We start from the raw sequence: 72,089 nt of genomic DNA, 5'->3' as shown, positions 1-72,089 counted from the left end.
CGTTCCCTCACGTCTCTCGCCCCGCCCTGCTTGTCACAGTGACTTTTCAACAATATCTAGTGATAGCCAATTTCAAAACACTGCTTCGAAGCTTTTGTTTCAAATCAGTGGTTCGGATCATTTGTCAAACTGCTGAAATCATGTGACTTTGGCGTTCTAAACCAGTGATTCAAAAAAAAAGATTTGAAGCAGTGCTTCGAAATCACCCATCTCTAGATATTGTTAAAGTCTTTACTTTTTGTGCACCAAAAAAAAAAAAAATTCTCGTCACTTTATAATATTAAGGTAGAACTACTGTAGTCACATGAACTGATTTAAATATGTTTTTAGTATCTTTCTGGATCTTGAAGTTCGGTGGCTTTGCTTTCAATGGAGGCCTCACGGAGCCTCTTACGGTGTAGAACAACATGAGGCTGAGTAATGACATTATTTTTTGGGTGAACTAACCTTTAAATAGAATTAAAAGTCATTACTTTTTTAAATTTTAAATAAGTCTCTTCTGCTCACTAATAGAGCTGTGTATCTTTTGAATTTTATCGATTCTGATTCCGATTATGCTTATCAATTCCTAGTTTTAATTCCAGTAAGATGAAGAAAAATTCAAAAGTTCATAAAAAATGCTAAGGTCGTTTATGGCATTAAAGGGTTAGTTGACCCAAAAATTTAAATTCTGTCATTAATTACTCACCCTCATGCTGTTCCACACCTGTAAGACCTTCGTTCATCTTCTGAACACAAATTAAGATATTTTTGATGAAATCCAATGGCTCCGTGAGGCCTCCATAGGGAGCAATGACATTTCCTCTCTCAAGATCCATAAATGTAACTAAAAACATATTTAAATCAGTTCATGTGAGTACAGTGGTTCAATATTAATATTATAAAGCCACGAGAATATTTTTGGTGTGGCAAAAAACAAAATAATGACTTGTTTAGTGATGACCGATTTCAAAACACTGCTTCAGGAAGCATCGAAACATAATGAATCAGCGTGTCGAATCTGCTGTTCGGAGCGGCAAAGTCATGTGATTTCAACTTTTTACACGCGATCCGATTCATGATTCGATACACTGATTCATTATGCTTCAAATCTTTCTGAAGAAGTGTTTTGAAATCGGTCACTATATAAATCATTATTTTGTTTTTTTGGCGCACCAAAAATATTCTCGTCGCTTTATAATATTAATATTGAACCACTGTACTCACATGAACTGATTTAAATGTTTTGAGTACATTAATGGATCTTGAGAGAGGAAATGTCATTGCTGTCAATGGAGGCCTCACGGAGCCATCGGATTTCAACTAAAATATCTTAATTTGTGTTCTGAAGTTTAACGAAGGTCTTACGGGTATGAAATGATATGAGAGTGAGAAATAAATGACAGAATTTTCATTTTTGGTTGAACTAACCCTTTAAAGAACATTAAATTACTTTTAATGATATTTGCAGAAACCCTGAACTAGTAAGAATAGTATTATGTAAATTTGATATGTAATTTTTCCTACAGTGAATCGGCAGCGTAGTAAGAACACTTGGAGAAACTGGAGGGACATCGCCAGCCATATCTCCTTGCTTCAGGAACTCACATGTGGGCCATCAGCAGTTACTACGTTGTGATTGACCCGATGCTCATTCCATGTAAGGGAACCATGTCGTTGGCAGCCTTTGATGAACTTTTTAAAGCGCACTTCGTTTTCAGCTCTGATGATGCTCTCAGCAACATGTACACATTCCTCCAGACAACAGTCTACAGTATAGATGTTGACACCACTGAAGAAAGTCCAAAGGTGAAAGAAACTGAGAGCCAAGCTCATGAACAGGAACTAAGTGTTACGTTTGCAGAGTATTCCATAATGCACCTGTCATGTTATGTGAAGCTTTTGATGATACTTGAAGCTCTTCGATTTTTGATTGTTTTATGCTTACAGACTGTTTTATATTGTACGGCTGCATCATATAGACTGCAAGCAGCAGGTATGAGATTTGTTTGTTGAACAAGGTCATTGTACAGGGTAGTTTGAGTGCCCTGTCCCTGGCTTAAATGAAATGTGTAGCTCTGTTAAAGGAAAAATAAAATGTATTCATTGCAGAACTTTATGATCTGATTATTGGGATGGTAACACTAATAGATGGTAACTGTTGTAACTATAGGGGTCTATGTAAATACTCAATACTGAATACAAAATACTGATTTATAATAGCACTTTTGGTGCTTTTAATATATTAAAAGCACCAAAAGTGCTATTATAAATCAGTATTTTGAACACTCATCCTTGGTATATTGAAATTACACTGGTGTTGATCTTAAAAGGAGAGTGTTAATTTTTAACACCGTAATTGAGTACTAACACTGGTGTAGTGCAGAAACAACAATAAATAGTGTTGACTAGGTTTAAAATTAACGATAATGAGTGTTGAATTTACACTCAAAGGGTGTCAAAAAGTTAACACTATCAAAAGTGTAAAATTTACCCTCTATAGTGTGGACACATATAGACACTTTGCTGGTGTAAAATTTGACACTGTGGGTGTTCTTTTTACTCCAGTGATTTTGCTGTGTAGGAAAGATTAGGAACGTGTAATTTAAAAGTAAACAGAAAAGCATTCATTTTGACCTCATGTTAAATGATGTAATATATAATGACGTAGCGGTTATTAATCAATTTATGGATGAAATATGAATATAATAATTCATAAAGCCTTATGAATAAATTATGATTCATATATCGACCCAACGGGGAATTAAACATATATTGTGAATTAATTACAACGAATTATAATCAATTACATATAGTTTAGTTCTGGTTTACTAATTATTTAGAGAGACTGTTGGTTTGTCCAGCAAACTGCAGCTCCTCAGAATGTTATAGAATATTAGGAATGGAGCTATTCTCTGGCCAATGAGAATAAATTCCTATTATAGCATCAAAGCATAAAACGATCGAAAAACGTTAAAGTGACTTGGTCTTTAGTTGAATGAACAAACAGAGCAATCTAGCATGAATTAAGTGTTTAATATATGCAGCTACGACTACAGAGATTATACGTCTAAAATATATACAGAAGGTATACACATATATATACACAAAAGTGAAAATGAAGAAAAGAAAGGAAAAGAAAGATGATCAAAGAATGGCAAATTACACAGTTAAACCTTTTTGAGAGAGCCAGCACAGAAATCAGTTTAAACAAATTTCAGGTAAATTCTAATACTTGCTTATTGGTCCGTGTGTAGCAGTTTCAATGCGCCTGGCTGGGTTGGTCCTTTCCGAGAGGGTTTCTCCGGTGGGGTTTTCAAAAGAGGTTTAAACTTAAGTAACTTAACCGAAGAGAGAGAGAAAGAGAGAGTCCAGAGAAGTGGTCCCGAAGATGAGCGCGATGGCAGCGCGTGGTCACAGGAGGCGTCCGTGCACGAGGTGCTCGTGAGACCATCCGGAGACAAAGGAGAGGAAGCAGGAGGAGAAGGTGTGTGTCGTTATTTTTATGGAAACCCAAGCTAACACACCTCCTGAATTGTAGCGACCAATAGATGCGCAGCACTATTTGGCGGGCAAAGTTCCTTTGTTTGTTCTCCTAGCTGAATTTGCATACTTAATGACTATCAGATCGGATTTCGAGATGGAGTCCGTTCTTCACAGGATCATTAAACACATAGAAAAATGCATTTGTCAGCTATGTGACACCTCTCAGTGAATAGCTCGAGTCCGGAGCTTTTAAACGAGATCAAACTCGATACATCAGAAATGCATATAAAAGAAGTTAAGGTTTACAGACCAAATTCTATCATTAAAATGCACACTAGCACAAATACACTCATTTAAACACTAGGAAACATGCATAGGCCCTAAAATACATGATGGATATATTTCAGCATAGTCGTATTTTACATATACAGTCAAAAATGTATGATTGTGTGTTTCTGTATGTGTCTGTGTGTGTGTTTTTGTGTGTCCCTGTGTGTGTGGGGTGTTGGAATGTGGATCTGGTCAGTCTCTGGGGGGGGTGCTCCTTTTGAAGTCACCAAAGTGAGGAAGTTGGAGTTTTCTGTTTACCCTCGCAGGTCCACAAAAGTGTCAAGTGGACTCATCTTATGGCAGACTGTTCGGAGCCAGGATGGTTTTACAACCCAGTCCAGCATGCTAAAAGCGTTCTGAACATTCCCAAGTTTATTGATTATCCTGATACGTGTGCATATGCTACAATGATTTGTCTGATTCAGTACAAATTAAATAATCTGGTCCTCTTCCTTTAGGGGTCACACTTAGCTCCTTTGCAGTCAAAAGTGGCCGAAGCCTTGAAATGTAACTTTTTTTCTTTTTTCTTTTCCAGGAAAACCAATTTAATATATTTTTGTTCAATAATGTTTTTTGCATTATTTAAAATTTTGAGGGTATTTTATGATACTATGCAATATTTATGCAATTTGCATTAGCTATTTTCCCCCATAGTGTCACAGACACGTCAGGTTCCAACATCAACCAATCAAAGCGCACACCATCTCCTGAATACTGATCACCGCCACCTGCACCTCATCACCGCACTCATCAGCAGCACCATAAAGACCACACACACACACACAGCACTCCATGTCCGGTCTCGTTCGCATCTACTCATGTTAATGCTTACCTCAAGGACTTACCGCTCCATACTTGTGACTCCACCGAACCCCCCCTTCCACTCATCCTGGAAGACAGCGCGGCATACGAAGTTCATGAGATCTTGGACTCCCGGCGTCGTGGTGGTCAGCTGGAATACTTGGTCGACTGGGAAGGATACGGCCCCGAGGAACGCTCCTGGGTTCCAAGAAATGACATCCTTGATCCCAACTTACTTCAAACTTTCCACGACAGTCACCCTGATAGACCGGCACCACGGGGAAGAGGGCAACCACCACGGCGTCGGGGTCCTCGGCCCTCAGGAGCGGGCCCTGGAGGGGGGGGTACTGTCACAGACACGTCAGGTTCCAACATCAACCAATCACAGCGCACACCATCTCCTGAGTACTGATCACCGCCACCTGCACCTCATCACCGCACTTATCAGCAGCACCATAAAGAGCACACACACACACAGCACTCCATGTCCGGTCTCGTTCGCATCTACTCATGTTAATGCTTACCTCAAGGACTTACCGCTCCATACTTACCTGTCTCCAGCGTGTCTCCTTCCCTCTGTGTGCCTCGTCTACTGTGTGTGAGTGCTCCAGTCAGCTCCAGTCATCTCCAGCGATCTCCAAGCTCCAGCTTGTTCACAGATCTCCGCATCTGAAAGGAAAAAGGACAGTAACTATCTATATATCTATCATCTAAACATCCATTGATTCATCTCTACTTACCTGTTTCATGTTCCTTGCTCTACTGGTGTCAATAAACGACAAGTTACCTGTTTACATCTGTGTCTGCCTCCTGTGTACCGTAACACATAGAAAATAATAAAAAAAAATTTTCTAATATATTTTTAATTATTTTTCAATTAAAGCCGTATTCCATGTTAAAATAGAGACAATGCATTTAAAATCCAATGTTTTGAAGGTAGATCAGTGCCATCTGGTGGGAATAAAAAATAAAAAAACTTATGTAATGTCATGAGGTAACCACTATATTCCTATATAGTCCTATATAGCTTATAAACTCTCTACTTATTTTTTATTAAGTTGTGGGTTTGGATTTATACTTAGACATTCACAAAGACTACTTTTTGTCAAGGTTTATATATATATATATATATATATATATATATATATATATATCATTTTTTTTTTTTTTTTTTTTTAAATGTATATTTGAAGTGTCAGTTTTTACATTACTTTTACTACAGTCAAACCTGAAAACAGAGGAGGACTCTTTTTTTACACATAACATCAAAATTCATTAAAAATGTAACAAAAATGTAGAAGTATGTTTTATCACAGCTTAATAAATTTGGGTCGGGTCTGATCTGATTTCTTCAAGTCTTATTTTGGCTCACTTTTACCATATTGTGACAGCCACACCAGTTCATTTGTGTGTATAATTTGTTTTTGTGTTTAAATTTTTGTTTGAGTGGGTGTGTCTGTTTTGTACTCTTGTGTAACCTCTTCCTTGCTGTTATTTTTTTTTTTTTTTTTTTTTTTTTTTTTTACTGTTTTTTACTGGTGGATGTGTCAATTTTGCACTCTTCATATTTTAGAATGTCACCCCTGTTTATTGCTGTGCACTTTTTTGTAGTTTGTACCAACAAAATATTCTCTGAGCTTTCATATTTTTGTATTTCCCATTAATTTCCAATGTCCATCATTTTTGACCACGAAGGAGCCAAGTGTGACTCTTTTTTTTCCCCGGACCCTTTAACATGTCCGTAATTTTTTGTGTGTTCACATACCTAATGCAACAAAAGTAACCAAAGCCACTTTCACACAGCACGTTGATCCCAGAAAATTGTCATAAAATTGCCAAAGTGCCTTCTTTGTGAATGCAAACATGTCCTGGGATTGATTCTGCAATGGGGACCTAGTAACATTGCCGGGATCATCCCTGGAATGCTCCCTGTGTGAACAAATGCTGTAATCAATGCCGTAAGGGGTGTGTCGTAGTAATGCCACTGAAGTTGAGATCGTTCACCACCAGCTTCTGGAGCGGTACACAATGTGCTAGTTTTTGATTTGATTTGATTTGATTTTGTTTATTTCGAGCAATTTCAAAAAAAGGATACATTTAATAAAATAATTGCATGTATCCAAAGATAAATATATAGATATATCCATACATATACACATACATACATACACACACATACACCTCCCTAGAATAACAAGGAGGAACATATATATGCATATGCATACGCACATACACACATGCATATACATATAGATACACATATATACATACACATCTACAAGGCATGGTACATGTTTCTCTGATCACTTATAAATAAATCATATCTTTTCAGCTCGAAAAGGAGTGGGAAGAAGAAAACTTATTTAATCCCACCCCCATCTCTCATTCAAAAACATAACACACAAAGCATAGCCGTTTCCTTAAAGGCAATCTTACATCAAACCAAATAGTCACCAACTCCAAAAAAAATAAAGATAAATAAAATAAAAAAAATAATAAAATAAAAAATTAAGAATAAATTGAGCTATATGCATACATACACATGCATACACACAACAATGTTACCACAAAAACAAAATAATTTATTATCTTGCATTTATCTTACATTAGGATACATATTTCAATACTATCACATACCAACAATGGTAAGATGAAATACATAACTGTACTATGACATGAAGCCATTTAGGCCCCACCCTCCCTATATTGTGACCAAACCAACTGTTTATAAAGTGGATTAAATCTGTGAATATTTGGACATTGCTTATGTTGGAGATCCAGACCGTTCCACATTTTCACCCCACATACAGATACACAAAAACTCTTTTGAGTGGTTCTGACCATTGGTAATGTGAAATTTCCATATCCTCTCAAACTATGAGCTCTCTCTTTAACAGTAAAAAATTTTTGTAAGTTGCTTGGTAACAACTTATTAAATGCTTTGAATAAAATTTGTATTGTATAATATTTTATAAGGTCGTGGATTTTTAACAGTTTTGATTGAATAAATAAATTATTAGTGTGTTCTAAAAATCCAACCTTATGTATAATCCGTACTGCTCGCTTTTGTAATATAACTAGAGGATGTATTGAACATTTGTAATTGTTTTCCCCACACTTCAACACAATAGGTGAAGTAGGGGAGTACCAAGGAGCAGTATAATGTGCGGAGAGCATTTTGATCAAGGAATTGTTTAGCTTTATTAATAATTGAGAAGATTTTGGAAGTTTTTGTTCTTATATGTCTGATGTGGGCTTTCCACGATAATTTGTTGTCAATTATTACTCCTAGAAATTTATTCTCAATTACATTTTCAATCTGGACACCTTCTATCTTTATTTGTAATTCTGAAACATTTCTGCAATTTCCAAATAGTTTATGATTGAATCAGAAGAAAAAATGCACAAACTTGGTTTCTCAAGAGAGACATCACAGATCGTAAGAAAACTTAAGACGCTGTGGAGACATTACACTTCACATCGATGTCACGTGTCTTTTATGGTGTTATGTTGGAGTAGTTCAGTTAGCTGTTTAACATGAAGTTGAGTTCCACACACAGCTGAACAGATAACCACTTTACTAGTTCTGTGCCACTCACTCCACATTGCATGCGCACACAGCAGACAAAACATTACCCCATCGTAACCCCGAAAAACCTAGTGATAGAACACAACATACGGGATGTGTGTGAACGCACATTAGTGGTTACCTTAGGGATGTAACCTGGTCTGGGGTGGAGAAAAGCCTTTACCATACCAGGCGCAAATTACAAGCATGAAGGGGCAACCAACAAAGCTTGTAACTCTTGTAAAGAGAAGTGACAGCTAAGAGGAACAACGTCTTATGAGTCAGGAACTTGACTGGAACCTCTTCAATAGGCTCAAAAGGAGATAGGGAAAGGCCTTGGAGCATCACGGCCAAGTCCCATGCCTGTACCCTAGTGCGTACTGCAGGCCTCAGCCTCAAGGAGGAATGTGTCCTCCAACGGAGGAAACGTGTTACCAAGGGGTCTCTCCCTAAGGACATACCACCCAAAAGAATGTGGTAAGCAGCTATGGCTGCCACATAAACCTTTAAAGTGGATAGGGAAAACCCTGCAGTGAAGTGCTCTTGCGGGAACTCCAGCACTGTACCAACAGGGCAGTTAACTGGGTCCAGCTGACAACCACTGCACCAAGCTAAACAGCCTCCATATCTGCTCCACCTCCTCGGGGTGGAGCCTCCATTCCCCAGGTCTCAGACCCTGTCTCAACAGGATGACTGCTCCTAGATTCTGACACCCAGGGACAATGTTCCCTCTAAGCTGCGCGTGTGCACGGCCACGCAGAAAAAATAATTGCCGCGCAGAGAACAGACATGAAAATCATGTGTGGGGAAATCCATTTGATTGTAGTAGTTTAAATGAGAAATAATTGCAGTGCTCTGGACAACCCCTATAGAGTTATTGTCGCTATAGAGTTGGAACCGGTGAATGTGGTTTACAGGTTTCATCGAAAGAGAACTTTTGAGCGCGTGTGAGCTGGCTGGCCCTGAGCCAAAACAGTCGCAGTAAGAATACTGTAATGTTTGCGGACTAAATACATCAATACGAGAGGCAACGCGAAACGAAAAGAAATGTGAAATAAAACGTCATGTTTTAATGAAAAGTGGTGGAAAAAGTGATGGGCACAGAATGCTAACAAAACTCTGAGACATTTACAATCACACACCCACCACAGGTGTAGCTTGCAAACTCAAAATACATCAGTGATATACCTCCGTTTAAATAGATTTTTGTGTGTGGTGGTGGTGTGGGTTTCATGGATGTTTAGATAACTATAAACAAGTTAACATGTTCACTTTTCTTAAAAATATTTAGCTATCAGTTCTGTTTAAATGCTTCAGTTTGTTTTTACTTGATAATATATTAAAACAAATGGAAGCATTTAAACTGATAATACTGTAATACTGTGTATTTAAATACTTAAATATTGCATTTTATTATATTATAATGTAAGCCTAATAAAAAAAATTATCTCACAAGGGGATTGTTTAGGGCTCCTTGCCACGAGAAATCTTGAAACCTCCTGGTATATAAAATCTGCGAAATTCATAAGCAATAAACATGTAATTTTGATGGTTTAACACTGTCTGTTGCTAATAATTGACTGTACAAAAACACATTATGGTTGTTCCAAACCATCATTGTAACTGCTCATATTATATTATTATAAAGACTTGAACTGTCCTGCAGGAGGACAGAAATTATTTTTAATAGAATTTATTGGTAAAGACTGGTACAGTTAATACAGCAATGTGAAAAAATCTCAAGTAACCTAAAATGTGCTTAATTTAGTGACTGAACTGCTTGTTTTCAAACATATTGTTTAACCCTCTGGAGTCTGAGGCTGATTTGGGGCCTGGAGAAGTTTTTACATGCTCTGACATTTGTGCTTTTTTCAGTTGTTCATAAACATATAAATGACAAAAGTGTAATTACACTGTATTCAGCACAAACTAGGCTACAATAATATGTGAGGAACATGTATGTACATGTTTGTGTTTTTGAAGGAATAATGTTTATGCGTGGTTATTGAAAAAACAAAAAACTTAAGTCACTTAAATAAGGCCAAAATAAGTATATTAAATCTGTGTTCACAAGACTTTTGGGTATTGGAGGTTGTAGACTAGAGTTTTTGCTTCAAAATTATGTAAAAATTATGCTGCCTACTCCTTCATATAAAACAATATATTGATTTAGTTTTTGTAAGACACTTTTTGCCAAGAAACACAGTATGCATGGAGGCGTGAATCACCACTGAAAAATTGTGATTTTTTTCATTCTCACCTGAGAAGACAAAAGAATTGGATAGTAATGAGCTGAAATGACTTGCATATTAATGAGGCATTTCAGTCAGGTAGGCTGTGAAAAAAACCTTCTGTGATGTCTCAAGCTCATCATGATATATGAAACATACAGAAAAATATTATTACAATATAAAGTAATGGTTTTATATTATACTTTAAAATATAATGTATTTCTGTGATGCAAAGAGTCTGAATATAGGCTTTTAGTTTAAAAGCATGCACATTTGGAGAAATATTGGATTCTCATATGCTTATGTCAATTTTCTGTACAGAGAAGTTATATTTATTTAATATTCATTGTCATTACTATGAGCGCTGGTGTTTTCAATTCATCCTTGAAGTCGGAGGGCGCTCTCTGTGCATTTTTAGTCCACAAATTCATCTAAAAGAAGAAGAGGCTATTCCATGAATGGAGTTTCCAATTCATACTGCAGCCGGAGGGCGCTAAAGAAACAAAAACTCATCTAAAATTCATCTGTAGAAGAAAAGAAAACAGGAACTAACTGCATGTCTTCTAGAGCTCCCTAACCATGACTTTTACATCCAGATAAACACTTTTCAAGACAATAAATACACGATTGAGACGATGAATGCATGTATTGCCTCTGAATTTGCGTCTGAATAGCGCTGGCTCCGTGGGCGTGGCCGCATTAGCAGATAATGAGCTGAATCACGGACTTCTGACATGGCTCTCTTTTCATACAGATTACATAAACACAGAAGGTTTGTTTTCGATTTGACTTAAATGATTTAAAACCTGACATCTTAACGTTTTTTTAGACATAAGTTTAACTTTTCTGTGATTAGTATTCACTAAGTTACAGTTCATTTTCTGAGAACTATCAGATTGGACTTCGTTCAGAGGGAGAGGAGAAATCACGCATCATGTTAGTTTTCTTTATTTTACAAAAAGCACAACATTGTGTTTTTACTCTGAGTGTATACAAATAAAAGAAGATATTCTATAGTTTCAATTGATATATTACTTATGTCTCTATGACAAAAAATGACGGAGTATTTTAAGTCTGTTTTGCTGCAATGTGAAAAAAAACCTGCAAAACGCGCCGGCGCGTTTTCAGACCTCAGAGTGTTAATATATCACTAAGTTACATCAAGGGTCAAATTAAATAGAAACGGCACATTAAAGTTAAATGTTACAGTTGCATGATAAAACCATTTTTTTGTGTGTTTTTACGTTGATTGTACAGGTCTGATATAAAGTATGTTTTTGCTCAGGTGGCCAAAATGTGCGCTCAACAGAGAAAAGTTTTGCTCAGCGAGAAAAAAAAAAATAGAGGAAACATTGCCCAGGGATGTAAGCTTCCCTGAGTGAAAGCAGTTTCCCCTGGGACCACAGAATTATTTGATGTGCCAGTTTGCAGAGTGGACGCGAGCGCAAACCCCCCTGGTGATTTATATAGGCGACCACCGATGTGTTGTCTGACCGGATAAGCACATGGTGGCCCCTGAGGTCTGGGAGGAAGTTCTTGAGAGCAAGAAAAACAGCAAGCATTTTCAGGCGATTTATATGCCAGGACAGGTGGTGTCCCTTCCACAGACCTTTGGTTGAGCAACCGTCTAGAATCGCTCCCTACCCCGTGAGGGAAGCATCCATCTTTAGCATCTTGTGAAGACAAGGAGCTCCCAGCACGGGACCTTGGGACAGGGACCAGGGTTTCTTTGACATAACCAAGCCACGTAAGCATCACCGTGTGACCTTGATCATGCAAAAAGGATTTCCCCTCGGGGAAAACCCTTTGGTCCTGAGCCACCACTGCAGGGGTCTCATGTACAGCAGGCCAAAAGTTATCATGTTGGACACTGCTGCCATCAAACCCAACAATCTCTGGAATTGTTTTACAGTGAGTGACTGGTCTAGCTCTATTCGGCTTAAGATAGAAAGGATTGACTCTATGCGTGCAGGAGAAAGACATGCCTGCATCGCAACAGAATCCCATACAACGCCCAGAAAAGTGGTCCTCTTAGCTGGAGAAAGAACACTCTTTTTGGCGTTTAACTTCAACCCCAACATTCTCATTTGAGAGTAGTTCAGAATGTGGATGCCCTGTAGATGCAGCGGTGCCAGTGCTGCATTAACACATTTGGTTAAAGTGCAGGGTGATAGAGCTAGGCCAAATGGAAGAACCTGAAATTGGTACGCTACGCCCCTGAAAGTGAACCTCAGGAACTTCCTGTGTTGTGGAAGGATGGATACATGGAAGTATCCGTCCTTGAGATCTATCGTGACAAACCAGTCCTCAGACCTGATCTGTGACACGAATTGTCTCAAGATTAACATTTTGAACTTGAGCTTCATAACTGACTAGTTCAGATGACGTAGATCCAAAATGGGACCCCATCCTTTTTTGGAACGATAAAATAATGGCTGTAGAAAGCGGTTTCTCTGCCAGAAGAAAGTACACTTTGTATGGCTCTCTTCTCCAACAAAGTTTTTATTTCTTGTTCCATAATTAGACCCTGCTCGGGGCCCACCACTGTGGGTAGGACCCCCATAAACCTGAGCGGGTGAGACCTGAACTGAATGGCATAACCCTTTTTGATTGTACGCAAGACCCAAAGAGAAACATGCTTTCAGATATTCTTCTAGGGGAACCAGTGTCTCAAGACTGGCAAAGGGAACTGGGCATGGTATAATGAGGTGTTAACCACTTCCCTTTGGAGGGGACTACCCTCAGGCTCAGGTGGCAATGCTCTGTTTCTGAGTGGCATGGTGTGAGGAGCTGGCTTTTGAAGTTTGGGGCTGCTCCCACTCAGCAGCCCCAAAAACCTGAGAGTGGCGGGGGAGGAGCTTTTGGAACACAGCCATTTGCTTATTGGCCTTCATAACCATGCTTTTTGAGGCCAACTATCGAGGAATAGTGTGATGTCTGAGCACTATGCACTCGAAAAGAGACCGGTTTCTTCTACAATATCCACACCTCAGTGGCAACAGCATGAGTGACAACCTCCACCAGCTCCTCATATACAGGAAGTGAGATGGCAAGTCCTCAATCTCTCCCATATCGATGCTTTCGAAATCCAACTCCTCAGAGCTGGATACATGAAGCACTGGCGCCTCAACCAGAGTGGAAGGAACTGCAAAGCATACTTCTAAACTCTGAGAAAAGGCGCTGGATCTAGCAGGTGAGGGCAGAGATAGGGCTGGGCCTGTCTCTAACCCCTCTGCTAAATCCATTTGTGATCCCTATGATCTAGATCGCTACTGTGCCTCAGCAGCAGCGGGACCAGAACCAAGGGGAATGCGAGCCTGAGCACCCTCCTCCAAGATCGCCAGGCGGGAGCAGAGCGTCTATAATGGGAGCTCTTCATAGTGTACACAGCCAGCACCATCAGCTCAATCTAAACTGCTGCTTGCTCGCCATAATAAAGATATATGCTTGTGTAACTGAGACAAACAACACCAAATAAGACAAACGATTCACAGAGAGTGCTACTGAAGACACCGAAGCTTGCTTTTCACTGTTTGAGCATGCTTTATAGTTTCCTGGTCGTGATGTCACCCGCTTTTGATGTCTTGTCACACCATTGGACTAATTTCACGTGCTTCATAACGCAATCACACAGAGCGTCCCCACAGCGTCATTCTCTGCACAGCGCGAGTTCTCTTCAAAGGGAATTAAAAAAAATTAAAAAAATTTTGGCCATTTTTGACCAAAGAGGACCAGAGGGTTAAACTAGCTGGCTTGGTTTGCTTCCACTGTAAGTGCCTTGTTGGAACTGCACTTTTGATCAGTGATATGTCACCAAAAAATTTTAAATTTAAAATCTGTCATCAATTACTCACTCTCTTGTCAAAACAAACCCATATGACTTTCATTCATCTTTGAAACACTTTTACAACAGTTTACAACAATTTTTACAACAGTTATTTTTAATGAAACCTGAAAGTTTCTATCCCTTCATTGAATGTCTTCAACAAGTTCACAGAGACATCATAAAATTAATCCATATGAATTGAACAGTTTAATCCAAATCTTCTGATGAGACACTGTCATACTATAAGCCTCATAAGACGCAGTAGTCCAACGCAGCAGCTACACATTGTCATCTTGTAAATAAGCTGTATTGCAAACCCCCCTATGTTGTGTTGTGTGTGTTTTTTTTGTTTTTTTTTGGTATATCCCTACAAATGCAACGTCGTTGCCATAGAAACCAATGCAGATATTCCGGAAAGTTGCAATAGACAATGTGGTTGCGATAGGCAATGTGGACAGTCAGTAATTTTAGATCAGTTTCCAATTGGATACACAAATAATCAGATTTGGACTGACAGTATAAACATAGCCTTAGAGACTTCAAATCATGAACACAAAGGGCCTGATTACATGTGGTCATTTAATGTGTTTTTACTGATCAGATAGCTATCTGATTTGTTAAAACTGTTCCACAAAACTTGGCCACATAAATGTGCCTTTCCACAAATGGATATAAATATGATCTTCAACTCTCACGCTATATGCAAATTTAACAGAGTACACGTCAAAGAAAGCAACAGATATGAGCTGCATTTTATTTATCATCAGCTAATTTCAAGATCAAAGGCCGCAATAGGAGAGAAAGCGCCATTAGCACTGGTAAAATTATTTAGTCTCATTACTTTTAATGAAGATGATTCTGTGTTGTGCGTCTGCAACTTACTTTTAGTTTAATTTGTAGCAGTTTCCATGTTGGCTTGCTGAAGAAATACACAGCTACTCTTCTGCGGTGATGTGTGTTGCAGTAGCGCTGTCATATCTGGCTATGGCTATAACATGTCACATAGCCTATAACACGCTTTATTTATTTATTTTTTACATTTAAAAAATAAATGTAAAAATTTACATATGTTGTTTGAACAACCAGATGCATTTACACTTGTCCAGTTCCATCTAGAATGCATCTCAGACCGCCTCCTGAAGTGGTTTGAGTGATCGGATTTAAATCCATCTCAAAAGTGTTTCGGAGGGCATTAACACCTGGTCTTTTCACGATCGGATAGATATCCGATCAAAGCAAATGCATGAAGTCACCAGGTGTAAAAAGGCCCAAAGAGAAGCAAGTTGAAGTTGTAGTACTGTATTAATTACAATGTTTCAAATAAATCCTATTGGATTTTGCAAGCAAGGTCATGTCTGAGAATATCTTCATGTGGGGGCATGTAGGTGGGGGCTTGAAAATATTTTTCTCTACAGAAGAGGGGGAATGACAGAAAAGATTTGGGAACCAATGCTTTAAGATATATACAACTCAAGAACCCTATACAGTGAAAAGTAGGGTTCTTTGGTGAACCAAAAGTGCTGCAAAAAATCATTAAGAACCATCTATCTCTCTATCATATCCATCATTCCTAATCATCCACAGGTTCTGAAATTGTTTGCTGAACTTGGGAACTTCAGTTCAATGGAAAAAAGAAAAACGCAAGCAAGAAAAACAATTTTATTTCTTTCATTTGTCAAGCTGGATCTCATCTCATGGCTATTCAAATAATCTGTTTTTGTGTTAGTATCTTCATTCATCTTATTCCAATGAAATCTGTCATGTCAAAATTATTCCAGCAGTTGTGCGTCCAATCGCAAACTCTTTGGCCTGTTTGTGTTATTTATTGAATATTTGTATTGTTTACATGTATTATAGATTCTTGCATTACAAACTTAAGCCCACTTTTATTTGCCCCTATGGTTTGAATTTCTCTATTTTGGTCTTTATGTGCCCTAGTATAATGAATGTTGCCTGTTCCCACCAGCGTTGGTAATGTAATCTCACTTCATTGTGTTAAATAAGTAAAACCAGCTGACTTTCTGTAGTCCTACGAGTGAGTGTGCTTAATACATGTGCGTGCACAGAGACACATGCATGTGTTTCATAATATCTGTGAATTAGGCCTGACTGTAGCAGCTATAATTAGCCTGTCTTGCGCCCCACGTGGAGGTTTTTTCCTCTTCATTCTCTCTCCCGGCACCGTTTATGTGTGTCAGGCCCGGAATTTTGAGGGGAAACTCAAACAGTCCTCTGCGTTTCTCTAACCCTACTCAATTGTGCTGACTCTAAAAGGCTATTGTTTAAAATATGCAATGACAGCCATTGTGGAATGTAATGGTTGAGAAAATGGTTTAAAATGTCTTGGGGTCTTGCATTGATCCACGTCCATCTCCTTTAAAATACATTCAGGTCCTAAAACAGGCCATATACCCATATTTTCAGACAATGGAACCATCAGACTCCATGTATTATGTGTATTATGGAGTATATTATGCATATAGCCTTGCAGCACCCCCCTTTTTATTACTCCTCAGTTTGGGAACCACTGCTTTAAAGGGAACGTTAAAGGATTAGTTCACTTTCAAATGAAATTACCCCTAGCTTTACTTACCCTCAAGCCATCCTAGGTGTATATGACTTTCTTCTTTCTGATGAACACAATCGGAGATATAAACGTGATGCATTTGTGTAAAAACAATATTTAATATTTATATTTATATTTAACAAGTTATGAAGTAACTTTACTTCATAACTATTTTTTTTTTTGTAAGTTGAATACGGAAGGTGGTCTGGTGGAAGCTAGATATTTTACTTCATAACTTGTTAAATATGGATTTTTTTTTTTTTTGCACAAACGCATCACTTCGCTTCAGAAGGACTTTATTAGATTATTTTTCTCGTGGCCATGAGTTAATTGTGTAAACAGCTTGAATGACCATAGCAACCCAGAATTATCAGAAATGGATAGGCCTATAATAAATATTAATTTTTAATTAACAATGACAAAATAAGGGTAGAATTAAGAAATTATTATTTTAATATATTATAGCCTATTGTGTGTGATGTTGCCTATAGACAGCATTCAAATGAAGTTTGTTATTATCAATAAATGATAAAAGAATATGTTAAATCATAAAATAATATAGGCCTACAAGAAAACATTTTTATCCATCCCATCTCACAGGTTTTTAAATCCATGCATTAACCGTGTCTTTATTTACGTATTATAATTATAATTATTATTATTAGCCTATTATTATTATTATTATTATGCCTATTAAACCTATTTAAAATGAAAAACACTTCTGAACAAAATCTTAAGACAGGGGGAAACATTACATGTATTCACATTTTGTGCCAGTGGATTGTAACCAGGTTGTAAGTACTGCTTCAAAATGCCAAAAGAAGAAACAGGAGCAAGAGACAAAAAAATAGAGCGTATGTAATTTATTGAAAACAGTTTTTAACCCTCTGGAGTCTGGGGCTGATTTGGGGCCTGGAGAAATTTTGACATGCCCTGACATTTGTGCTTTTTTCAATTGTTCATAAACATATTAATGACAAAAATGTCATTACACTGTATTCAGCACAAACTAGGCTACAATAATATGTGAGGAACATGTATGTACATGTTCGTATTTTTGAAGGAATAATGTTTATGTGTGGTTATTGAAAAAACAAAAAACTGTCACTGAAATAAGGCCAAAAAAAATTACATTAAATCTGTGATCACAAGACTTCTGGGTATTGGAGGTTGTAGACTACAGTTTTTGTTTCAAAATGATGTAAAAATTCTGCCTACTCGTTCATATAAAACAATATATTATTTTTTTGTAAGACACGTTTTGTCAAGAAACACAGTATGCATGGAGGCGTGAATCTTCATGAATAAAGCTGTGATTCACACCTGAGAAGACAAAAGATTTGCATAATGATCTTTAATGGCCTGCATATCAATGAGCTCTTTTAGTCAGGTAGGCTATGTGAAAAAACCCTCCGTGATAATGTCTCAAGCTCATCATGGTGTATATCAAACATACAGAAAAAACAGCAATATTATAAAATATTATTACAATTTAAAATAATGGTATTCTATTATATACTTTAAAATATAATGTATTTCTGTGATGCAAAGTGTCTGAACAATTATGTTACCTCTGTGGCATTTCATATAGCCTTTTAGCTTAAAAGCATGCACATTTGGAGAAATATTGATGGATTCTCATATGTTTATGTCAATTTTCTATACAGAGGAGTAATATTTATTTAATATTTATTGTCATCACTATGAACGCTGGATACTGTGTTTTCAATTCATACTTGCAGCCGGAGGGCACTCTGTGCACATTTAGTCCACAAATTAATCTAAATAAGAACAGCCCATGTGACATTCCAGGAACTAACAGAGGCTTCCAGAGGTCACTAACCATGGCTCTAACATACAGATAAACACTTTTCAAGACAATAAATACACGATTGCAACAATGTATACATGTATTGCCTCAGAATTTGCGTCTGAATAGCGCTCGCTCCATGGGCATGGCCGCATTAGCGGATAATGAGCTGAATCACATGTGACGTGTCTCTTTTTATACAGATTACATAAACACAGAATTTTTGTTTTTGATTTGACTTACACGATTTAAAACCTGACATTTCAATGTTTCTTTAGACATGAGTCTAAAGAGTTGCACAAACTTCAGCCTGTCAGGACATCGAGTACAGAGGTTTACTAACAAGAAAAACTACTCTGCTATCTTCTGTGTTGGGGTTTGTTTTGTGCAGGTGAAGAGACAGGACTTCACTTCTGCATCTGCGTCGAAAAACGCGTTCATTTTAGACTGGAGGATTATCATCCTGGCGATATGATGGATTTCAACATTGTAATACTTCTGTAAATGATTATATTAAATGAATAAACTTACACACGCTATGCTTCTTCACCGTTTTTACTTGAATCAATTTCAACACTGATGAATACAAATTATGTACACATGCATACAGTCTCACACTCACACAAAACAGTTTTGAATGATGTGCTGGTAATGTAAATACTCCATGCATGCCATGTATGTAAACTTATATATAGATTCAAGTTCACACAACTACATAATCACGGCGTCATACATCCTCACACAATCAGTGAATGGGCACGGAATAAACTCATAACACAGAATTAATGAATGAAGGATAACATGAAATACATACAGTAAGTTAACACTATATGTGACCTGATCCAGCAAAATGAGTCACAGTGACCCAAATTTCAAAATTGAGATTTTGGTATAAATGGAAAGATGAGACAATAAGCTTTAAAATGATATCCTAGTCAAAGTCATACCTTGAATGGTTTTAAAGATATACCCATTTTAATTATGGTCGTCTGCCCTCTTTTTCCAATTGAAAACCTGAGAAAATCGCTTTTAAGTTTTTTGCCCGTTTTTTTGTTGTCATCTTTCAAAATCCATTGCATTTAAAGGGATAAACTATTTATTTTACAGCTTAATTTGACCAAAGACATTTTTATATATATATTATGCTATTAAACCAGGCTGAAGCTCAAATTATTTTAAAGTATTTATTTGAATTAACCCTTTAAGACCTGAAGGCTTTTTTAGAGTTTTTTTTTTTTCTTTTTCTGAGCGACACACACAAAAGTAAAGACTCATAACTCCAAAACTCTAGCAAGGAGAGTCAAAAGGTAGGTATCATTTGATAGAAAACATTTTAAAATTTACATTTTACATTTACATTACATTTGGACATTATCTTGCTGAGAAACAGCTGATAAAAGACAAAAAATATATATAATTTTTTAAAAATAATTTTTCTTTTTTTATTTGACATGGAATAACTCAGGAACACAATAAGATCGCTAAAAAAATCTTTTTTGGTGATGCTCTCCTATATGTGAGCTGCATCTGGTTCAAATTTCGTGGCGATATTATAAAGAATAGTTTGAAAAATTGTTGTTCATTTTTTCCGCAGCCAGGTGGCGCCAACGGGCGGTAAACTCAGGTTTAGAGGAGCTTCTCAGCACTCGTTAGGAGTTTTTCAAAATGGTTAGATGCATTAAAAAGATGAGATTCTAAGCTTTAAAATGATATCTATTATGTGTTATTCCACGTTGGAAAACGAACATGGATGGGTCCGGGAACATTGGATACACACTGCATCCAGGAGAGATGAGAGACATGTTTTTAGCCAAGTATGTTAAATCATTTTGTGAGTAATATCTTGTGATCAACGCAATATATTATATTGTTTTTGGATTCATTTTAATCTTGAGAGTCTGCTTTAAATATTGATGTGCGATTTTTATGATCTGTGCATTTTTCATGAAGTTATGAGCATGTGAAATATACATACTTGTATTCAGTTAGCTGCTGTGCTATTTTTGTTGTAAACGCATATTACTCAGACTCATTAGAGGGTGAAAACAACACAACAGAAGCATGTTGGAGGCTAGATATGAAAGTTTAAAGTCTTTGGTTTTGTATGCAAAAAGAATTTTTGTGCTACCTATATGGATTCAATTTTTATTGGCTTTTAAAGAGAGACACGCAAATGGGAGTTTTATTTTATAAGGCGCGCTAGTCTGACAGGAGGATGGCTGGACCGATCGCGTGCCTGTCAGTCGAAACGGGGCTTCCCATTGTTAAAAATCAGCGTTTAGGTCAGTATGTTTACATTTCTTAGCTTTTTGATTGGTTCTATACAACGTGTAACACCATATTTGTAGAGCAGAGATAATGACGTTTCAGGGGATACCGGGAAATGCTCATAAGTGACGAGAGGAGTTGAGAAGTTCATTTCCAGCTAATTTAGTAAAACCATGTCAAATTTAATAGCCATTTAAATACCTTTACTCAATTATCTGGACTACGAAACTTTGGAAGATTATTTTTGAAAGTCTGTTCTTTGAAATTAGCTTAAAAAAAAAAATCGTTTTTTCCATTGTTTTTCCACATTATCGGCCCATATCTTAAAATAGAACGTTGCGACTTCCGACTCATTTCGCCAGATCGGGTCACATATGTTTGGCCGCCGGCGGGAGACATGATCACGGATCCGTCAGAGATGCAGCTCGATGAAGACTTACGGTGCACATTTTAAGTTTTGTGTTTGATTATTACATTTGCTAACTACCAAATCAGTCGTGATGAGAAACGGCTATATCACGTAACGTTAGTGTGGACGGATATTAACGCGCGTGACATACGCTTGATCAAAGTTTATTCGTTTCTGTTATTAGTAATCAGTTAGGCCTACTCCTAGATGACCAATAGCTTTGCTATTGCCTGATTCATAATAATGAATAATCTGTACAATATTGTGATCTGAGCACATGTCATTAACGTTATATCTATAAGCTAACACCGGTCTCTGTCCTGTTTTCCACTGCTTCTCCTCACACAACAGCTCAATTTGTCTCTTTTGACCGTTATTCTGTCTAATTCTGGCCTGTCCCTGCTCTCTTGACCACATAGCAGGCTAACTGTATGGCTGTGATTAGTTATACGAGTATAAATAAGCATTTACAATTTCCTCAGCATACGAACTGTCATTGCGATATTGATCGCGTTCCCTTCAGTGACGTCACGTCCGATTTGGCATTTTTCAGATGCGGAAGTAAAATTCTCTCACAAAAAACGACTCCAGAAGCCTATGTAGCGTATTTATGCGTGTTTTTTCAAGAAAATCTATTTCATACATTATTTTTCTACACATTGAATCACTAAAGCTCTAACCTGCAATATGCCCTTTAAGACAATAGCCTTAAAAAGTTCAAATCTGTGCAAAAATATGGCTTTCATGTCATTGTCCTTCAGGCAGTCACGCTGTCATGATGGCAAAGACAAAAAGGCTTTCTGAATGTGGCAGGATTGTTGAGCTGCACAAGCAAGGGCTCTCGCAACGCGCCATCGCTGCCGAGGTTGGACAGAGTAAATTTGAAAGTCATTTTACATTTCATGAAAGATCCTGAGAGTTATAGGACAAAAAAGTCAAGTGGTAGACCCAAAAAATTTCACCTGCACTAAGCCGGAGGATCCGACGGGCTGTCCGTGAAGACACAGGTCAATCTACAACCTAAATTAAGGCCCTTACTGATGCTGACTGCAGACCTCACGTTTTCCATGGTGGTAGGTCTGTATTACTATATAATACTAAAGTATTTTCTTTGTAGACCACTGTTCCCTGTGTAGAGTTTGTGGAAGGAATATGGGTATGTGTTGTGGGAACCGTGGACGAACCAGACAAATGAATCGTTCAGATGATTCTTTCAAAACATAATTCCAGAAACCCAAACTCAGATAATCTGATTTTCGGCTCCAGCCCGTCTACAGAACAACCTCCTGCTAGGTACTTTTATGGCACATGCTTCCTGACTGAAGGAAAGGTGGCAAACTTTTAAGCCATTTGTATAAACCAACACAAAGACACAAACTGTATCAAATTGTTCCAAACAATTTGAAATGGACTTATCAAACATTTTTCAACTGCATACATTTTATATCATGTCCACACATGCTACATGTAACCAGTTATGTTTTAGAACACCCACAACTCATGTAACTGTATTACTATTGAACGGCTGAATGAAAGTATTTCTTGTTTGATATGTATTTAAATCTCTATTTTCCATTCAAATCATGGCTCGAATGAAATCTGTGTAAAATGTATCATATTACATTTAATAAAAATCATGTCTAAACAATACTCTCTGCCGGAGCCGGCAATTCCAGAGACCCGAGGTAACACTCAGTTTATGATTGGGGTGGAGAAAAAGCCACCTTTGAAACAAGACTATACCTGATTGACCAGAACTCCTCAAAGAGGTGGGACAAACACCTAAGTTTAAATAGCAGAGGTGTCAAGTAACAAAGTACAAATACTTTGTTACCTTACTTAAGTAGAAATTTCGGGTATCTATACTTTACTGGAGTAATTATTTTTCAGCCGACTTTTTACTTCTACTCCTTACATTTTCACGCAATTATCTGTACTTTCTACTCCTTACGTTTTAAAAATAGCCTTATCTTAACTATCCAGATAAATCCGGAATATCTGGTAAAAACAGATTCCGACCAACGCCAACACCTATCCAACAAACTCCAACAGATGAGTTTGTTGGCGTTAGTCGGTGCGGTGTGAACTGAAACAGCTGAAAACTACCCGCATTTGGCGGGTTGGCGGGTGTTAATGTCAAGCCCTGACTGTTACTAAGCCTGCCCTGGGTACACCAAAACTACCTGCATTTTTCTTGTCCGTTGCCCTCACAGATTCCTGCAGTTAAGTTTGGATGTACATTTACATTCCAATAAAGGTTATTAATGCCTCTGAAGTTTGACTTTTTGCACCATTACAATACTTACAGGCAACTAGTCATCATATCTTCCACTCCACGAAACACGTTAATGCTCAGTAGTACACATATATGGTGCTTTAATGTATTTGCATTGTAATGCGTTCATTTTCAATGGGCATATATGTAGCTGAAGCCCAGTGCATCCCAAATTTTTCAACATTAAAATTTTAATATAACATTATAGTCATTATGGCCTTTAGAAAAATGTTTTTTGAGGAGGTGGAGTGCACAATAGGCCCCTGTGGCGCAGTCTAAGCTTTTGGCATTTTTTCCCCTACATTACTTTTACTTTTATACTTTAAGTAGTTTTGAAACCAGCACTTTTACTTGAATAAAAAGCTTGAGTTGATACTTCAACTTCTACAGAAGTATTTCTAAACCCTAGTATCTATACTTCTACTTGAGTAATGAATGTGAATACTTTTGACACCAGTGAGTTTAAATAGTCACAACACTAAGACAATAGAAGACTAGGACTAGGACTATGACTAAGATGACTAATACTGTAATATTTACAGTATTAGTCAAAAGTCTTTCAAATATAATTCCTTTGAAGTGATGGTACTTTACGTAACATTATGTAAGTTGACATTTGTGCTGGCTACTCTATACAGGCCACCAGGACACCATACAGACTTTATTAAAGAATTTGCTGATTTTCTATCGGAGTTAGTACTAGCTGCAGATAAAGTCCTTGTTGTTGGTGATTTTAATATCCATGTAGATAATAAAAAAAGACTCATTGGGATTGGCATTTACAGACATTCTAAACTCTATTGGTGTTAGACAACACGTGTCAAGACCCACTCATTGTCATAATCATACTTTAGATCTAGATATTGTAGGATTATTACTGAACGAAGCGCATGACCAAAACAGTCCATATTCAAAAGATCAAAGAGAATCAACTCATTCCCTCACCAAGACCTACATGAATCACAATATTGCTGAAAGATCCTGTTCTCCAATTGCCACCATTTGGAGACCATTTACTGAAGGGACAGATCAAAAAGACTATCTCTCACTTTGTTGACGAAGGAACAGATGGATCAACAAAGTCCAAGATACAAGGCGTAAATTCCCACTGTTATCAGGAAAACCTAGACCTGCGACACATCTCGAGGTGAAGATCACAGCAGGGCACCATGGGAATCACCACAAGAAACTTTCCCTCTGCCCAGCTTTGCATTTCAAAAGACATTCCAAAGTTCAACAGAGACAATTTAGAAAAATACTGCTAGACATATGAACTTATCACCAAAATGCAGTCTCTAACATGTATTAAGTAGGTTTTATGTTGTTCATGGAACACATGTAATTCTTTCTGTGTGTTTTAAATATTGATTACTGGTAAATTTGAAGAAAATCTACCTCTATTACAGAAAGTGTGTACTGTTTGGTATGGTTGTGATGGATGAATGCTTTCCAGTATTTTGGTGCAAAATTGATTTATGTAAGATGTATGACTTTTGAATCAGCAATATTAAATTCTCAAAGTTCTGACCAAAATCCCTAAGTTTGAGAACAAAGGACTGTAAGGACAGTATGCTAATTGCATACAAAGACAGGAGAACTGGGCGTTGGACCCCACCCAAAACAGGACCTGATTGGCTAAAACAATCGGAAAGGCGGAACCAACAAACCGTTCAAAACTCAATACCGCGCATTGTGAAATTGCTTTTGCTTTTCCCTTTTTGGCTTTTGCTTTTGCACTTCGTCTTGGCATTCGCTGAGGCGGCGGACTGAACATCATCCTGCCTGCAAGCCAAACCATTTCAAGACTCACTCAAACCCCTGCAAGAAACTTCATTGAACTTCGCAGCCGAGGACTCACCAAAAGTCCTTTGTTTCCAGCAGCTCCTTGAGACGCAGAGAGACACTCACGCAGCAACGCGTAAACCCTGCTATTCAGCGAAGACTCCATTTTCTGCAAAGCCAACTTCTTCCCCACGGACGTCGTCCTTCAGAACTCTTGACCGAGCCACGTGCTTCCTTCAACTCCGTCACGAAGGGAACACACGCTTAAAGGAGCAGCCAACGCAAGTAACACAGGTCTCCTAATTTTGCTGAGCTGGTGCAGTTTTATTAAGCAAATGAAACTATGGTTGAATTGCTAGTGTATTAATTCTCTCAGGTTACGGTCAGAGAAACTTGTTAAAACTAAACAACTGGGGAATCCATTCACCTCCAAACAATAACCTCACCATTTCCCTGTAACTGAATGAATGTGTGTGTGTGCGTTGGTGCGGCCGGATTATGAGGACAAAATGCATGAATACGTATCGACTCTATGAGGACACACCGTAACTATGAGGACAGTGCTGATGTCCTCATAAGTCGAGCAGTGCAGAAAGGCTCCTAAGGTCGTTCCTAACCACCTCCCGCTTTTTCTCAATATGTCCTTATAAACACGTTGTACCCGTTTTTCTGTGTGTATGTGTGTATGCTCAGTGTGTATAATCTCCCCCTATTGCAAATTTGGTGCTACTGCGGTTTCATACACATTTCATACACCTAGACCCGCACAAGCGCGCGATTCATTGGTGGAACACTGGAATCCTCGTCAGTGATTGGCTGGATTTGACATCGTGACCATCAGCTCGCCCCGCCTCTGATCTTCAATAGTCTTCATGCGAGGTGTGACGGAGAGAGATTAATAATAATAATTAAGATTAATTAGCAGAATTCCAGCGAAATTGGCGAGCTATAACGGAGATTTTCACTTGATCATATCAAAGGTAAGTGTATTTACTTATAAAAGTACATAGCTCAGTGTGTTATGAGTCAGACAGTTTTAACTAGTTACCTTTAAACATGGCAGCTAATCGTGTTAATATCATTTAAGGTACTTAGCCTATTAGCGGCTAAAATGGCCTCTCTGAACAACTTGCACATGGTATTAAATTTTTTTAAACGCAATTATTTTGTGGTTCATAGACACAATGACGTATTAGTTGGTGAAATATACCAATGTGAATGAATGTTTGAGAGAATTAATTTACATTTTAATATGGCAGATGTTTGGCACTATGGCAGGCAGAGTGCTAAAACGGTGTTGTTTAAATATATTATTAAAAATGACAGAATTTGAAATCTGAGACAGTTTCTTATCAAAAGCAATAAACCCCAAAGTGATTGTAATGGGAGGTGAGCTACAGTGTTATTTTCATTCACCATCTGATAACAGCAAAGACTAATCAATTCTAGGGATTAATTGATAGTTTCTAATAAAAAATGAGAATTCTTTTTACTCAGACCTAACGTTAATGAATTTACAGTTTAATGTGATGTGATACAGAAATATTAGAAATATATAACATAAACATACCTAAAGCAAAATGACTGACTGTATTATCGAATAGTATTTATAATATTTGTGTGTGTGTGTATGTAGATATATATATATATATATATATATATATATATATATATATATATATATATATATATATATATATATATATATATATATATAATTAGGCTTAACTACTGTCTGACAATAACATACTTTATATAAAGAATTCATATAATAAAAACACATACTCATCATGTTGCCTGGAATGTTTTTAGTAAACATGGTGAGAAAGAAGAGAATAAAACCTGAGCAGGATGCAAAAGAACACATATTGTCGGGCAAAGACAAAGCCTTCATCGAGGGACGACAAATCAACACATTTAAAGGTAAGTTGTGCGTCACAAAGCACTTTGACTATGTTCAGACTGCAGGCAAATCAGATATTAATTTTTTTCTTTACCTCTGATCAGATCTTCTCAGACATATTGTCCACATTATTAACTGCTATTGATCAAATAAGATCTGTGTGACAAATCCAACCTATCTGCAAATCCCAATGAAAATTCTGTCATCATTTACTCACCCTCAAGTTGTTCCACACCTATATAAACAGACCCTTTTCACATTTCCGGGTTTCTCAGAAGCGGAAGTCATCATAGTTGAGACACGCTTCTATTCTAATTTAATTTTAATTTGACATTTTAATTGTGTCGTTTAATGGTTAAAGGAAAATAATCTAAATGTTCACAGAACAGTTCTCCACCAGATTTTTTTATGCTGCACGCAAGTTCCCGCTGACTCAAAAATGTGCGTACATGAGCTGAGACCTGACGTGAGATTTGATCGTAGCCACCGCTCACGCTCATATTGATAAATGCCAAATTTCGCGTGGAAACGAGTGTAAGCACAGTTTTCTGGCGTATGATCATTTGATCAATGAGGGCCAATGAGAAGTGCACTGTATTGCTGGCAGTCTGAACATGGTGTTTCACATTCACTCATTTTGCCCCAGGGTCAGCCTATTATTTACATAAATGTTGAAGAAACAAAACAAAACTTTATTAAATATAACTTATAAAATTATATTTTTTATTCCAAAATTAATACTTGAAATTCTGTATAGGTTACAGAGAATAGTGTAACCAAATTCAACTAGTATATCACAGTGGTGATAACTGATTCTTGAAATATTTTGTCACTTGCTGCACCTCATATTACATTACAAAGTTTTACAGGATTTAACCCTTTCAAAGGATAAGTTGGTTAGTTGTGTAATAAATAGGTGCACTTGGGTTCGTGTTTTAATAATAATAATAATTGTCATCCTTTCAGGGAGAGGTGTGTTTGCTCTTGAGCACATTGAATCATCCACCTTTGTTGTTGAATGCCGTGGGATTCTCTCTGAAAGTAAACATGTTGAAGATGTTCAAGGCAACTACTTGTTTGACTTCACATGGAATGGAACACGTTATTGGTAAGCTGGCCATTTTTTCAACAATAATTATGATTAATATTATTGTTTCTATTTATTATTACTGTAGCAGCTTTGCTAGGGTTCTTATAACAATAGGAACTTATTAGTGATAATCAATAACATGGTTATTGTTTAGCAGGGTGATTCCTAAGTGGGGTATTATTTTTGGTCTTAAGTAGATCATCTCACCTTTTAAATTCTCAGGAAGGGAAGTTAACTAAGGGAAGTTTTTAATATAAGTTAAATAGGACAAGGTTTGCCTAACCCCAAAAATATATATTGTTCAGTTAGAACCTTATGTTTCAGTTAGGAATGCAGACCTGCCAACATGTACGCATTTTGCGTAGTGGGTACGCATTTTGACCTCAGAGTACGCTGGTACGATTTGTCACTCTATACTACGCAAAAACCCGGTGAGTCCTCTGTGCACGCGTAGTAGTCAAATTCAGTTCGACCAATCATAGTGCTGGGTTCATTTCCCCAAATAGCAAGCGGGGATGGTTGACAAATGCATACGGCCTATCATTAAAAAGAGACTGCATATCGAAATCCCGCTCAATCCTCCTTCCACTCCTGCCGTCTGTGACTGAATTCTCAAGCGAGGACAGTACAGCAGTCACTTCTGACTCCTTGAGGTAAACGGGTATAAAATGCTCAAGTAATGTTGAACAACAAATCTAAATAAAATTGAAATCGCTATATGGCTTAGTGATTATGAAAATGTTGTGATGTGTGACTGACAAGCGCGAGTCCGGAGAAACAGGCGTTTATTTATTTATTCTCAGTGTTGAGAAACGTATAGCCTACATGTGTTGCGTTATTGTGTACATACTAACTAAAGTACCTAATTATGTTACATAGCCTGCTTTTGTATGAAAACTAGCACGTTAGTTACTTATGCATAAAGTACCGTTGTCTCAGTGCTGCGCGAGCTCTCTCTCATAAACACAAAGGCGCGCGCAAGTACAGAGAGAGCGAGGATCATTGTAAAATGAAAATTGCTTGGTTTAAAACTTGTTCTTGCTTGTTTTTTTGTCAGAAAAATTTTTTAATTATCCACCCGTGTTTTTACGATTGGGTAAATGACGGACGCTTTAGTTAACACAACCCCTCCTTATATGTAGGACTAACTTCTACTTGATATTCTTGAATACTCGATTTGTTTTGCTCTTATTGGTCCTTTCTATTCATTGTGAACTGTTTTCTATAAATATGTTTGTATTGGCTAACCTTTATTCAGTGAATGTTTGTCTTGTTTATAATTCAAAGACAGCACATTACAATTTTTTTAAAAAAAATTTAGTATCATATTTGGATATTGGAATAATAAATTAAGTATTTTAAATGAATCACATATAAACTCAATGTTTACTCTTTTCTAAGGGTTTCTTAATTTTAGACTAGTTTTCATTTCAAAACCTGTATAAAAGACTCGACTGTTAGGTTAGTTGTATGTAAATACAGCCTACTTGAAATTGCAAACTAAATTTTTTAGTCCATATTAAATGTATGAATGCGATTCACACATTATGCAAAGCAATATTAATCATGAATTAAAAAAATGCTTTTGAGCAGGTGTAGTGAAATGTTTAATTTTCAAATTTAAAAAAAAACTTTAACAATCAAAATTAGATTAACGAAGATGGGTGTGTGTGTGCTTTGTGTATTGTATTCTCAAAAATGTAAAAAAAAAAATATGACCCCCCCAAAACTATCCGGTCCCGTCACACTGGTACTCGAAAAAATTTTCCAAGGTTGGCAGGTCTGGGAAAGTTTCTTACTGCATTATTTTTCTCACAGCATAGATGCAACAAAAGAGGACGGATCACTTGGGCGATTGGTGAATGATGATCATCGAAATCCAAATTGCAAAGTCAAGACAATAACTGTTGATGGAAGACCACACCTGTGCCTATTTAGTATAAGAGATATCTTTCCAGATGAGGAGGTCACATACAACTATGGGGATTCCTCGTGGCCTTGGCGTTTAAGGGTGAGTTTTTTTGAAGACTTTATTTATTTGTTTTTTATTACTGAAAGTCAACCATGTTTCACTCTGTTCATGCATTTCATGAATTTGTAAAAAAACCAAAAAATTAAAAAAAACTATTTCTGCATGTCTGCTTTGTGCACGGCAGCCATTAAAGTGACAATAGATACTTAGACTTTGGTTGATACTAGTATTGGTTGTGGTGGCCATCTGGCAAACATCCTTGCCTCAGTTTTGTACCTGTCTTTCTCACAATTACAGGAATTGGGTGACGAGACATCAGTGACTGTGACTGAATGCAGTGTGAAGCCCTCCTCATCAGTGAACGAGAAAGTAAGTGATCGTATGTTCTTTAATTGTGTACATCTCTTTGACACTGACAATGTTAAGTGTAGGACAGTTGGGCATCATACTAGGCTATTTTATGTGGACCGTTGTCTTAAAGACCTTGTTGTGACGTCTCAACTTTGAGTATAAAGCTATAGTATAATGCAATGTAAGTCGCTTTGGATAAAAGCGTCTGCCAAATGCATAAATGTAAATGAGTAAAATGTGCCTCACTCTGTTCATTCGTTTTCATCACTTGTGTATTGGGGGATGGGCATGACTCTGACCTGAAATGTAAGGACAGTCCTCCCCTATGGGGACCGTTGTGTTAGGGTTAGGGTTTGATGAAAAGATATGTTGCTTTGGGTATGTGTCAGCTTTATTTTAGTGTGGATAAGGTTAAGACCCAATATGCACACTTTTTAATCGGGACATGCCTTCAATGCAGCAACAACTGCAGTGACTTTCAGTCAAAAAGAAGTAAACAATTATGGTCCGTTCACACCAACAATGATAACTACATTAGCATCCACACCAGCAGAAGGTATCTTTTTTTTTACTGTAAGCACATGCTTGTCTGCTGCTTAAATACTCAAGCTTGTTATAGCAGAATTAATTCTGATTGGCTGTCAATGTTTTTAGCGTTTCTCAGCTGGATATAATTTTTTTGAAAGTGATTCTAACAATATTGTTTCTCTGTGCCGTTATTGTTTAAGCTCTTATGAAGATGCTGCTATTCTTAAATTTTGAAAGATTTTTTTTAACTATAACTTTATAGTTATTGTCCTTGGTGTAAACAGGCCCTTTTTAGTTGCTAAAATAAACCCTGTTCTAAGCTAGCGGTGAGGGGTTTGCATTTGGAGAGATTTTCTTGTATAAAATTTGCCTTTTAAGGGTCAATTTTTGGAAGAAAACAACGAATAACATCTATATTCATATTTATTTGTTAAATGTTATGCATCAGAATTGAAATGTTTTGTTAATGGCATACAATTGCTCTGATTTCAGACGACCTGTAAAGACAAATCAAAGACTGTTGCGAAGAAAGGAGATTCAGCTTTGACTGGAGATGAAATGGTACGTTGACCTTTATAATGTAAATTGTATTACTGTATAGACAAGATCCTCATGTATACATGTTTTTACATCTGCTTTGTGCACGACAGCCATTAAAGTGACAGTAGATACTTAGACTTTGGTTGATACTAGTATTGGTTGTAGTGCCAATCTGGCAAACATCCTTGCCTCAGTTTTGTACCTGTCTTTCTCACAATTACAGGAATTGTGTGATGAGACATCAGTGACTGTGACTGAATGCAGTGTGAAGCCCTCCTCATCAGTGAACGAGAAAGTAAGTGATCGTATGTTCTTTAATTGTGTACATCTCTTTGACACTGACAATGTTAAGTGTAGGACAGTTGGGCATCATACTAGGCTATTTTATGTGGACCGTTGTCTTAAAGACCTTGTTGTGACGTCTCAACTTTGAGTAAAATGTGCCTTTCTCTGTTCACTCATTTTCATCACTTGTGTATTGGGGGATGGGCATGACTCTGACCTGAAATGTAAGGACAGTCCTCCCCTATGGGGACCGTTGTGTTAGGGTTAGGGTTTGATGAAAAGATATGTTGCTTTGGGTATGTGTCAGCTTTATTTCTTATTGTGGATAAGGTTAAGACCCAATATGCACACTTTCTAACAGCATACAATTGCTCTGTCTGATTTCAGACGACCTGTAAAGACAAATCAAAGACCGTTGCGAAGAAAGGAGATTCAGCTTTGACTGGAGATGAAATGGTACATTGACCTTTATAATGTAAATTGTATTACTGTATAGACAAGATCCTCATGTATACATGTTTTTACATCTGCTTTGTGCACGACAGCCATTAAAGTGACAGTAGATACTTAGACTTTGGTTGATACTAGTATTGGTTGTGGTGGCCATCTGGCAAACATCCTTGCCTCAGTTTTGTACCTGTCTTTCTCACAATTACAGGAATTGTGTGATGAGACATCAGTGACTGTGACTGAATGCAGTGTGAAGCCCTCCTCATCAGTGAACGAGAAAGTAAGTGATCGTATGTTCTTTAATTGTGTACATCTCTTTGACACTGACAATGTTAAGTGTAGGACAGTTGGGCATCATACTAGGCTGTTTTATGTGGACCGTTGTCTTAAAGACCTTGTTGTGACGTCTCAACTTTGAGTAAAATGTGACTCGCTCTGTTCATTCGTTTATCACTTGTGTATTGGGGGATGGGCATGACTCTGACCTGAAATGTAAGGACAGTCATGTTTTTACACATTTGATGTAAAGATGTTGCTTTGGGTACAGTCAGCTTTCTTATTGTGGATAAGGTTTAGACCCAATATGCACACTTTTCAGTCGGGACATGCTTTCAGTGCAGCAACAACTGCAGTGACTTTCAGTCAAAGAGAAGTAAACAATTAAGGTCTTTTCACACCACACTTTGGAATGAAAGTTGTGCTATGTTCAACACATCAACAAAAGTTGATTTACTAAAACTCTTTTGTTATAGTGCCACCATGAAGTTCACAGTGCTGTTATCTCTAGTTTGGATTCCTGTGAAGATTGCAGTGGACCTGTGTCAAGTCGAAAATGGCTTGGCCTTACATGCAAATGTCAGTATCTGCATCACTCATATATATGGTTGTATGTGTGTTCTTGACTCTCTTGAAAACAAAATGGGCTGTCCTATAAATTCATGGAATTTTTTTTTTTTTTTTTTTTTTTGTGCAGTTTATTCAAATAATTTTTATTTTCAGGCATGTCTATTTTCTGCATTTGTCTTTTTTGAATAAAAAAAATGTGCAGTAATTTGATAACTAAAAGAAGCATGCTTATTTTTACTTTAATTTTTTTCAGTATGTTCAAGATCATGGCACAAAACCTGTTTCCTGAAGAATAAGACACTGGTATGTTAATTTCTCATTGTTAATCTCATTGTAAACATTTTGTTATATCCAAACTGTGATTGACATTATTTCATGTTTTTGGTATTATTTTGTTATTAGTAAAGTAGTTTTTTGTTGTTGTTGTTTTTTAGCCAGATGTTGAATTTTCCAGCTTTGAAGAATCTAGCTCTGATGAAGAGTATTGTCCTCATGCTGATAAAAACGCTGAAGAATCCTCCTCTGATGACTTCATCCCAGACTCTAGACAAAATAGTGATGGTGATAGTGATGATAGTATGTCTGTCAATGCATGGAATCCACCATACTTTAAGTCCACACCAGCTGTTTCAAAGTCTTCTGTGAGTGCAAAGAGTGTGCCACCACAACCTGCTCACTGTTCTTCCACTGAGCAAGAAATGGTTGGTGACATATCCAGTTCTGCTCAAGACCTCATATGTGATGATCATGATACTGCCACAGACGACATTGAGAAGCTTCATAGATTTAAGAAAACACCAGCAGTGTCTTCTTTTGAACGGTCAGACACTGACAATGTGCAAAACCCCAAAAACACTTTTTCCACCCACAAAAACTACTGCTATGTCTGCAAGAAACCTCAGTCTAAAATTGCCCGTCATCTTAAAAAGCATCAAGACAGTGAGACAGAAATTGCTGCTGCATTCTTGCTCCCTAAACACTCCCAGGACAGAAAAAGGTTACTTGAGAAATTACGAAACAGAGGCAACTATGAGCATAATCAAGAGGTTATGGAAAGTAAAAGTGGACCACTGAAAGTTAGAAGGCGGCCAGGAAGATCAGAGACTGAACTGAGTGCCAAAACATATGTCCACTGTGTATACTGTAAAGGTCTGTTTGTTCGCAAGGAGCTGAGCTGAGCTGAGCTGAGCTGAGCTCCATACACGGAGATGCCCTTCAAAGATGTCTTCAGAGTCTGAAGCAACTGGTAAGGCCAAAGTCTTAGTTTTGGCTGATATTGCACAGTACCCAGAATATCTCCGATCTACACAGCTCCGTAAGCAGGTGGCAACAATGTCCCAGATTCTTAATCTTAAGGATAATGAGCTTGATCAATTAGCTAACTTTTTGGGCCACGATATTCGGGTTCATCGAGACTATTACCGGTTACCAGATGCAACAATAGAAATTGCAAAAATTTCAAAGCTTCTCTTGGCAATGGAGAAGGGAACTCTTGCCAATTTCCAAGGAAAGTCTCTTGATGAAATTGAGATAGAAGGTATGTGCATGATTTTATAAAATAATATTAATAATGTTACAGTACAGTGATAGGACAATTCTAAATTACACGTAGAGAAAAACTTTGGAAACTTAAAATGTTACTCAGAAAAGAGATTTTTGAGGTGAATGTTTTTTTGTGTTTTTTTTTTTTTTTTTGAGTACCTCATGTCAGATAATGTAAGTTAAGATTAGTAATTATATATGTGCATTAATGCATGTGTGTGGGGGTGTTTGTCATATGTTTTTCTATAGATGAAATTGATGTGGAATTAGATGAGGAAGAAATAAGCGATGAAGATGAAGAGTCTGAGCCTGTCCCTGGAGTAAGAGGTATGTAATGAATTTAATTCCGTTAGTGATATATTTCCTTTTATATTGAGCATCAGTGGTACAGTGTATCAGGTTTCTGGTGATCAGAAACAAAGTATTTGGGTTGTCAAGTTTAAGTATGATTTTCATTTTCTAAATGTAGGAAATGAACAAGTGATGGAGTTGACCCAGGATGAGACAAAAAGTTCCAACGGTATGTTCTAATGTATATTTATATATTTACCAAGGCTTAAAAATGTGGGGAAGAGTTCACTCCAAACAGAATCAGTATTTTAACATTTCTGTACATGCGTTCCTTTGCAACATTATCATTCCAAAAACAGCTCGATTAGAAAGGATACTGGTAAATAACTATTTTATTTTATTTGTTTGTTTGTTTGTTTGCCTATACCAGAACTTGAATTGAACTTGATGCTAAGAGCTTGTGAATAAACCTCGTAACTTCAGTGCATCCTCAAACTTTTGGCAAAAACCTCATACAGTACCTCCACCTTCCTCAGTCATGAAGTGCTGCACGCTTTTTCAATGCAAAGGTGAATAAGGAACGGGGTCCGTTCTTTGTACAGCACTAATTCAGTTAGCTGGATTTGATCGATGACGATTTGGCATGATTTTGGATTGTTCGGTTCTTTGATGCTCATCCTGGAGTTGCTGTCATAGCAACAGGTCCGTAAGCTTAAACCTGCTTGGGAGCAGGCTTACTTCATGTAAACAGGATTAGATTGCTTCTTTTTAAGCGGCACTGATACTTAAAATCGGTCCCATGCTATTTTATTTGAAGAGTTCTGAACTAGGAACAAAATTAATAATTTATTTGAAAATAATATTATAATGTTGAATGGTCTATAATACTATAGACACAACCAGTTTTTCTCATTGAGAGATTTATTTGTGATAATAATTACTTTATAATTTTATTGGAGTCTTACACACATGCTGTACAGTTAATCTGAGCCGTGCATTATTTTGATTGGTGACATATTATGGGAGTGGCTTGATGGAGTGCAGGAGATTCAGAAAACTTGATTTTTTTTTTTTTTTTTTTTTTTTTTTTTTTTAATAATGCTTAATGTATCTGATGAATGGAGAAGATTCTTGGGGATGCAATGCAATAGATAATTTTGTATAATTTATGAATCATAACCAACCAAATTGGCGAGTTGATATGCTTTACCCGCCACAGTTGATTTCACCTGCATTTGGCAGATTGGCGGGTGTTATTTTCAAAGCAGAACTTCCAAAATGTCACTACCTGTGTGTGTGTGTGTGTGTGTGTGTGTGTGTATATGATTTAAGGTGTTTAGAAACTGTTTGCAGTTTAGAGAAGAGGAATAGTGTGTTGCTTTTTTTTCCTCTTAGGGAAAACTAAATTGGGCCAAGATGAGGCTGACAGCTCCACAGGTATGTGTGTTTGCGCTTATTTTCTAGACATTTATTTAAGAAAAATTATATATGTTTTTGGGTCTCATGTATGCAGAAATGAAAATGTGATGTTTATCTGCTTACCCCCAGGGCATCCAAGATGTAGGTGACTTTGTTTCTTCAGTAGAACACAAATGATGATTTTGCTGTCTGTCAGTCTTATAAAGCGTCAATGGGAACTTCGTCTATAAGAGTAAAAACGCGCACAGACAAATCCAAATTAAACCCTGCGGCTCATGACGACACATTGACGTCCTAAGACACGAAGAGATCGGTTTGTGCGAGAAACTGAACAGTATTTATATCTTTTATTTTTACATCTAAAAGACCACTATGTCCATCTGCTTTGAGCATCCGGTGTGTGAAGTCTGACAACGTGTTCTGATGACGGAAGTAATCTCTCCAGGTGTATATGTATATGAGTGCGAGCGATCACTTCCATTGTCAGAGCGTGATCAGACCTCACTAACCGAGTGCTGAACACAGTTGGAAATAGTGGTGTTTTAGAGGTAAAAAATGATATAAATACTGTTCGTTTTCTCACACAAACCGATCATTTTCATGTCTTAGGACATCAATGTGTCGTCACGAGCCGCAGGGTTTTGTCTGTGAATGTTTATTTGACTTTTATAGATGTAATTCCCATTGCCATGCATTATATGACTGACAGACGGCAACGGTTGCAGTTAAAAATCATCATTTGTGTTCTACTGAAGAAAAAAAGTCACCTACATCTTGGATGGCCTGGGGGTAAGCAGATAAACATCACATTTTCATTTTTGGGTGAACTATCCCTTTAAGGGTTTACAAACAGTGTACCATTGTATGTACAGTACCAGTCAAAAGTTTGGAGATAAATTTATATATATAATTTAATTTTCTTTTGCTTTCACATTAATTCAGCGTAAATGTGGTTCTTTTCATGTTACTCAGGACCAGAGAGTAGTTTTTCCCAGTGTGTTATCTGCTGATATTGTTCAGATGGTCCAAAACAGTTTGGATTATAGGGCTGGAATAATTTTTTTGTTGTTGCTGTTGTATTTTCCCCTCAGGAAAAAGAAAAATGAATCCGGATGAAACTGCGAACTCCAGAGGTATTTAAACATTTGAGTAAATAAAAGTTTTTCCAAGTACAGTCAAACCAAAATTTATTCAGACACCTTGAACATTTAATTTGTTAATAGTTTATTCACTATAGTTTAAAAAATGGTAATAAAATATGACAAGATCTCAGAGTTAAACTGTGTCAGTAAAAATAATCTTAATTATGTCAGATAACACTTAAGCAAAACATGATCAAATCAAAATGTCTGATTAATTTTTGGTTTCAAATTTTTATCAGTTTTACTGGTAGTCCACTGTATGAAGAATATTTGTGTATAATATGTCACAGTTTACTTTGACATATTATATTATTTTGCTATCCCCACCAGGGGCGTAGCACCAAATTTTGGGCCCTGGGTACAAACCATCTTGCTGGGCCCCCGTACCAAATACCATAGTGATACCAATGGGAGGGGTATTGCATTTTTATCATAATAACACTTAAAGGTGCCCAAGAATGCTTTTTTACAAGATGTAATATAAGTCTAAGGTGTCTCCTGAATGTGTCTGTTAAGTTTCAGCTCAAAATACCCCATAGATTTTTTTAAATTATTTTTTTTAACTGCCTATTTTGGGGCATCATTAACTATACACTGATTTTTTCAGCGCGCCGCCCCTTTAAATCGCGTGCTCCCTGCCACACGAGCTCTCCACTATATTACAGCACATTTACAAAGTTCACACAGCTAATATAACCTTCAAATGGATCTTTACAAGATGTTCATCATGCATGCTGTGTGCATACATCGAATCATGTGAGTAAAGTATTTATTTTGATGTTTACATTTGATTCTCTGAGTTTGAGGCTATGCTTTGTGGCTAACGGCTAATGCTACACTGTTGGAGAGATTTATAAAGAATGAAGTTGTGTTTATGCATTATACAGACTGCAAGTGTTTAATAATGAAAATAGCGACGGCTCTTGTCTCCGTGAATTCAGTAAGAAACGATGGTAACTTTAACCACATTTAACAGTACATTAGCAACATGCTAACGAAACATTTAGAAAGACAATTTACAAATATCACTAAAAATATCATCCTATCATGGATCATGTCAGTTATTATTGCTCTATCTGCCATTTTTCGCTGTTGTTCTTGCTTGCTTACCTTGTCTGTGCACAGATCCAGACGTCAATACTGCCTTTCCTTGTCTAACGCTCGAACATGGGCTGGCATATATGGAAATATTGGGGGCGTACATATTAATGATCCCGACTGTTACGTAACAGTCGGTGTTATGTTGAGATCCGTGTGTTTTCCGGAAGTCTTTTAAACAAATGAGATTTACATAAGAAAGAGGAAGCAATGGGGTTTGAAACTCAATGTATGTCTTTTCCATGTAGGCTACTGAACTCTTGTTATTCAACTATGCCAAGGTAAATTCAATTTTTGATTCTAGGGCACCTTTAAAATGTAAACAAAATAAGCCACACTCTGATTAATATATTTTTTGTCTGAAACTGAAATATATGGCTTTAAATGGTTGCTAAAATATCCTTTATTGTCACAATACCTTTTTTAAAGTGTAGGCTAAGTACAAGTTAATTGCTGATTATTTGTCTGTTTAAAATAAATGCAGACTATAGAATCACAGGGTACACTAACCGCCAAACTAAACATTCAGTCTTTGAATTACGTTTTAAAATAAGTCATTTTCAATCATTAAGATGTGCATTAAACTGAGAACAATCCTGTACTTAATGTAAGAGCGTGCGCGAGCTAATTTGCATAACAATGCAGTAAAATAGGCGCTAACGATCTGTGTTTTCGCGGGTGTTAGATTTTAACAATGGAGGGAAATATGCAGTGTTTTCATGTAAACTTCTGACTCTGGGGAGAACTGCAGCAGAAGAGGAGACAAGCTGCTCAGCTGCCTGGAGTGGCTGTGTGTTGAGCTCCCAGCTCCGCCTCCGTCTGCTTCTCACTCCGTTATTTACTCAGAAATATTGTTTGCTCGCCATGTAGGGTGTGATACTATAAAGTATTGGTATATTATTCAAATAGAGTACGAACATAAATGTATGCTATTCTACCTGGAGTAGATATTTATGTTAAAACAATGTCAATGCTCTGATGCATTTGGAGCTCACCTTTCTTTTCAAAAAACTGAGTGAGCAACTGCTTGCCCTCATTTGCCTTTCTCTCTTTAATCTTCTTTTCTTTTCGTTTTTGAGCCCCTGATTTTCCTTTCTTAAGGAAAGACATGACTCTTCCCCTGTCTTCCTAGTTCATATCACGGCTAACTCTAGCTCCTGTCTCATTAACTGATTCACCGCAGGTCCGCAGCAGAAGCACCTGACTTGCGGGTCGTACCATTTACATTGATTCGAGAGGGGTGGTGGGGCCCTGCACAGCATGAAAATGATTTTTTTTTATACCAAACCAGTGTCTAACTACAAGTTTAGTTTTGCACAAGAGCTTTTTTATTTGTACATAAATGCTATACAAATGTTAGTGTATGTATATGCATGTATAGAAAACTGACTTCTAAGGGGGCCCCCCTGCCTCGGGCCCTGGGTACTCGGTACCCTTTACCCCCCCAGTCCGACGCCCCTGATCCCCACTTACAGAAATAAACTATAGTGTCCTGCACCCACTAGTAATATATATATATATATATATATATATATATATATATATATATATATAATCAAAAATTATATCTAGTGTCTGAATAATTTCTGGTTTGACTGTGTATATACCAGTGATGCGCGGGTTGATCCAAAATGAGCGGGTGCCTGCGGTCACCCGCGGTTACGAGTCATCCAAAAATATTTTTAATGATATTCGGGTCGCGGTCGGTCGGGTCGTTTGAAATAAAGATGCCAATTAAACCTTTGTAATTTTCAGTTTTACTTTCATGGGTATTTGTGAACATTTATTTATGGATATTGTAGCCTCAGTCTTTGGCTTAGCCTACCTGTTTTTGTTAGTCTAAAATGCGTTAATAAATACTTTATTAACATATTCTATCCCTGCATTTTGTGCTTGTGAGAGCTTCAATTGGGCATTCACGTGGCGAAATAGCCTAAGCCTACTAATACAAGTGGGAAATCCTTATTTACCTTTTGAATGTTGAGCGTTATTAACTTTTGAATAAATGCTGACGCGGGACAAAATGCCCGATTTCCCAACACGTTGAACAGAGCAATGCCATTGTACCATTTTAATAGGCTACTTTTAAACGCATATAGCTCAGTAATGTCAGTTTTATGTATTTTCTGAGAGGGGGCGGGGTTTTTGTTGGGAAAGTCGGGGGAGAGACGCACACTTCGATTAGACTGGATAAACACATGCAGCATCTTAATTGTTAAGAAAATGAAACGAAATAAATGAATAAATCAAGCCTTTATTTCACAACACTAGGCTATATCATACAGCATTCAGAAAAAGAACAGTTTGCGCTCTTAAGAGCATTTACTACTTTTAAAAAAATGCGGGTCAGGAAGCGGGTTGGGTACAATATTTTCCTTTTTTTTTTTGCGGCCCGAGTTGTGGGCGGGTTAGTTGAAAACGTCGGTCGGGTGCGGGTTGTTTATACACTGACCCGCGCATCACTGGTATATACATAGTGTATGTATATATGTATATTTTTATTTGTTTTGCAGAGACCAAATCGAGGAAAACTGTGAAAAGGCCATGGAGCCCAAATGAAGTGAATGCTGTCATGAAACATTTCAAAGTCCATATTTCAAAGGGACACCTTGCATCAAAAATCGAGTGTGAGCAGTGCAAGACTGCAGAGGACCCTGTTCTGAAAGAAAGAACTGTCCAGAATATAAGGGACTTCGTGAGGAACCGAGGTTTGATGTTGAAAAAGAAAAGTTATTAATTAGTCTCACATCTGCCTCCTTGTCTGAAAGACTTGTTTTCTACATTTGTCTACCAAGTTGTTCTGTTTATCCTTCAATTTTTTTTTTTTGCTGTTTGCTGTTGTGGTAAATAATTGAATGACAAGGTTTTGTTACTGATCACATAGAGCCCAGGAAGTTTGTTCGGTTCTGTTTTTCGGAGGAAATTGCTATTGCTGTTGTTTGCTATACCTTTCAGTATATTTTCCAAACAGACAAATGTGAATTTGGCAGAGCTGCAAAGACATGTTAATAATAAAAAAGATTATGGGGCATAACATTATTCTACAGATGTGCTGTGCTCATTTGGCTAGTGCAGCTCCTCCTCCTGATCTGTTTACAGATCATGTTTCATGTGGTCCACTGGAAGGCTTTGAATTTTGCACTACTTATTACTCCAAACTACACTTGAAGTCATTGCTGTGAGAGTTAGTGTGGAGCTGCTTGACAGGTGTTGGTTACCTTTCGACACAAAGAGGTACAAAGAAAACAAGAAGGTTCCAGATTGTTTGCTGGAAGTGATTCTTCATTCTTCTGGACTGTTTAAAGGGTTAGTTTACGAAAAAATGTAAAATTCTGTCATTAATTACTCACCCTCTTGCCGTTCCACACCGTTCATCTTCAGAACACAAATTAAGATATTTCCTAGAGAGATCTTTTTGGCCTTCCATTAATGCGTGTGCTTTTGATCTGCAAAATTGTCTAAAATGTTGTTGGGCCACTTAATTTATAAGCAGAAGAGTCTGACTCAGGACTACATTTTTTGTTGAATACATCCTTTTATTTACTTTTGTTAAAACATTGTTTTTATAGAAAATTACAAATAATTAATTTCCTTTTCAGTTTCTTTTGAGTTTAATTGGTTTAGTTTTATTGCTTCATCTTATTGACCTTTGGTTTAGTATGGTTAACTCTAATACTAGTACTCCTGCTATGTATGGAGTAAATGGAGTGAAGTCCAGTTAAACCCAGATTGTCCTCGTAATGAAAGGTTAGGTAGGGTTGTGTGTGTTTGTGTGTGTGAAGTCCAGTTAAACCCAGATTGTCCTCATAATGAAGGGTTAGGTAGGGTTGTGTGTGTGTATGTGTGTGAAGTCCAGTTAAACCCAGATTGTCCTCATAATTAAGGGTTAGTTAGGGTTGTGTGTGTTTGTGTGTGTGAAGCCCAGTTAAACCCAGATTGTCCTCGTAATGAAGGGTCAGTTATGGTTGTGTGTGTTTGTGTGTGTGAAGTCCAGTTAAACCCAGATTGTCCTCATAATTAAGGGTTAGTTAGGGTTGTGTGTGTTTGTGTGTGTGAAGCCCAGTTAAACCCAGATTGTCCTCGTAATGAATGGTCAGTTATGGTTGTGTGTGTTTGTGTGTGTGAAGTCCAGTTAAACCCATTGTCCTCATAATTAAGGGTTAGGTAGGGTTGTGTGTGTTTGTGTGTGTGAAGTCCAGTTAAACCCAGATTGTCCTCGTAATGAAGGGTCAGTTATGGTTGTGTGTGTTTGTGTGTGTGAAGTCCAGTTAAACCCAGATTGTCCTCATAATGAAGGGTTAGTTATGGTTGTGTGTGTGTGTGTAAACAATGTCCAGTTAAACCCAAATGGTCAACAATTTTCATTTAGATACTAATCAATTCTTGAACAATCGTACTCTTTTTCACAATAACATAAAAAAACACCATCAAAGGCCAAAATTTTTCTTTATTCAAAACATTTTTTTTATACAAACCTACTTAAAATCTAATGAATAAATTAAGACATTGACATTCAAGGTTCAATTATGAAAACTACTTATATAACTTACAATAAAACCATAATCTCAAACTGTTGAAAAAAAATTATGCATAAATGTGTATTCTCACTGGGAAGTGACTGATCTAGTCAGTGACGGTTAACTAGTAAACTATCCTTTGTTTTTTTTATTTCTTAATTTTTATAGCTAAATTATTTTCATATTTCACTTCCCCTCTTCTCTCTTTGCTCTTCACTCACATCACACCTGTTAAAGCTCACATTACAAACTCAGGATTGTTTTCTGAAATATTTAATAAGATTAAGCCAGGTTAAGCAGTTGCTGATAATTTCTTGCTTTGTTTTGTTTTCTTATTTTGTTTTTCTATATACTGGTATTGAAACGTACTCAAGTGATGTGGTACACACAAGGGTAAAGTTAAACAAATATGATGCTCATGTTTAATGATGTACTGTAGGTGACTGCCCAGATAAACCAGGGTAGTCCTCATAAGTCATAATTAAATCAGGACACGCCCACTCCCACCCCGTCCTCACAGTGCTGTAGAATGTCAGGTCTTCATATTTCCAAACTGCTTCAGTAGAATTAAATTCTGAGCAGTCAGCGTTTTACCCCATGCCATAAGGAGCAGTTTAATGTTTCTTATTAATTTCTATGACAATGGGAAAGGTGGGTCCCCATAAACCACAATGGAACTTATTTGGAAAAAAAGTCCTTATAAACCACCCGTACCAGTATATGTGTGTGTGTGTGTGTGTGTGTGAGTGTGTGTGAGTGTGTGTGTGTGTGTGTGTGTGTGTGTGTGTGTAGGTGTGTGTGCGTGTGTGTGTATGTGTGAGAGTATATGTTTTTCGTTAGATTAGTTTGTGCGTTGTAGATTTAGTTCAATAAAGTCTTGTTTGATTTTCCATACATACAGTGTCTTGTGCTGTGCTTACCAAATTGCTGCCTTAAACAAAGATCATGCTACCTTGCTCATAATCATAATCATAATTAATAATCATAGCAAAATATTATTACTGTTGGCCACAGAATAATAATTTTGTCCATAATTAGTAAAAATACTGTAACCTCAATTTTTCGGTGGACGAATAATTGATAAAGTGTTAAATATTGATTCTGAATCATTTATGGTTTATCCGGTTCTTAAAAAAATGTAATTTAATTACATTTTTGATTAATTATTTGGGTTGATTCCTACAATATTGTCACATGGAATCGATATTGATGCCGTTGAAATTCTGCAGCAGAGTGACGACATCTCAGATCATTATCTAGTCTCGTGTATACTACATTTGGTCAAAGCGGCTAAACTGCCTCTCTGCCATAAATATGGTAGAACCATCACTTCTACCACTAAAGATCGCTTTATAAATAATCTTCCTGATCAGTTTCATCGCCTTGGCATACCAGACAGCTTAGAAGACCTCGATGTTGCAACAGAAACTATTGCCTCGGTCTTTTCCAGCACATTAGATTCAGTTGCTCCTTTGCGTTTAAAAAAGATTAAGGAAATTAATACAATGCCATGGTACAATGAGCACACTTGGGCCCTAAAAACAGCAGCCAGAAAAATGGAGCGTAGCTGGAAGAAAACAAATTTAGAAGTATTTCGCATTCCGTGGAGAGAGAGAATGATTGAGTACAGAAAGGCCTTAAAAAATGCTAGATCTGCCTATTTTTCAAAACTTTTAGAAGAAAATAAACACAACCCTAGGTATTTATTTGATACAGTGGCTAAATTAACAAGAAACAAAGCTTCAACTTCTGACATTTCCAAAGAGCACAGCAGTTATGACTTTATGAACTTCTTTACTTGCAAGATTGATAATATTAGAGAAAAAATTATAACCATGCAACCGTCTACTGCAGTATCATGTCAGACAGTGCATTGTAGTATCCCTGAGGAAAAATTCAATTCATTTACTGCTTTAGGAGAGGAAGAATTGTCTAAACTTGTTAAATCATCAGAATCAACCAGATGTATGTTAGACCCAATACCGACTAAGCTATTGAAAGAGATGCTTCCAGAGGTCATAGATTCTCTTTTTAATATTGTTAATTCATCTTTATCACTAGGATATGTACCAAAAACTTTTGGTAACACTTTATAATAACTGCACACTATGAAGCATTAGTTAAGCATTAGTTAATAGTTAATTAATCACTTATAAAGCATTAATAGACATTAGTAAGTCATTTATAAATACAGCTATAATTGCTTTATTCTTGATTTATAAGCATATCTATAATGTTCTAATAATGTATTTTCATACTTTATTAATTATCAATTTATCATTTCTAAATTAAGTATTACATTATTTACAAACCAGTTATTTACTAGTTGTCAGTAGTTCATTTAGGAAGTGTAAGTAAATGATTAATAAACTATTTAAACATTCATTTATACATCTTATTATTTAGACACATAGTAATAGTTACTTAGTGTGTTAGTAAATGTTTTATTAACACATATTCCTACTGTAATTCATGATTAATTCAGATAATTATAAAACATTTAGAAGCAGTCAGTTAACTATTTTTGTGAGCTCATCTAAAGTGAGGACTGTTTATGCTTTGTAAAGCTTTTATAAATGAGATTTAAAGGTTCAGTGATCTTCTGCACTGCTGTTCTCTAATGTTTTAACAAGAGATCACACTTACATCTTTATCTGATGGCGTTGGACAGTTTGTTTATGTTAGTCCACCAAGATCCAATCAAAATGTAGTAAACCTTTGTCCGCTGTTACAGACAGAGAGGGCCCGGCCGTAAACTGGGCCCTGGAATGTGCTGTTCACTACACTGGCATACACATAACACATTATCAATTTATATTTTCAAATCCATTAAAGGATTTTTAGGCTGCATAAATTAGGTCAGCCGGAACCGGGAACACTTCCTATAACACCAGATGTACTCGTTACATCAGAAGAACAATGGCATCTATGCTAATATTACTCTTTCTGTTTATCCCGAGGTTTACCGTAGTCAACCAGATCCGGGCCGTATCCAGATGAGACCAAGGACCGGTGCTCTGACATGACCACAACGCAGCCCTGAAGTATCAGCAGAGATCGAGTCAACTAGATCATCCATTGTGAAGGCCTCATCGACACGACAGCCAGTGCCACAGTTCCTCAACAGACCGTCCATACTGGCGTGATGAATATGATCCTCAACTGGACCACAATGCAGCCCTGAAGTATCAGCAGAGATCGAGTCAGCTAGATCATCCATTGTGAAGGCCTCATCGACACGGCAGCCAATAGCACAGTTCCTCAACAAACCGTCCATACCGGCATGATGAATATGATCTCCAACTGGATGGAACTGGAATAAATACTTTGAATGTTGCGATCCTATCAGACTTATGATAGCAACCTGAATCCTAACAAAATACTGTTCGCCAGAGGAAAACTGACTAAGCAGACTAAGCCTGGTTTCTCCCAAGGTTTTTTTCTCCATTTTAACACCTATTTGCCACCTGTTTGCCACTTGATGTCACCTGTTGGAGTTTGGGTTCCTTGCCGCTGTCGCCTTTGGCTTGCTTAGTTGGGGACACTTGACATTTGAATTGACATTCGATATTCAACAGTATTCTTGACATTTATTCAACAGTGCTTTTGATCTGCCTGCACTGACACTATTCTTTAAGAGCTGCTGTGCAGCCAAAATTATATACCAGTTATCACTGTAAAGCTGCTTTGACACAATCTGCATTGTAAAAAGCGCTATATAAATAAAGGTGACTCTGACTCTGACTAAGATGAAGACTGAGACCAAGAAGAATGTAACTAATCGAAAAAAATCTTTTTTTCAAGCCCAAGACGCCGATGAGGAGATCCCCATTTAAAGTCGACAAGCAAGTACCTCCAGATTCTAAAGCTGAACTGGTACATTAAACTAATGATTCATGGTTCGTTCAGGTCAGGTCTTTTGAAGTGCATACTTTGCTAGAAATCATGCTCATCATTTCATTCTCTCTTAAAACTCTTTCTCTTAAACTATTCTCTCTTAAAACCCTATTCTCTCTTAAAACTATTTCCTTTCTTTCTTCAACATGTATGAATGTTTGTGTGTGTGTGTGTGTGTGTGTGTGTGTGTGTGTGTGTGTGTGTGTGTGTGTGTGTGTGCGTGTTTGTGTTAGATTAGTTTCTGTTAGAATAATCAATAAAGTCTCCTGTAGATTTTTAAAAGAAAGTGTCTTGTGTTTGTGCTTGTAAATTTAATGTCTTAAACTGTCGATCTTGTTACCGAGCTATTAATTAGTGTTTTCACGATAGTTGGATATTCATATCCACTACAAGAGCTTTTCATTGATCAGATTATTAAACCCCTCAGTGTATGTGTGATGTATGCAGGGCGCGCAGTGCGGCCCGTTTGAATGAGTGCTTGAATGAATGGAGAGAGCTGTAACCCGAGTCTGCCGTCCTGTCTTTAAACTTCAGTCTGCAGTAAATTAATTTAAGATCTATGATATCACACTATACGGTAAGGTAAGAATTAAGCGTGTTCCTTAAATTCTAGAATTCCTTGTTTATAGCTATCCTACGGTGGCCAAGAGAGCTCAACACGCTGCAAATGAAGAAAACACCAGCAAATAGAAAAAACACCAGCAAATAAAGAAAACATCTTCATCAGTTTGACAACACATGCGCTGCAAAAGTTCACAACACATGCAAATACAGAAAAGCGCTGCAAATAGCACATACCAGGCCTGGCGATCTCAAGCCCCTTCTGCTATGATATTAATGATGATGATAATGATGATGATTAGGCTACTTTTAGAATTAAATTAATATTTTAATTTAAATTAATAAATTTAATTTAATTTTAATTTGTTTAACACCTACATCTCTTTTCATGTTTTTCAATACCTATGGGCCACAAGAGAAATATTAAGAAATAAATTAGGGTTAAATAGTGTTATCAGAACATGTTGAAGTAGAGCTCTCATCGCTGAGTTTTTAGTTTCACTTTCAGTGAATAATTGACTGGGATTTGAGACATAAAATCAAGTAAATTATTAAAAAATATATATTATTTATTATTAATAATTTATTAATAATATTTTTAATGCAAAATAATACCCCCCAAATCGTTTGTACTGTCGCCGGGACTGGCACAGACGAAAATGTTATAAGGGAACACCAAGTGACGTACCTGTCTGGGACCGCTGGCTGGGATTGTTCAATGTTTACTCTTCAGTGGAGTTTTTTTTGTTTATCTTATTCTGATTGTATGTGCATTATGAGCAGGCCTATTTGCAGCACGTTGCTGTATTTGCATGTGTTGTGGACTTTTGCAGCACGTTTCTCTATTTGCATGTGTTGTCAAACTGATGAAGATGTTTTCTTTATTTGCTGGTGTTTTCTTCATTTGCAGCGCATTGAGCTCTCTCAGCCACCGTACTATCCTGATGTCTGTGTGTTCCAGCGTCATTCCAATAGCTATAACAATGTGTGTATCAGTCAGACAGCTGAATGAAATTAAACTGCAATAATTAAAATACCTCTGTGTAAGGACAGCTATTCTCCTCACAGTGCGGTAAGATTGAGCGTGTTCCTTGATCTTTTTCTAAAAGCCATTTATTTATTTATTTATAGCTAAATTGATTGTCAGTACGTGTTCCACTGTATTCAGTGTGCTATACTTCCCCTTTCTTAAACAGTATCTATGCGCTTGACTGTTTTATATTTATTTATAGCTAGATTGATTGTTAGTGCATGTTCCACTGCATTCAGGGTGCTATACTTCCCCTTTGTGAAACAGTAGCTATACACTTGCTTGTTTGAGCTCATGTAACACTGTGTGTGTCCGAGTGTAATTTGAATGGGAAGTGATTTGAAATTTTGTAAAACAGCTACGAGTGGTGTCCCTTATTTATAGTGTAGAAATGTGCCAACATTTTACGTAATATACTTGATTGTACATGCATGTGTATTTCATTTGTACAGTGTTGCTTGTATTTGATGTAATTCACGTGTTCGCCACTATCATTTGTTTGGTCGCCATAGTTACAGTCGTGGCACGGAAGTCTTAACCAACGCTTCCGGGTGAACGCCATATAGAGGGTATGCATTGATGTCACTTTCCTGCCAGAACGCGCTCCCTCAGCTGGACTGAGCAGCAAAAGAACCTGCTGCATGACTGGATTTAATAATGGAAACTGCGAAAACACAAGTAAAACAAACAATTACACTAAAGGTTGGACACGAAAGTGTTCCTTACGACTTAAAATAAACCTAATCCATGGATATTGACATGCAGCCAGGAGTCGTGTTTCCTGACATTTATATGTGCCTGATTTCGACGGCAGGGAAATAAAGCAAATCTTCCTGTGAATATTTTATATAACAACAATATAGGTAGGTTGAAATCCGAGTAATCACTTATATCACTGTTATATATATCGTCATATTGTCCAGCCCTAAAACTTGTATAGTTTTTGTCGTGTTTATATAAAAACACCCAATTATGAAGAATATAAGATGGTAAATATTTAATTGATGAGTTGCCAACACAATATATAACAATACAATATATACTGTATGATTTTACCTCAAAATCCAACAATTTGACACAAAATGATAACTGCAAATCCATGTTTCTCTGCCTGGAGTCCAGCTGTTTCTGTGAATTGCAGTGATCCATTTGCTTCTTTTTTCTGTAGCTTTCAGTAGTCTTTATACCTCAGGTTTTGTGTCAAAGCTATTAGTACAGTTAATCACAAATCTCCTTCCCATTTTGGGTGTGTTTTGTGTGTTTTTCGTGGCATTCACGCTGAAATCCAATGCTCCCGCTCAGTCTTTGTGCCACTCAGTGGGCGTGACCACAGTCATAACGGCCGATGATGACATCACGTGCATACCCTCTATTGTAAACAAACTGCACGGTGTTGCTAAACTAACCTCAGTAGTTTGTTTACATTAAAGTTCATATGCTAAAGCCTTTGGCCTCAAAGCTAAGCTATTTAACATCATTGGTTGGATGCACTGTCTGAGCAACTATAAAGTGATTTAACCATATAAACACTTCAACTTTATGTACACTTGTTGGTCTTTCCTTCTTATTTTCCATTTACCTTTCTCACTTATTACTTTACCAATATTTTACTTGAAAGGGAAAATATTGGTTTACAATTATTAATTGCTTTGCATTTGACTTGAAAAAGAAATACTGGTTTACAATTATTAATTGTCAAATTTGAATTTAATGAAACAAATATTAAATTGAAATTGAAATTCTATTTTTCTAGAAAGTAATTTTAAACAATTTCTACATTTCTAAATTTCCATTATTTCTAATTTCATAACTTGCATAACTCTAAAATTCTATATGATTGATTCTCAATAGGAGACCATGATATATTATTATGTTTCAAATCAATTAGAGACAATCCTCTCTTTACTATTTTTTTATTTTTTTACTTTTTTATTCTCATGTGTTTAGTTGTCCATCAACTATCAATTCTATACCCGTAGTTAGACAAAGGCTTCAGAGCCCTTTGTGGATCCAATCTCCTTCCTTTCCTCCCCTTTTCCTCATATCTTCCCTGTTCTATCCTGCTTTCTTCCATCTTATTCTTCACATTTGTAGGGACCAAGCTTGGACAAACCATCATTCGATTCTAAAGAAAGAGAAACATAATCTTTCCAAAGATACAATTCATTAGGTATTTGGTTTTTAATCAAACCCTTTTGTGTTCTCCATATTCCCTGCATTTGTAAACAATATTTAAATTGACATTTCATCTAAGAAAACAGAGAAAAGTGTTGAGTAACTGTTGCCTTCACAGCGTCCTTGGTAAGTATTTCAACTGAGGGTGTGTGGTGTCAATCTTGTCAAACTAAGAAAAGAAGTATCAACATTATTATTGTATTATTGTCCTTGGGAACATAAACAATAATATTTATTTTCTTTTCTATTCTTTTTAGACACAGCTTTTCATTAATAGAAAATGTTTATTGTAAATAAATATTTCTCTAAATTGAAAAAAAAAAAAAAAACTTTACAGTTTTAACATTTTCTCTCTTTTTCCCTTACTCAGTTGAGAACTGATTTTCATTGATAGAAAATATTTATAGAAAATATTTCTTCTATTGAAATTTGTTTTAACTTTTTCTCTTTCTCTTTCCCTTACTCAGTTGAGTGACAAAGCCCTCTCATCACTAGCCTACCTGTCTACACACTGAGACCAACACGAAGTCATCACACCTCACTACTGGTGTACGATCACTGAAATGACACTTAGCTGTTCCAGCACATATAGGCTTACACCCCACACAGATCTGTGTCAGTCTCTTCTCCCCAGCGTGCCAACATGTCGCAGATGGTAAACCCCACTGCCCAAGATGTGGACGTCTGGCACAGTGGCATTACAGACTGCATCATGCCAAAGACAATTGAACTGTTATTATTTTTAATAATAATCATCATTTTGAGAAGATTCCCTACACCTGATTCAAGCCAGAACCAAGACCACGCTGAACTAGTCGTGGTGAAACTAAGTGACAAGCACATCACCCACCTGCAAGAGGAGCTGACACATGCCCAGAGCCGCATAGACAAGCTGGAAGTGAAAGTCCAGGACGATTTCAAGCGTCAGACCACTGAGCTCCTGAGAGAGCTGATGTACATTCAACGCTGCACAGACCAGTTCAAAGTGAAAGGTCAAGACAAATTCAAAGTGCCCGACGAAGCAGAGCAAGAAACAAAGAAACAAGTTGACAAGCTCCAAGAAGCCCTTACAGTTGCCGAACGTGACAAACAAGAATTAAAGACTGTCCAAAATCACCTGGTAAACCAACTAGAAAACACCATTTCTGACATTAAAGACAAGGGGCCCTATAATACATCAGGCGCAATGCGACGCAAGGCGCAGCGCAAGTGTGTTTGCTAGTTTGCGTCCGGCGCCGTTCGCGTTTTCCCGTTCAGCGCCACGTCCTTAAATTAGTAAATGCATTTGCGCCAGTTAGTGCGCCCATGGGCGTGCTGGTCTAAAAAAGAGGTGTGTTCAGGCGCATTGCTGGCGCATTGCTATTTAAAAGGAGCTGAAAATAGACTGCGCCATAGACCAACTCAAACCTGGTCTAAAGTCTAAAGTCAATGCCGCAATATTTTTTTGTTAGAAACTGTTGACTTTGTTTATTACACACAGGGATGCGCATCACACAAACATGCCAAATATTAAAAACAAAAGGATTACAGTGTAAAAGAATATTATTGTGTAGGCTACATAAATATAAAAATGTAATGATGAATAGTCATTGCGTGTATTAGAATTAGGCTACCTATTTTCAATTCAGCCTATTACTACTTATAATGATGAACGAAATTGGCTAATTAATTGAACAATCGTGGCAATACACACACATATATATTAACTGACTCATCGCGTGTACGCCATGTAAATAGCAATCCGCCATGGCGCGAGCGCATCTTGCTCTTAAAGGGAATGGGAGATGACACTCTGATTGGTTTATTGAATGTTACGCCCATTACTCATTAAGAGAATAGGGACAACCCATTTTAAAAATGCGCCCCCGCGCACGGACCGTTTTTCCGTCGTTAAAATAGCAAAAGTGGATTTGGACACGCCCTGAGTGCACCTGCGCCGTGCGCTTTACACTTTGCGTTTAGATCGTTAAAATAGGGCCCAAGAACTTTAAAATCAATGCTCTGGAAGACCATTTGAAAAGGTACAGCACTGAAATGGACCATCTGAACCAACAACTAGACGACGCCAATTACGAGCTCTACATCAGAAATTAACTCAAGCATGTTCAAGAACAGAAACTAGAGCTAAGAAGAGAGAGACCTCCCTCAGCATCACCACTGCTGAGGAGAACAGAGTCCCCCATCCAAGAACTGCCATACAATGGAAGAAGTGAATGGCCACAATCCAAATCATCATCGGCTTCCACTATAGAATTCTTCCCTGCCAACCAAAGAAGAGAGCTCATCCAAGCAGACCCCAGAGCTGCACATGGGATGACCCTTAAAGACTTCGACAAGCAAAAAACATCACACAGTTCAGCCCGAACTCCACGGAGGGCCACAACATCCAGACATACCTCCGAGATATTGACTTCCACCTAGAGGTAAGACCTAACGTGACTGAATGAGACAGATTGTGTCTCCTCAGATCCACATCCAGCCCAGAGGTACGAAGCTTCTTAGACCGACAACCTGTTTACGTTAAGCACAACCACCAGCTATTACGTGAGTCACTGATTAAAGAATTTACAGGCCCAGAGTCTGAACATGGACTGTTAGTCGCCTTGGAAACCAAACGATGTCGACAAGAGACACCCAAAGCTTACTATCACCATTTCTGACAAGCCTACATTGGTGCACATAATGAGCCTGAGCTTAAAGAGGATGTGAACTACAAAACCCTCTTCCTGAGAAACCTGCACCCTGGACTAAGTCATCATCTAGGTGTCATGGCCTGCCCAAGCACCATGTCAATCCAACAGCTACGTGACTTGACACAAAAGGCCTACGTCAAACAAAAGATGACCTCAAAGAAAGGTTTGAAAACAGCCACAATTTCAAACTCCATTAGCCAAGATCCAAGCCGTGCACTGCAAGACACCCAATGGCATGACAACACCACAGTCTATCATAAAGAGCACAGAGAACATGACCCCCATGCCACTGACAGCTACCACACCGACAGCTGGGAAAAGTCATGGGACCAGCCACACTTCTTAAGAAACCCACCAGAAAGAAACTTCTCGGAACCTAACTGGACATCCAAAGTCCATCAACCAACACATTCAAATGCATCCAATGGGTGAATCCCACCTCGGTACCACTCAGTTAAACACAGCACTGAGTACAGCCAAGAACAAGACAGTTCTACCTCAGAAGACATGGATCAACTGATGAGGCAAATGAAAGCGTTCATCGTGAACAACATTAATAGGGATGACCACAATGATGAGTCATCCTCGTCATGACTAGAGATGAAACGGAAGGTCAGTGATCATCTGATACACCTTCCAATTGGAGATGATGGCCACCTGTTCTACAACAACACAGAACAAAGTGGTCTCTCACAGCCAAACACAGATTAAACCTCAGTAGTACTAGAAAACACAGTTCTGGTTACTCATCACCCACCAATAAATCCAACGAGCTCCCAACTCAAGAACCATGCTTGTGCAACAGTAACAACAGTAAGCACAGAAGGTCAGACAGTCTGTCACAACCAGAAGGCATTACAAAATGAATGCAACGTAGGAGACAAAGTTTTGCACCACAGCTCAACGCATCCATGTCAAACTACCTCCCATTTTCTGCCAAAGAACTTCCTGCCTTACTGGACTGACTCCCATCAGATTATGGACAATCCCTCATCCCAAGTCAAAGATGCAAAGAGCCAATCTTCATCTAAGTCTTCAAGAAAAGGGGGGAGCCAAAACAGACTGAAACAGATCTGACCATACATACACTACACTACACTACAACATTAACATACTCACCAACATGTTCTTCCTACAGATAGAAACTAGTTTTAGAAACTAGATCATCATTGACTTAGCTACATTCACCATAAGAAACATGCAACTAGGGCTGTGACGGTGGCAATTTTTACTACCGCGGTGGGAAATCATCAACAACCGCCGGTGTTGCAGTGGTGGGGTCCGAAGGGGAGGGTGGGGTTTGGTTTATATATAATATATATATACATATATATATATATATATATATATATATATATATATATATATATATCAATCATAAAAAATCAATTATTATCATAATCAATTATTACCCGTCATTTTAATTTTTATATTTTAATGATAAGACATTTAATAGCTTCTGATTTCGTCCACATTTTCATTTTTATTCATGAACTTACAGGATAAGCAAATAGGAATAGGCTATGCATTATATTATGAAAAGAAAGTTGATCAAAGACTGTGCGTCACTTTTCAGTTTTCACCTTGAACACTTGTCACGGATCGTGAGTGAATGCGATCATCCTTTCCTCTTTACTACTGTACAGAACGAAATATACATGAATGAAAATCAAAAAATATGTTGAAAGATACAGTAGCTTACCGAAATCTGTATTACGTCAGTTCAATCAGTGTGGCAAACAATGTCACTTAACATTATACCTCAGAAAAGCCATTCATTGACCATAAACTTAGAGTCAGCAAGAAAAATAACAAAACTTAATTATGTAAGTAAGTATAAGTAACTTTATTATTATTATATGACTTAAACTGGGTGCCTTTCTGTGTATAATCAAGCGCATCATTTTAATTTTATTCTGGAGACTGAACTCACGCTCTGCTGCCACACTGGAGCGCACTCACCACCTACTGGACAGGGGTGGGAATTACAGTTACAAGCTACATCAGCCTCAGTAATCTGTCAAAATGACGGACGGTCTGCAATTTTTTTCCGTCACTGACGGAACACTGACTTAACAATTTTCGGTTAATGCGACCTCTGAGATTAGCTACATATATATATATATATATATATATATATATATATATATATATATATATATATATATATGTCATGCCTACCGTCACAGCCCTACATGCAACTATCTGCACAACAAGTAGAACATTAAGTTATGATACATGACATCTTAGCTGCACACAGAAGTGTTAGCCATACCAGGAAACACTCAAATGCTTTGTTTTGTTTTACCGCTTCCTCTCCTTTCCTTCTTCTTCTTTATAAGTTAAAATACCTGTCTACCCCACAAGGGTCAAGGTCATGATATTAGGATTGACGCACCACGCCTAAGGTCCGAAAGCCACCTTAAAAATTGAATGTGAGCCAGAGAGCTCCATGCATCATTTTCACTATAAATGATGTCACCAGAAAATGAAGGGTAAAACGGTCTCAACCTAAAACAATTTAGAAGAGAAGAAAACAAATAATTTAATCACATAATTTGATCCAAGCATTAACATACTGAGACAATTTAGAATAACATTCTTAAAAATTGAACATAATCTGTTAGTACTCAGATAATCTAATGCCCTGCACCAGTACAGTGGCCAATCATGGAGATGTTGTTTTGTTGTTGCTTTGTATGTGTCTGCTTCTTCTGCCTGTGTTTCTCCAGCGTCCGCCAATGTCTTCATCTCAACACATTGCCGAACGAAGGGGGGGTATGTGGGAACCGTGGACGAACCAGACAAATGAATCGTTCAAATGATTCTTTCAAAACAGAATTCCAGAAACCCAAGCTCAGAGAATATGATTTTCGGCTCCAGCCCATCTACAGAACAACCCCCTGCTAGGTACTTTTTGTTAGAAGACCCAGAGGCGAAAAGAGGAAGTTAACAGAATTTTATTCCACAGTCCAGGCAAAACAACCAAGGCAGTCTGCCAAGCGCTGTCACAAAAGGCCACTCGCAGCTGGTGTAGACTACGAAAAACAAATATCAGTCACTTGTGATGGTTCACAGAGAACAGTAGCTCGAACTCGGATCTGGAAGCTTCTCGAGTTGCAGGTGGAGAGAACCACGCCTGGCAGATGGACGACAACAGGCTCGAGGACAAGAGAGCTTCAGGTGGATGGATCACAAACCAGCTACTGGGACTGGGACGAAGACTGAGACGGACACACAAACAGGTTACGAACATCTGTTGACGAGCAGAGAGATAACGCTAGTAAACGGTAATTAATCATTTGACAAAGAATTCGGAAAACAGCAAGGGGGAAATAACAGAGGAAATCAAGGACGAAGAGCAACAGGTGTTACCACAATCAGCGCGATTGAACAGAGGACAAAGGACAGACAAGCAGCTCATTCAAGCCATCCAACTTTTATTCAATTTCCTTTTCTTTTACTTTAACTTTCTTTTCCATTGAGAATCTTGCGTTCTAAGCAGGTTCTAAGTTAAGTTTTGTCGCAAAGTTTAACCAACGACTTTTGCCGCCTCAGCTTTAAACTCCAGCCATGACAAGAGACTTCATTTCATTTGCCAGCACGCTCAAACGTGATTGGTTTTTACCTAACAACAATCCGGACCTGAAAAGATCCTGCAACAAATCATCGTCTCTAAAAAAAAACTTTTTTCCAAGCCAAGGACGCTGATGAGGAGATCCCCATTTAAAGTCGGGGACAAGAAAGCAAGTACAAGTAGATTCTAAAGCTGAACTGGTGCATTAAACTAATCATCATTTCATTCTTTCTTAAAACTCTTTCTCTCTCATTTCCTTTCTTTCTGCAATGTGTATGAATGTTTGTGTGTGTGTGTGCATGTTTGTGTTAGATTAGTTTGTGTTAGAATAATCAATAAAGTCTTCTGTAGATTTTTAAAGGAAAGTGTCTTGTGTTTGTGCTTGTGCTTGTAAATTTAATGTCTTAAACGGTTGATCTTGTTACCGAGCTATTAATTAGTGTTTTCACGATAGTTGGATATTCATATCCGCTACAAGAGCTTATTACGGCCCGAGCAAATGAACGCTGGATGATTCAGTTGCTCGGTCATAAACTAAATGACTATTTATAATTCCCTATAAATTAATTATTTTATTTGAGCTGATTTGTTCCTACAGTGTCAATGCCACCTATTGATGAGAGAGTTTGCTAACCATCTCATTTTCAGGGTGGACATCGACACTGTATGCTCCGACTCTGCCATCTAAGCCCCTTAAAGTGATATGACATCTTGCTTAAATGGCAGGGCATACACGGCAGCGGGTCAGGCTGATGCTGCTCTGCACATGATGGCTGTTACAGGTGTATCAGGCTGACCTGCTGAGGAACTTAGACCAAGGGCTTTCTCCTTGGTGTGCTGGTTTCGCCCTCTGAATTTTTCTGCACCTCCGTCAAGGCGGTGATGAGAGGCGAAGGCGCGCTCAGCAGCATTCAGCACGTGCATACTGCTGAGGTCTGAGTCCTCAACCAGATAGACTGGGCCTGGCCCGTCCCAACACAAGAGCCATAGACAGGGCCAGAAGGCTAGTGTCGCCTCTTGTACGGCCCCTCCATGGAGGAATAGGACACAGAGAAGGCGTGACTCTAGGAAGAAGAAATATCTGAGAGAGGTGATCCATCTAAAACATTGTCAGCATCATTGATGGATCTCCTCACTCTGAGGGTGATCAGAACAACCCTCTCCATTCTTCTTTAACCCCAGGCATTTCTTACATCAGGCCTGTGGTTGGGCCGATGATGAGAAAATTATGATTATGACGGTCTGCCTTTGGCTGTGATAGTGAGAATGCCCTTTCAGTCTTGAAAGGGTTGTAGACCCCATGTTTTCCATGGTGGTATGTTGCCACCTTGCGGCCACTGGTTGAACTGGTTGACTGGTTTCAGGTCTTTGTTAAATTATTAAAATACTAATGTATTTCTTTGTTGACCGCTGTTCCCTGTGAAGGGTGTATGTGGGGATTCATCTAAAAATGAAGGAATAAGGAATTTTTTATTTCATCTACTTTGTAACATTAGGGCCCTGAAGTTCCCTGTAGGTTGGCTAGAACGATTTTTAGAAGAGAGAAGTACCATTTGGGTCTTCTTAGGTGAGTGTATTGGTTTTGCTTATTGTAATTTCTCTGGTGAGACCACTGCTCTGAGGAGCACCAGGAAGATCTATGCTTTTGGGCTGACCCTTACCAGGGCTGCCTTGACAGCTGGCCTAGGCTACATGCTCGGGATAGTGAAGGCAGCATTCCTACCCCTGACCCCTCATTATGTGAGTGTAGGTTCTTTTTGGCTTCCCTAGTGCTGACCACCTTTCAATAGAGCGTCGTCTGGCCAAGGCCCGCCCCCTTCTGCATTGGGGCATAATGCAGGTTGGTGTAGAGGCAGAATAGGTAGTGACTAGGGTCCTAGGACACTGGATAGGCCTCCTCAGTGCAGTTGTCTCCTGGGCAGTTTAGGCCTCTTTCACTTGGTGAATAGTATGCTCTTTGCTGTGGCCCCACATTTCAGATGCTAGTTAACTGTTAGGCCCTAGCTAGTGTTAGGCCCTAGCTAGTCTCTCCCTTAAGTCCGCTGAACTGACGTTCAAGTGTTGGGTTGATTATGGGTGGCTTTTTCAATGAAAGGCCCTTATTCCCCTAAGGCTGAGTGCAGATATCATTTCTGTCATGATAGAGTCTCTATGATAGGCCTCCACCCTGTATTTTAATACCCGATCCTCTACGGAGGGGACTGCCCTCATAGGTCCTGGGCCACTGGCGTCAGGACCTTTTTGAAGCCTTCTTCGTGATAATAATGGTCCTCAGATCCGCTTTACCCTTAGAAGGCTTCGCCTGTGCTGACCGCCCTGGTCCCCAAGCTCTCTGCGGGGGAGCACGGGTGGCCACACTGGCTTTCTGTTGCGCTCTATGCGCTGAGGAGCTTGTTGTCGGCCGAGACTGCTCCCGCTCAGCAGCCTTGGGGGGATGGACGCGGTGGGGAAGAAATCTTTGGAAGGCCGCTGATTGTTTTTGTGTCTCCTGGAACCTATCAACAACAGATGATACTGCGTCGCCGAATAGGCCCACAGGAAACAGCGGCGCATCCATAAGGATGGTTTTGTCTCTTTCTTTACTGTGCGACAAATTGAGCCATAAGTGTCTCAAATGTTGCTTCCCCACTGTTGTCTATTTCCCCCAGCAGGTCAGCCTGATAAGCTTGTAAGATTGACATTGTATGTAAACAAGCTGCAGCCTGACCTGCCGCAGAATAAGTTTTGCCCACCAAAGCCGATGTTGTCTTTAATGGCTTGGTGGGCAATGTCGGGATCTTAAGGGACGATGCTGACTCGGGCAAGAGATAGCTCGCAAGCGTCTCTTCAACCCCAGCATCGCCCCATAGCCATGGTGTTTCAGCCCCATGATGTTACTGTATGTAAATGTTTGGGGGCTGAAAACACGATATTGCCCAGGTCTTTTCCATGACCTCCACACCTCGGTAGGTAGTGGTAGGTAACTCTGAGGTAGTGACCGTGCGGGGAGAAAGCGCTCATCAAGTTTACTTTTTGCTTTCACCTCACTTCTCTCCGTGGGCCAGTCAGTTTTTAATTTATCTACTGCCGTAGTCGCTACCTCCAGCAGCTCCTCATATGCTGGAGATAAGGATGGCGAGTCCTCTTCTCCAGTCTCGACGCTCACCACATCCACCTCCTCGGAGGAAGATAGGTGAAGCGCCGGTGTCTCTCTCCGGGGGGAAGAAACCGCAGCGTGTGCTTCCACCGCCAGAGGAGAGACACTGGGTCTGACAGGTGAGGGCAGAGATAAGGCTGGGCCTGTCTCTAACCCCTCTGTCAGATCCATCTGTGATCCCCACGAATGAAGCCTCCGCTGTGCCTCGGCAGCAGCGGGACCCGATCCACGGGGAACACTGGCCGCGGCACCCTCTTTATTTGAAGGTTTAAGGGTGCGGGGAAGAAGGGGAAGGGGACAAAACAGGGGAAGAGGAAGAAGAGGCCAAGTACATAGGCAGATCCCTGATGAAATCAGGGCTACAATTGTGGATCATGTTGTCAATCACGGCCTCACAATGGCTGAGGCTGGTCGAAGGGTGCAGCCAAATGTTGGGAAAACCACTGTAAATTCAATTATTCAAACATTTTGTCGGGAGAACAGGTGTGTATAAATGGACAGTAATTCAGCACTAAACAATCTGCATTGCACTACTGTCATTGTGTCATACATGAAGCTTGCAGTGGGACAAGAACTTGTCACTGTACATTTTACATTTAGACGTACAGCTTTACTGCATCACACATTTAGTGTATTGTAGTGTACAGTAGCGTTACAGTAAAGATTTGCCATATGTACTGCAATATTGTTTACAGTTGTGCACAGCTCTACCCAAAGGGAGTTTATGTTTGTTGCAAATAAGGGTGTAATTTTTCTTTTGCACAATGCTGTGAACAGAATTGCAAAGAGCATATGCAGTAAAAATGTGAAACATACATATTCAATACAGTAATGTGTAACTTTACTGTATTTTTCAAATGGCTGTGCAAATAGTATATAGTGCTGTCTTGAGCATTTTCAGGTAGTGTCACCAAGATCTGACTTTTTTGCATTGGAAAACACTGACAGAGTAAACTGTCATAATGAAAACATGATAAAGCCATTTGACTATCTTGTTCATAAACAATGGTGTCAGGACTTTTCATCTTGATGACACTGACACTTTCATTGACACGAATACTTGCTTTTGAGGAATGACCTATCCATTTTGAGCAAGTGACACGCTTTTGCAGGTTATCAACTAGGTTTTGCAGTTTGTACTAATTGTTTTGAGAACTGCATTAACTGTTGTGCAAATGTAAATAGTGATGTGAGAAATGCACCAAAGCGACCAAGAAAAACTGTAATTATATCTGCATATGTTGGTTCTGTTCTGTTTAACCCAAATGGGGTTATTGCTGCTCTCCCTGCTCTTATCCATGCTAGGTTGTATGGATGCGCAGGGAGTTCTTGCTCAGAACAGAAACATGATTTATCAATCATATTTGATGATAGTGGTCCTGACAGAATTCTGGCCTCTTTATTGTTGCAAATCAATGTATGTGTGAATATTTCTTTAGGCAATTATTTGACAGTTTTTTCTCACTTTTGAATGTCTGTTATACACAATCATGCTTATCATTAATCTGCAGGTCAGTTATCCCATCACAGCCAGGTGCAGCATTTGTCCATTGCACCTGAGTTTAACCCTGCTGCTCACTTTTATGATAGTCAGCTTAACTAGTCATGCTAAATTATTTGTCAAATGTCACACACTCCTCCCTCATTCCTTATAAATCTCATTAAGCATGTCCACTTTATGTTATTGTGATCACTAATAGAGGGTATGCACGTGATGTCACTGTCGACCGTTACGACTGCGGTCACGCCCACTGAGTGGCACAAAGACTGAGCGGCAGCATTGGTTTTCAGCGTGAATGCCGCGAAAACACACAACACACATCCAAAACGGGAAAGAGCTTTGTGATTGACTGTACAAATAGCTTTGACACAAAACCTGAGGTATATATTTAAAGACTGCCGAAAGCTACAGAAAAAATAAGCAAATGGATCACTGCAATTCACAGAAACAGCTGAACTCCAGGCAGAGAAACATGGATTTGCAGTTATCATTTTGTGTCAAATTGTTGGATTTTGAGGTAAAATCATATCGTATATATTGTATTGTTATATATTATGTTGACAACTCATCAATTAAATATTTTCCATAATTGGGTGTTTTTAAATAAACACTGACTAAAACTATACATGTTTTAGGGCTGGATGATATGACGATATATATAACATTGATATTATAATAAGTGATTATGCGGATTTAAACCTACCTAAAATATTCACAGGCAGATTTGCTTTATGTATTTCCCGGGTGCCGATATCAGGCATATAAATGTCAGGAAACACGACTCCTGGCTGCATGTCAATATCCATGGATTAGGTTTATTTGAAGGAACACTTTTGAGTCCAACTTTTAGTGTAAGCGTTCGTTTTACTCGCGTTTTCGCAGTTTCCATTTTTAAATCCGGTCATGCAGCAGGTTCTTTTGCCACTCAGTCCAGCTGAGGGAGCGTGTTCCGGCGGGAAAGTGATGTCGATGCATACCCTCTATACAACACCCTACAACAGTGGCCTCTGTTCTTCATTTTGATTTAGCATTCTCAGTGTCATTAAAAGTCAAACAGAGAAGATGATTAAACAAATTGGTCCATGTGAACACTTAATTAACTTAATAAGCTTGATTAAAGTCCAATTACAAGCGTAGGCTGTGGCCTTTAAAGCTTACTAGTGACTTTTAAACTTTGACCTTCACATTCATGAAAAAGAGGCCCTGTTAGGTGCATATTAATGGTCCTGTGGAGACCATACAATATGTTGCATGGAGATGGAGATGAAGAGAACAAGAGAAAGAAGATATCTCCGCTCATAAATAATAAATGTTAATGAATATAAGGGTACGGTTACATGACAACAATATTCTTAAAATAGAGTTTTCCTTTGAGTTTTCCGCATACAGACGACACCATTGTCAAAATGATCCCCATTCACACAAATCCATGAAAACGACTAAAAACGCTGTATTCTGCTGACAGGCCATTAGATGGCAATGAATATAGACTGAACATGTAATATGCATGTGCATGACTTCATCGTTTTCACAGATTCACCTTTTTGTTGTTTACATGGAGACCGTTCTCAAAACCTTGCACTTTGAAAACTGTTTTTAAAAGTTTGCGTTTTCAGGCACCAAAAACGCAGTTGTCATGTAAATGAACGGCCAATTTATAATAAGTATACAGTAACTATAGTACTAACAAATTTTTGCTAAATGTAAGCTCTAGCGTAAGTTCTGCCGGGAAGACTCTAATGTTACGTCATTCATTAGATCAGATCTAACCAATCATTATGGAACACCTTGGTATAAAGCATCGGCACTTACACTTATCTGAGTTCGCAGATGCTGACGCCAATCTCCACATAGCGTCAGTTGCAAACCAAAATGTCATCATTCAAACATATTGTTTGTGACTACTCCGATTCCGATGAAGACTTTGTCCCCCCATCTCCGCTTCCTGTGCGTCGTAGCACGCGCATTCAGTGTCGCGACTCGTCATGGGCTCAGTGGTCTTCGGAAAAAATCATTAGTATTCTCCAGGCTGCTGGCATTCCTATCTCCCAAGGATTATCCAGAGAGGACCTGCTTCTCCTGGCCCATAACGCCTTGGGTAATCCTCCTTCTACTGATGATTCTGCTGCATCTACTTCTGCTCCGTCTGGCCAGACTAAACAAGCTGGCAGGAAAAGATCTGCCAAGTCATCATCTCCTCATCCAGCGAAAAAACCTATGCTGTCTGCACCTACGTCATCTCCACCGACTTTCACCGTACCCGTGGATGTTAATAATCAGCTCATCCAGGTCGTCCAAAGCCTTTCTGAGACTGTCAAAAAGGTGTCAAAATTCGAAAATGCCTTCGCAAATTCTAACTTCTCTACGAGCTCTCTTACACCGAGTTTCTGTCCTCCCATCGGATCAAGTTTTCCTTCATGTGTGCCGTCGACTTCTTCAGACTTGCCAGCTTCTCATCGCTCGATCCAGACGCCATTTCAAGATGCTTCCGCTCCATCTGCCACGTCAAACTTCACCCTTTCTACGGCCGTACCAGCCCAAGAGTTCGGTAGGCGTTTCGTTTCTCCTGCTGCAGTTACGGTGTCTCCTCAACTTAGATCTAATATTATCCAAGGTAAGGACATCAATCTGGCTTCATTACTGCTTCCTTCGCCCGCAGTCGATAGACAAGCAGTTGACTGTGGTGACGTGGCAGTTTTCTTAAAAACATCTGACCCCAGATTGCAGAGAAACCTTTCATTCGCCGAATTTGTGATTGCCTTTAGTATCTATAGAGACATTCTATGTCAAGTCTTTCCCGATCGCCGGGAAGAGTTAGATCTCTACCTTACAATGATGGCAGACTTTAATCAACGATACGGGGGTACGTTATTCTACGAATATCATAAATCCTTCTCAGCAAAATCGGCCTCCTTCATCTCCTTGTTTAATACAAGGTTAAACTGGTCAATTACGGACACTGAACTGCTCGTTCGTCATTTCGGCGGTCAAAAGATTCTGGCTTGTGCCGTTTGTAGCTCCCACGGACATTCGGCTCCATTTTGCCCTAAAACATTTGCGAGCCAAGCCCCACCCACTGTCCAAGGTGCTGAAAATGTAAGAAATCTTTTTGATGGCAGAGGTCGTCCCATTGTCGAATTTAATGGTGTTTCTCTGTGTAATAATTTTAATGAATCTGTCTGTTCATATGCTCAATGTAAATTTGCTCACATCTGTAGCTTATGCAAGGATCCACACCCGAAATCCGTGTGCCCTCGCCGGGTCAAGCCTGCTACCCGAGGGAAGGCACCAATTCAGAAAAAATTCTGATCAGTCATCCATCCACTCCAATTAATGTTCCAGTTCTTTCTGGCTATCTCTCTTCTCATCCTGATCCGACTTTTGTTGATTATTTAATCACCGGTCTGTCTCAAGGGTTTCGGGTGGGCGTCCTTTCTCATCTTACCACCTCTTATGTAGCTAAAAATTTGCAATCTGCCCTGTTAGAACCCGACGTGGTTTCAACTCTTTTAGAGAAAGAGGTTAATAAAGGATATGTCATTGGCCCCTTTGCTTCTCCTCCTTTCTCTCCTTTCCGCATTAATTCCATCGGCGTTGCAACCCGTAAATACTCCGGTAAAAAACGTCTCATCTTCGACATGTCTTCTCCTCATTCTAATCACACAGCGAGCGTTAACGAATGCATTCCATTGCCCCCCTTTTCTCTGCATTATGCTTCGGTCGATAACGCCATTCAATTGATCAAATTAGCCGGTCAAGGCGCTTGGTTAGCTAAAGCTGATATCACAGATGCATTCAAGACTATGCCAATTCACCCCTCCGATTGGCCCCTATTCGGCGTTAAATGGAACTCTAAATTTTATTTCGCCGTGAGACTCACGTTCGGGTGCAGAAGCAGTCCTCATATTTTCAATACCCTTTCAGAAGCTCTGTGTTGGATCCTGCTGAATGTCTGTAAGCTCCCTTTCGTTCTACATTTGCTCAATGATTTTTTGCTGATCGATTTTCCTTCATCCAAAACCCCAATTCTCGATACTCTTAAGCAGGTTTTTAGCGATGTAGGCGTTCCCCTCTCAGAAGAGAAAACTCTGGGTCCCTCTACTTCGTTAGAATTCTTAGGGATCTTACTCGATACCGACAAAATGCAAGCTTCCCTTCCTAATGAGAAGCTCCTCCGGATTAGGGCTTTTTTGGAATCTTTTTTCTCGTTACGTTTCGTTTCTAAGTGCGATATGCTCTCTCTGCTTGGTCACCTCAACTTCGCAATGAGTATTATTCCTCAAGGCCGGGCTTTTATATCTCGTTTATTAACACTTGCTCACTCCGTGCCAAATTTATGTGACCAAATTCAGCTAGACGAAGGATGTCTGTCTGATCTCAGATTCTGGTCTAACTTGTTAAACAATTGGAATGGCATCTCTTTCTTTTACAATGATGATCTCGAATCGTCTGACGAATTGCAATTATTTACCGACGCTGCCCCTTCTATCGGATTTGGGGGATTCTTTCAAGGGCAATGGTTTGCCGAGAAATGGCCAATCGATTTTCCCAAGCCAGAATCAGGTTCAGTTTCGTCCGCTCTCCACGAAATCTATCCTTTAGCGGTTGCTAGTGTTCTCTGGGGTCCGGCGTGGTCAAGGAGACGTATCATGATATTTTGCGATAACGAAGCCACGGTCGCTATCATCAACAAAGGTAGATCTTCTTGTCTTACGATCATGCCATTCTTAAGACGCTTAATTTGGCAATCAGTCGTTCACAATTTTATTATTAAGGCAGCCCATATTCCCGGTCATTCTAACGTTATAGCTGACGCTCTTTCTCGCTTTCGTTTTCAGGCTTTCAGACGGCTTTGCCCTTCAGCCAACCCGGATCCAACACCCTGCCCCCTGTTAGCAGAGATAATTTTAAACTAGATAAATTACTGGATTCGGCTCGATACTATATTTCTAAAGGCGTGGCTCCCTCTACTCTTAACGCATATACATCGGCTTGGTCTTCATTTCTAATGTTCTGCTTTTCCTTTCAGATTCCGTTATTTCCTATCTTGATTTCAACTGTTTGTTCCTTTCTGGTTTATAACCATGAGAAACGCAATCTTAAAATCTCTTCTATCCGTAGATTGCTAGCAGGCATTCAATTTTACGCAAGGTATTATAATCCTAATTATCCAAGTCTTTTCTCAGTACCTTCTATTCGTCTGCTACTCAAAGGTATGGCTAAATCTTCATACAAAATTCCAGACAAACGTCTGCCAATCACTTTGGCTATTTTGCAAAGATTAATAAATTCCATTCGTAATGGACTTTTTTCTTCATATATTAACATCATGCTAGAAGCAGTGTTTTTATCTGCTTTCTATGGTTTCATGCGTCCAGGGGAATTCACTTCAGAATCAAAACATTTCAGTTCTGCCCGTGGTATTTCCTTTTCTGATCTACATTTCTCTCCTGATTTCTTTACGCTTTTTCTGAAACACTCTAAAAATGACTCTCAAGGCTCCGGTGTAACTCTAACATTTTCTAAACTTAGTAATAGCTTCTGTCCCTACACTTCTATGGTTAACTATCTCAAAGTTCGGCCTAGAACTCCTGATCATTTCCCCCTCTTTCTTTTATCTAACGGGATACCCATCACCAAGGCTTGGTTCAAGTTTCACTTAGCTTCTGTCTTGGAAAGCTGTGATCTACCTCCTCTGCTATATACTGGGCATTCATTCAGAATTGGGGCAGCCACCACAGCTGCTGAACACGGAGTTCCAACGTCAGCTATCAAGCTCCTGGGCAGATGGTCATCTTCCGCATTTGAATTCTACATAAGACCAAATTCCAGAACCATTCTTGAAGCTCAAAAAGCCCTTTCAAGTCTCGAGTAAGGTAAAATTTGCATATACTGGTGGTGGTGTTGGTGCTATGTTATCATTACTAATCTTAATCGCACTCGTCTTTTGTTTAATCTTCAATGACTCTTGTGGCCTCGTCTCTGTTTTTATTGGTGTCTCAAAATGTTGCTGCTTATGATTATTGCATCTGTCGGCCTTCACGGTCATTCTAACTATTCAAGGATTTAGTGTATGAGTGGCTATCGTGTCCGCCGTCGCCGCTCAAGGCTTCATGTCTACCTGGCCTAATGTGGCCATCGGCGCCGCTCAAGGCTTGTGTCTATGTGGCCTAATGTGGCCGTTGTCGCCGCTCAAGGCTCGTGTCTATGTGGCCTAATGTGGCCGTTGTCGCCGCTCAAGGCTGTGTCTATGTGGCCTAACGTGGCCGTCGTCGCCGCTCAAGGCTGTGTCTATGTGGCCTAACGTGGCCGTCGTCGCCGCTCAAGGCTTGTGTCTATGTGGCCTTACGTGGCCGTCGTTGCCGCTCAAGGCTTCCTGTCTATGTGGTCTAACGTGGCCATTGTCGCCGCTCAAGGCTGTCGTGTTTATGTGGCTTATTATGGCCTTTTTCTTTATGTGATATTGTCTTTTCTAAATCCTTTTATACTAATTATTATTATCTCCGTTTCAGGATCTGCAAGACTCATCAGTGGTGTTGTATACATTCCTCTCACCTCTTTTGGGGGAGTAGGCTCCGTCCAGTTGTGATATCTATTTACCATCCTTTGGGGGTCGGCTTCGCCCCTGCCTCCATTCCGGGCAGGATACGCCGAGCCTACAACCATTTGGATGCATGCTACGGACGCCAAAGAACTTTATCTCGTTGTATAACTTTCTGGTTGTTAATAAATTGTGTTTAAATCATAAGTTATTTTGCTCCTGAGTCTTTCTGGTAGAAATGTAAGCTCTAGCGTAAGTTCTGCCAGGAAGACTCTAATGTTACGTCATTCATTAGATCAGATCTAACCAATCATTATGGAACACCTTGGTATAAAGCATCTGCACTTACACTTATCTGAGTTCGCAGATGCTGACGCCAATCTCCACCCCCATCCTCCCCACCACCACCAGGATGGTCCCTGTCCATATCCATGTGGGGGGTCGGCTTCGCCCCTGCCTTCATTCCGGGCAGGATACGCCGAGCCTACAACCATTTGGATGCGTGCTACGGACGGGGCCTGCGCCAAAGAACTTTATCTCGTTGTATAACTTTCTGGTTGTTAATAAATTGTGTTTAAATCATAAGTTATTTTGCTCCTGAGTCTTTCTGGTAGAACTATTAGTTTGTAGTTAATTCATAGTTAATATATTGTAATCTCTATATTGTTAATATATTAATAGGCTATATACAGATAGTGAGTTCTTCATTCATTGTCACTGTAATTAACCAAATTACTGTTTAATTAGCTCTTATGCTCATATGTGTTTTTATAATCCCATGATTTACTCACCCTCAAGCCATCCTAGGTGTATATGACTATCTTCTTTCAGTCGAACACAAGATATATTTAAAAATATCCTTAGTCCTCCAAGGTTTATAATGGTTGCGAATGGGGGGCCATGTTTTGAAGATAAAAATAATGCATCCACCCATTAATAAATAATCCATATTACTCCAGGGGGTTAATAAAGGCCTTTTATGAACTCTTAATAAATCTAAATAACTAGCTTCTGGCAGACGACTGTACGCAGAATGCGCAAGTTGACTTGCACCAAATGAGTAATCCTCTGACGCGATGGATGACACAGGATGTTGGAGTTTTGTAAGCTTAGACGCCTCGCGCAATTTAAACAAATAGGCCTGTGCAACAAATTTAAGATCCTCTCCTCTTATATCGAAATCCTCTAACATTTCTCTTTAAAAATGACCAATTTAAGATTTACAATCCATGACTGGTGATTTGTTTTGCTCTATCCTCTGCACCTCTGCGTTTGTCATTACGTTGTCATCAGGTCAAAGGATACTCTTCCGCCGCAAATTGACTTGCGCATTCTGTGTATGGTTGTCCACCGGAAGCTAGTTATTTGAATTTATAAAGTTTTAAATATGGATATTTTTCTTTAAAAAAAATGCATCGCTTCACTTCAGAAGATCTTTATTAACCCCCTGGAGTCATATGGATTACTTTTTTGTCTTCAAAATGTGTTTCCCCATTCACAACCATTATAAACCTTGGAGGACTAAGGATATTTTTAAATATATTTCAGATTGTGTTCATCTGGAAGAAGATAGTCATAGGATGGCTTGAGGATGAGTAAATCATGGGCAGGGTTGGGAAGGTTACTTTTAGAATGTATTTCACTACAGATTACAAAATACATGCTTTAAAAAGTAATCAGTAACGTATTTCGTTACATTACTCAAGTTCAGTAACTTAATCTAAATACTTTGGAATACTTTGAAATACTTAACACAAATGACCATATTAACTTGATGTTCTGTTTTAAATTTACAACCTGTAAATAAAAATGACCTCTACCCATCAGGATTTGGTTTTCCACTAAATTGTATTTTTAACATCAGTTAGCCTACAAAATATATATCTCCAATTTATTAGACATAACCTATGTGTTGGTAAAGAATTTCAATATCTTGATAAACAAATTAAGAAAATATTTGTTTCTTTTAACATCACATCCATATATAATTACTATTGATATATCATTCCTAAATTATATTTTTATATTTGTAAAAATGTGCATCAGAGGGATAACAAAATATTAAATAACAACAATAAAATATTGTTAATAATATAGGTTGTTTTATAGGTGTATAGAGTTGAATTGACACAGTGGTTTAAATTGTTTTATTAACAAAGTTTGTTTGTAATATTTAGAATATTTATAAATATTTATCTACCCAATAATCTCGAGAGAAGGCCTATATTCAAAGCTGACTCACCTACGGTTTCTCAACAGCTTTTTTCATCTCTCCACCACCACATTTTACAGGTTTGGAAAAAAATATGATCATTTTGTGTGAACTATCCCTAGTATAAATATGTTTATACTAATATTTAACCTTAGTGCACTGATAGCTGCATTAATATTAACCATATAAACAACAAACAGCTAAGAAAAAAAAAAAAAAACTATTCGATTTTTTTTTTTAAATAATCCTTTATTTATTTTTTTTAATTATTATTAGTGATGCACCTATTTTAATTTTTCATAGCCAACAGAAGCAAATTGGCTGATTCTGATACTGGTTGCAGATTATATTTTAAAGTAAATTTATTTTGCAAAATTTATAACTTTATTTGTTCAAAAAATGTGTAGCTCTTTGATATTAGAGGCAAACACTGGATTTTTATCACAATCTTAACAAAGATGTAATGAACATGCTCGCATTTTTGAGGGCCTAAACGTTCTCAAAAACTCATGAAACTTTGCACATGTGTCAGAAGTGGTGAAAATTTACATCTGATATGGGTTTCAGAATTAGGTGTGGCAAAATGGCTCGATAGCGCCACCTACAAAATTTCAATTAAGCGCCCTTCGTGCTACGTTTCACGTACAGTTATGAAATTTGGTAGACAAATATAACAGCCCAATACCTACAAAAAAGCCCCTGGGTGCAAAGTTTGTAAACCCAACAGGAAGTGAGATATTTTTAATTTTCTCTACGAAATTTTGGCAGTTTTTGCCATTTCCACATGTTGTACTTTAACGAACTCCTCCTAGAGCTTTAATCAGATCAACATCATATTTGGTCAGTCTAATCTAAAGGCCTTTGAGACGTTAAATTGCGAAGATCTAGAGTTTTTGCTGAAAGGCGTGTTCGTGGCGGCCTGGCAAAGTTCGATGTTTCGCCATGAAACAGGAAGTTGTTGTAACTCGGGCATACAATGTCTGATCTGCCCCAAACTTCACATGTTTTATTAGAGTCCTGACCTGAAGACATCTATATGACAATATTCAGTTACAGTCATAGCGCCACCTGGGGGCAACAGGAAATGACATGTTTTACACTGTGATTAACTCCTCATAGAGATTAAACCAGATCAACATCATATATGGCCAGTCTAATCTTAAGGCCTTTGAGATGTTAAATTGCAAAGATCTTGAGTTTTTGTTGAAGGGCATGTCCGTGGTGACCGACAAAGTCTGATGTTTCGCCATGTAGGGTGAATCACTTTTTTGAGGGCCGAAACATACTCGAAAACTCATGAAACTTTACAGATGCATCAGAAGTGGTGAAAATTTACGTCTGATATGGGTTTCAGAATTAAGTGTGGCAAAATGGCTCGATAGCGGCACCTAAAAAACTTCAACGAAGTGCCCCTGACACTACGTTTCACGTACAGGTATGAAATTTGGTACACACATCTAA

The 72,089-nt window shown here is 38.3% G+C and overlaps 2 protein-coding genes and 1 long non-coding RNA gene across 5 annotated transcripts in view; all 3 read left to right on the top strand.

Moving 5' to 3' along the window:
* The window catches only part of LOC125271061, a 5,520-nt gene extending 3,994 nt beyond the window's left edge, over positions 1–1,526 (top strand). The window contains exon 6 of one of the 2 annotated variants that reach the window (XR_007185508.1): positions 1,509–1,526. This is a non-coding gene — a long non-coding RNA (uncharacterized LOC125271061). The remainder of the gene's footprint in view (positions 1–1,508) is intronic. The other variant, XR_007185510.1, reaches the window with a different exon arrangement.
* A 25,599-nt stretch (positions 1,527–27,125) lies between these two features.
* LOC125271018 lies at positions 27,126–34,474 on the top strand. Of its 2 annotated transcripts, XM_048194949.1 has the most exons (11): positions 27,126–27,254; positions 28,201–28,342; positions 30,143–30,335; positions 30,594–30,665; positions 31,668–31,736; positions 31,939–32,010; positions 32,388–32,456; positions 32,659–32,730; positions 33,203–33,305; positions 33,550–33,599; positions 33,731–34,474. In XM_048194949.1, the coding sequence occupies exons 1-11, from the start codon at positions 27,134–27,136 to the stop codon at positions 34,472–34,474; spliced, it is 1,707 nt and encodes a 568-aa protein (XP_048050906.1). In that variant the 5' UTR covers positions 27,126–27,133. The 2 variants fall into 2 exon arrangements, with proteins under 2 accessions (XP_048050906.1, XP_048050907.1); XM_048194950.1 differs by lacking the exons at positions 31,668–31,736; positions 31,939–32,010; positions 32,388–32,456; positions 32,659–32,730.
* Positions 34,475–34,517: 43 nt separating this feature from the next.
* LOC125271041 lies at positions 34,518–44,470 on the top strand. Its single transcript, XM_048194980.1, has 6 exons — positions 34,518–34,833; positions 35,088–35,165; positions 35,308–35,358; positions 36,525–36,566; positions 37,640–37,681; positions 41,302–44,470. The coding sequence occupies exons 1-6, from the start codon at positions 34,518–34,520 to the stop codon at positions 41,523–41,525; spliced, it is 753 nt and encodes a 250-aa protein (XP_048050937.1). The 3' UTR covers positions 41,526–44,470.
* Positions 44,471–72,089: the final 27,619 nt, after the last annotated feature.

Source organism: Megalobrama amblycephala, linkage group LG7 (genome assembly GCF_018812025.1).
Source record: "Megalobrama amblycephala isolate DHTTF-2021 linkage group LG7, ASM1881202v1, whole genome shotgun sequence".
Taxonomy (NCBI): Eukaryota; Metazoa; Chordata; class Actinopteri; order Cypriniformes; family Xenocyprididae; genus Megalobrama; species Megalobrama amblycephala.
This window is presented reverse-complemented; position numbering and strand designations above follow the sequence as displayed.

What these genes read in the sequence shown, in the direction of transcription:
- LOC125271041 (XM_048194980.1), top strand. Translation starts at nt 34,518, where the DNA reads ATGTCTTCAGAGTCTGAAGCAACTGGTAAGGCCAAAGTCTTAGTTTTG. An exon ending in TGATGAAATTGAGATAGAAG is followed by an intron (nt 34,834 to 35,087) that starts GTATGTGCATGA and finishes GTTTTTCTATAG; the next exon opens with ATGAAATTGATGTGGAATTA. An exon ending in TGAAACTGCGAACTCCAGAG is followed by an intron (nt 37,682 to 41,301) that starts GTATTTAAACAT and finishes TTTGTTTTGCAG; the next exon opens with AGACCAAATCGAGGAAAACT.
- LOC125271018 (XM_048194949.1), top strand. Translation starts at nt 27,134, where the DNA reads ATGTTTTTAGTAAACATGGTGAGAAAGAAGAGAATAAAACCTGAGCAG. An exon ending in CCTCATCAGTGAACGAGAAA is followed by an intron (nt 32,731 to 33,202) that starts GTAAGTGATCGT and finishes CTTTTGTTATAG; the next exon opens with TGCCACCATGAAGTTCACAG. An exon ending in GCTTGGCCTTACATGCAAAT is followed by an intron (nt 33,306 to 33,549) that starts GTCAGTATCTGC and finishes AATTTTTTTCAG; the next exon opens with TATGTTCAAGATCATGGCAC.